Raw genomic sequence first — 67,096 nt, 5'->3', positions numbered from 1 at the left:
CAGAAAACCTGCTCGGCCCCGGGGCCGCTTCCCAAATAAGAGGGAGCTGGCCTAGTCCGGGGATGGCCATGGGCACTGATCTCTCCCGCCAAGGACCCTGGCTCCAGGCTTGTCCCTGCTCCCCTCGGGGTGGATAGCCAAAGAACTCCCATCCCCCCTGGGGCAGCCTGGGAAGCGCGGGCTGCTTCGAACTCCTCCTCCGTCCCCCCAAAGCTCCCGGCCTGTCGCCTGGGCTTCCTAGCCCGGCTCAATAAAGAGAAGGCTCCGGCCGCCTGCTCTGGTCTTCCGTCTCTTAGCTCTAGGGACCCAGGAGGGGCCGGGGGCGCTGTGCGCTGGTGCTGGAGGGGGGCTCTGGGGAGTTATGGGAGGCCAAAGCTCGCAGGGGGCTTCCGTTAGACCGACCACTCAGAGGACCTGGGTTCAAGTCTCAACCCTTCCTTGAACTGTGGGACCTCCGGCAATAAAAGAGCCACTTGTTGGAGAGGGCCGCGTCCTTTGGTTTAAGGGACGGGTCTTCTGGGTCTGGTTTTGGATCCCTCCGCCCTCCCCAGCTTTGTTGTCGCTATGACGGGGCAGCTGAGTTTGGAAAAATCAAGCCTCAGGAGCTTAGTAGCCAGTGTGATCCTGTTCAAGTCACTTAACCCCGTTTTCTCAACAAAGGAGTCACAGAAGGGAATGGCAAATCGCGCAGAAAACACCCAACGGGGCCACAACCGAAGTGATGAGCGGGATGGGACTAGTTGCTAGCCTTCCGGGTGACCTTTATTATTAAGTGGTAGGGTCCGAACTCCCGACACGTGACTCCAGCCCAACGTATTTCGGGCTCCGTCCGTTGGGGAGCCAGGATGGAGAAAGGAGGCCCCCCCCAAGCTGCGCAGGTCCCAGCCCAGACGACAAGAGAGGCTCCTCTGGCGAGAGACAAGCAGGCCTTGGATGTAGGTCTTTGCCATGTTCACAAGCGGAATGTTGTGAGGTTTCCCTTGGGACCCCTAGCCCCCAAGCCTCGAGCTGCCCCACGCTCGGCCCCAGCCTCCGCCTCACTCTCCTTTCCCCTGCCCGCGTCTCCCGGCCCGTTCACCTCGACATCCTCCGCGGGATGGCCGCCCCCTCCAACCTCCTCACTGGCCTCAGGACCCGGCCAATGGGGCGGGCCGGGCCGGGGTTCGAGTCCCCGCGGCTCCCCCTCTCCTCCCCTGGACAGGAGTCGGGAGGTTTGCAGCAGGAAAGCCCCGTGGCCCAAAGGAAACCGGATGAGCGCCGGCCAGTGAGCAAAATGTCCCACCTGACCGAGGACAAACTGAGTCAGTTGGACAGCAGCATGGACTCGGCCTCGAGCAAGGTGGTGCCCTTCAACTCGGACTTGGACTCAGTCCTTTCCGAGGCCTCGGAGACCGTCCGGAAGCGGGAGGCCCCGAAACTCAGCCCGCCGCGCCCAAAGGGCCTGGGCAGGACTTTCCCCAGAAGCTTCGGTCCGTGGCGGCCCGGGAGGGCGCCCCTCGCGGGGCGGGGCGCGGGGCCCAGGAGGGCCTGGGCGTGCTCATAACGACCCTCTTGTCTTTCCCCATCTTAGCGGAGACAGTGGAATCCTTAATGAAATCGCGGGATGCCAAGCACCACGCCTACTGGGCTGACCTGCAGAACCGGGTGCGTGGGGCCGGGGGCTGCCGGGGGTCTCCCCTCTGGGGCCCCGAAGCCCGCGTCTTAGCCGCTGTCTCGCTTCCATCCCCAGCTGCCCCTGCCTCTGACCACCCTCATGGAGGAGGAGGCCTTGGAGATCCTCACCAGGAGCCTGACTAGTGAGCCGTCGGGGGAGGGGGCACCCGATGGGGGCGGGGTGTCCCGGGGGGGGGCGGTCACTGCCATTCTCGTGCTGAGTGAGGGGCAGGAAGGGTGGCTGGGGTCGAGTCCCGCTTCCCGCGGGCTGGGGAAACTGAGGCCCGGCCCCCGGGGCCGCCTCCCGCCGCCCGCCCAGGTTACCGCCGGGGGATCGGCAAGGACCACAAGCTGACCCAGCAGCTGCAGCAGCACGTGGAGCAGCTGCGCCAGAACCTGGAGAACCGCTAAGTGACCCGGCACCCGGCCCGCGGGAGCCCCGCCCCGCCCCGCCCCGCCCCGCCCCGAGAAATAAAGGCGCTCCGCCCCTGCTCCGCCCGCCTGACTGTCTGCGCCTGCGTGCGACGCGCCGAGGAGGGAAAGGGGAGGGGCCGTGCCCGGGGCCACGTGACGGCGGCGCCCCGCCCCGCGACCTTCAACGGTCACCGCAGTGACCTTGGGCGGCGGTGCGCCCCCGGCGGGCTCCGCCCCCATCGCGGCGCGGCCCCGCCGCCCGGCGACCTTGAGTGACTTTCGCCCGCGCCCGCCCCCGCGCCTTATATGGCGCGGCTCCCGCCCCCGGGAGGCTCGCCCGCGCGCGCCAGGCCGCCAGCCGCGTTTGCCGCAAGTCCCGGCCTCCCGCGCCGCCCGCCGCCCCGCCCCCGGGCCCCGCCCCCGGCCCGGCCCGGCCCGGCCCGCGGCGCCTCGGAGCTCCCCGCCCGGGGGCGCGGCTGGCGGGGAGCGAGGGGCCTCGGGCGCGCGCCCCCGGGCCAGGCCCCCGAGCCCAGGTTTCCAGGAGGTGGCCGCCCCGCCCCCGCCCCGCCCCCTGGCCCCGGAAGCCCCGCCCCCGGGCTCCCCGCCTCGTGCCGCGAGGCGGGCTGGGCGTAGCGCAGGCCCCGCCCCCGGGGCCCTGCTTTGCATACGCGCCGGGCCGGCCCCGCCCCCGCTGTCAGCTGGAGGAAGCCGAGTAGGAAGCGGCCGCGATGTCCTTTTGTGTCCTACAAGCCGCCGGCGGCGCCGAGTGAGCCACGGGCCGGGCCGGGCTGGGCCGGGACGCGGCGGCGGCGGCGGCGGCGGAGGCGGGGCCCGGGCCGGGCGGCTTCCGTCCATCGGCGCGCAGCCCCGGCGCCGCGGGGCCCCCATGCCGGGCCGGTCGCTGCCGCCGCCGCCTCCGCCGCCGCCGCCGCCGCCGCCGCCTCCGCCGCCGCCGCTGCGGAGCCCCAGGTCCGGGGCCGGGCGGGGGCCGGGCGGGCGGGGCCGGGCCTGGCGGCCGCCGCCATGTGCGGGCCCGGGCTCCCGCGGGGCGCCGGAGACACGTGGGGGCGGGGGCCCTCCCTCCCCGGGGCCGCGCGGGCTTTCTGGGTTAGGGGTCACGGCCGCGGGGCGGGGGGATGGCGGGCGCGGGACCGCCCCTCCCTGGGTCGGGCTGCCTGGGGGGAGGGGTGGGGTGCTGGAGGAGCCAGGCCCCGCCCCTCCCCCTCCCCCTCCCCTCCCCTCCCCGCCCCTCCCCCTGCGGGCCTATACAGCCAGGTGAGCGGGAGGGCAGGTGAGTGCGCAGGCCCCTGGGGGGAAGGGAAGTTGGCACCCCTTGGGTGGGGGCGGGGCGGCGACCCCCACCCGCCAGAGAAAGAGGAGGGAGGGTGTGCGTGGCCTGCGCCCCGACTGCTCTGCATTGTCGGAGACCCGGGAGTGGGTCATATCTAGGGAGTTTGGGGGCCCCCCCAGGCCGGCAGCCCATGGGGTGCTGAAGGTCGCAGGCTTATCGCTTTGACCCGGGGCTCAGGATTACTCACACTTGAGGGCCAGGGAGGCCCCCTCCCTTCCTGGGGAATGGGGGGGGGCAAGTGCTTGAGTTTCTCTGGGGTCTTTTCTCTGCCACCCCTCCCCCCAGCCTGGTTCCATGGTCCTAGCGAAGGACCTTTCTCTTTCTGGGAATAAAATTCCTTTGGACTCTGCTCCCTGCCCCCTTTCTTCCTTCTCTCCCCCCCTCCTCCCAACCCCCCCAGGTTCTGGCTGGGTGCCCAACTATTGGGCAATCAGGATGGATGACTCCCCATCCTCCTCCGGGAGCCTCTGGCCACCCTGGCCCAGCTAGAGGCATCCTGGAGGCTTGGTGGCTCGAACCCTGAACTGCAGGGTAATCCAGGCTTTCCTACCCCATCTGTGAAATAGAGGTTTCAGATCAAAAAGTCAAGGTCCTTCCAGTTCCCACCCTTTGTAATTCTATGGTCCGGTGAGATGGCGAGACGGGTCCGTGGTTTGCTCCTCGGTTGGCCGTGCCCGTGAAGGGCCTCTATTGGAGTGACAAAGGGCACCCGTGATACTTCCCGTTGGCATTTCCCCCAGGCGCCTCTCGAGCTCCGATCCAGGCCTCCCTGGAGTTTTCCAGGACCTTCACCCATTTCTGTCTTTTTTCTCCCTCTCCCACCAGGTGATTGGCAGCACCATGTCTGGCCGCGAACGGGGGTCGGAGCCACTCTATATCAAGGCAGAACCTGCCAGCCCAGACAGTCCTCGGGGCTCCTCCGAGGCTGAGCCCGAACCCCCACCCGCCCGACCTCCCGGCCCTGCCCCAGCTCGGCGCCGACTCCCCGCGGGCCGGGAGGAGGATGAGGATGGGGAGGGCCCAGGGCTGGGTGAGAGGGGCAGCGGTGGTGGGGGCAAGCTGGTGCTGAGCTCACTGCCCAAGCGCCTCTGCCTGGTGTGTGGGGACATAGCTTCTGGGTATCACTATGGTGTGGCCTCCTGTGAGGCCTGCAAAGCCTTCTTCAAGCGGACCATCCAAGGTGAGCTCTTCTCCAGCCCCCTTCTCCTGGGTCCCCCAGAGTGGGTGGGTTTGGAGTCAGCCTTGCTGCTTGCTGTGCAACCTTAGCCTTGACCTTCTGGTCCCTGCTTTCTTTAAAATGAGGATCTGACATTGCTCTCATTGTCTGATTCCACCCAAGACGACATGGGTCCCATCTGACACCCTTGTCGTCTTTGACGAAGCCGAGAAGGATCCTGCCGGGAGGGCTGCTCCGCTCCCAGATGCAAGGGGTCTTGGGCTCATGAAGCATGCTGGGAACGACAAGGGACTTCCCTTAGCTCTCGGAGCTATTACAAGTCATAACTCGGGGTCCTGGGGTCATCATCCCCATATAGATCTGGGGAAACTGGCAGATGTGTCTCCTGAGTTTGTGGTGGGGCAGCTGCCTGATATGAACACCCCACCTCTTGCCTTGCCAGGGAGCATTGAATATAGCTGCCCAGCCTCCAACGAGTGTGAGATCACCAAGCGGCGGAGGAAGGCCTGCCAGGCCTGCCGCTTCACCAAGTGCCTGCGGGTGGGCATGCTCAAGGAGGGTGAGTGAGGAGGAGGAGGAGGAGGAGGAAGAAGAAGAGCCAGGCCTGAGGGGAGGGCCTTTGAGGCCATCTCATTGGACTTACCACACTCTGCCCCATCTCTCCCTTTCCAGGGGTCCGTTTAGACCGGGTCCGGGGCGGACGGCAGAAATACAAGCGCCGACCTGAGGTAGAGCCCCTGCCCTTTCCGGGACCCTTTCCCTCTGCTCCTCTGGCACAGCCAGGGGGAACTCGGAAGACAGGTGAGGAGCTGCTTGCTGGGCCTGGGGCCAACCTGGTCCCAGTGTGGAGGGCTCAGCAGGGACCAGGTATGACATTGCCCACCTCAATCTGTCCCTGCAGCTCCCGTGAACGCCCTCGTGTCCCACCTGCTGGTTGCAGAGCCGGAGAAGTTGTACGCCATGCCCGACCCAGCAGGCCCCGATGGGCACCTGCCAGCTGTGGCCACGCTGTGTGACCTTTTTGACCGGGAGATTGTGGTCACCATCAGTTGGGCTAAGAGTATACCAGGTGAGGGGGTGCAGCAGGGCCATCCCTCACAGCCCTGGTTCCCCCTTGGGTTCCCACCAGGCCCTGGCCTTGAGCTCCTCACTCATTTCCTTGCCTTGGTTGCAGGCTTCTCTGCCCTGTCCCTGTCGGACCAGATGTCGGTACTACAGAGCGTGTGGATGGAGGTGCTGGTCCTGGGGGTGGCCCAGCGCTCACTGCCCCTGCGGGATGAGCTGGCTTTTGCCGAGGACCTGGTTCTGGATGAAGAGGGAGCCCGGGCCGCCGGGTTGGGCGAGCTGGGGGCCGCACTCCTGCAGCTGGTTCGCCGCCTCCAGGCCCTACGGCTGGAACGGGAGGAGTATGTGCTTCTCAAAGCCTTGGCTCTGGCCAACTCCGGTGAGAGGCATGCAGAGAGGGGTGGGAAGTTGAGGAGGGCCCTCGTCCTTCCAACAGCTCTTGAGCATAGGCTGACCCGAAGGGAGCCTGCTGGGGGTCCCACAGAGGGGGAGGAGCCGTCCACAAGACCCTTTCCTCCTTTCCCCTGCTTAGCTGCTTGCTGGCATGGGCCAGAGCTAGGAGAGACCTCAGGAACCATTTGAGCTAGCCCTGAGGTAGCTGAGGCAGGTGGCTCCAGGCCTAGCTGGCTCTTGGGAGTTGGGAGCCATATTCTCTCTTTGGAGTCTCAGCTTCTCCTAGATATGTGGAGGGAGTTGGGGCAGCTGGGCCGCCCCCTGAGCCGAGCCCTTCCCTCCCCAGACTCCGTGCACATAGAAGACGCCGAGGCCGTGGAGCAGCTCCGGGAAGCCCTGCACGAAGCCTTGCTGGAGTATGAAGCCGGGCGGGCCGGCGGGGGGGCCGAGCGCCGCCGGGCAGGGCGGCTGCTGCTCACTCTGCCCCTCCTGCGCCAGACGGCGGGCAAAGTGTTGGCCCATTTCTATGGGGTGAAGCTGGAGGGGAAGGTTCCCATGCACAAGCTTTTCCTGGAGATGCTGGAGGCCATGATGGATTGATGGGGGGGGAAAGATGTTGATCTTGTGGACATGTGTTGGGGGGGTGCTGGCAGGACCGGCTAGGGTGGGGGGGAGGGGGTTGAGCCCCAGAAGAAGCCCAAGGGAGGGCATGGGCAGTGCCCACAGCCTGCTGGCAGTGCCAACAGCCCATGGGAACCAGGCCCATGCCCACCCCACTCCCTTCCATAGGCACTAGAGGAGCGAGGCTAGGCAGTGCTGCTCCAACTACTAGGGGAAGCACTGCCCCTTGCAAGCCATAATCTACCCCCAGGGTCGGGGGGGCCTTGTGGAAGCCATAAAGGGGGGGCTGCTGGGGAAACTGTGGTATCAGGGGAGAGGTAAGAGATCTCAGGGAGGGAAGGATTGAAGGGCCCCAGCTTACCCTTCGGTTAATGCTCTTTGCTGCTGCTTGGCCCGTCCCCAGGGGCCTGGCTCCCCCCTCTAGCAGAGCCGGGGCTGGAGAGCAAGGACCCCTGAACCCTTCCCTCCTTGCCATTTATACCGGGCATTATTACTGCCCCGAAACTCCAATCCTTCTCCACCTTTAAAGCAATAAATCGGAGCTGGTTCCTCTCTTCCTCTCCCCAAAGCACCCCTGGAGCTGGGCCAAGGGATGATCCCAGAAGCCTGGGGAGGGGAGGAAGGGGGGCCACAGCATCTACTCTATCCCCTGCATAGCAATAACACTATATTTATTTTTAGGGTTTGGACTGTGGGAGGAGCAGGGGCCACTGGGGTAGGGCCTGGGCCATCTCCTCCCAGGACTGAGTGGGGGAACAGAGCTGTACAGAGACTCTATTTTAATGTATATTTGCTGCAAAGAAAAAAAGAAAACACGCGTTCAGTTTTGAACCTTTAATGAGGAAAACGAATAATAACAGCAATCATACCATTCCCCAGGGCTCTGTGTGGTCTGGGGGCCCGTGGTGGGAGGGAAGCCTGGGTGAGGGACAGTAAAAATGGACGGGGGGGGGCAAAAGTGGAGGCCTAGGAGGTGGCCTCTTCGTCACTCAGCAGCATGTTGGGGATGCCTCGGCTGATGGGGAACAGGCGTCCGGATTCCGGGCACTGCAGAGTGCCTTCCACCACCTCCACCTGCAGGACGACAAGGCTGGCAATCACTAGCGGCCGTGCCAGGCGGGTGCCCTCTGCAGACCGGGGCCGTGCCGCCTGGAGGCCAGGCCTGGCCAGGACCCTCACCTCCAGCAGGACGTGGTGCACCTTCCTCAGAAATTCCTCGTCCTTCTCGTAGCCCTCGGCCAACTGCTTGGGCAGCTCCGACGGGTGACCCAGCTGCAGGGAGGGCACAGACAGCTGGGGGCCCGGGTTGGGGCCGCTCCTGCCCCCCTTAGGCCAGCGCGGGCCTGCCCTCGGGGGTCCTGCCCCCGCAGGGCGCCGAGGGGCTGGGGCGCTGTCCGGGGTCCCTGGGCCCCGGTGGGGGGGGCCCTTCTCTACCAACCCCGCCACGCCCCCACGAGGCACCCCGCGGCGGGGCCCCTCAGGCAGCGCTTCGCTGGGGGGGAGGGGAAGGGGGGCGCGCGTGGGCGCTCACGCTCTCGGCTGCCTCCACCAGCGCCGTCCACTCCATCTTGGGGATCATGCGCGTCACGAAGTCCGGGTTGAAGTCCACGGGGCTCACGCGGATCTCGGTGGCCTGGGGGGGGGGGTCGCACCGGGGTTGTCACGCGGGCCGCCGGCCCGGCCCGGCCCCTCTCCCCCGGCCCCCCGCTCCCGTCCACCTGGAATACCTGGATACGCAGCGGGAAGCCGCGGGGCCCCACCCCACGCACGTGGGAGCTCAGCAAGTTGTGGGTCAGCAGCTTCATCCCAGCTTGCGCGCGCAGCCGCGGCGGGACAGGAACCGGAACTGAGCCGCCGTCACTTCCGTCTCTTCTCGCTTCCCTTCCCCCTCGGACCGAAGACCCTTCCCCCCCCATCCCGGGCCCCTTCCGGAAGAGGTGGGACGCCCTTTCCCAAACCGGATGTTGCTGCCTCCTCACGGCTTTTAGTTCCGGAAACTTCTCGTTTTCCCGCCCCCAGGGCCAAACCACACAGGGAGAGCCAGATGCGCATGCGCAGATGCCTCCAAGCCGGAGCCCGGGGCGAAGCTTCCTGATACTGCAAGAGGGCGGGCCCAAGCGCGGGTTGGGCGGGTGCGCGCATGCGTCCTCATACACCGGGCCTCGCCTCCGCCATGCTGCAGGTGCACTTCGGGGGCCTCCACGTCGGGGCATGCGCGTTGGCTCCTAGGTGGCGGAGTGAAGACTGCGGGGAAGGGGGGAAGCGAAGACGCGGTCCCGAGTTCGAATTCTTCCTGCTGGCCATTTGGCCCTGAGCCGTACACTGTCCCCGTAACGGGATAGCTGCTGAGTGCAGCCCGGGGGGAGGGGGGCGCAGCGCAGCCTGAAGGACCCCCGCTCGCTGCAGTCTCCTTACTTGGAAGATGCTGCAGAAGGAAACGCGAAACCCCTCTTTGCCAAGAAAGCCCGACCTGGGGTCCCGGGTGGGACATGACTGAACTCGGCCGCCAGTGACTGCCTGGGTCTGACCACGAGGCTCCAATAAGGGCAACTGGGGGTGCGGTGGAAAGAGCCCCAGCCCTGGAGTCAGGACCTGAGGTTCTAGCCGAGTGACCTTGGGCAAGTCACTTCAGGCTGACTGCCCCGCGGCCGGTGCCAGCTCCAGTCCTGCTTCCTCTCTGGCCACCGGACCCAGATGACTGGAGGAGAAAGTGAGGCTGGGGGCTTAGCACAGCCCCCACTCCTGTGTTCCTTGTGGCATCTCCTCCCTGATGTCAGGAAGCACTAACATCACATCACGTTGCCTCCAGGGGCAGATACAAAATGGTGTCCAAAGCTGCTCCCAACCTGCTGGTCTTTGATGCAGGGGCAGTGACCTTGAAGAAGACCCTCCCTCTTCTGACTCAGCCTGTCTGAGCTGCTTCTCTTCTCTTCTCTTCTCTTCTCTTCTCTTCTCTTCTCTGCCTCTCCTGGCTTTCGTGCCCCACCCTTCCACTGCTTCTCTCCAATTTTTCTGGTGCCTAGTTTGTTTGCTGTCTTGCCCCATTGGATTGTAAACTTGGGGAGAGCAGAGATGGTCTTTCCTTTCTCGGTATCTCAGTGCTCCACACAGGGCCTGGCTCCTAGCAGGTTCCTCAGATTTTGTCTAAGAATTGGGCACAGGGGACAGCACGCAAAGAGAATGTTGGGGTTTGCACCACCATAATATTGGGGTTGGCACTGGTCTGAGAAAGAATTCATGAGACGAGGGCTCTCTCTCCCAGGCAAGTTGGCATTGAAGTGGACACTGCTGGCACAGTGGTCTGCATTGGGAGATACTCTAACAAAGAGGCATCTGACATACTCTCCTTTATGGAGGGGAAATAGAGGAAGGAAGAGAGAAGAAATGATCTCAGACATATGATTGTGGGTCTGGAGGTCAGAAACTGGCACTACCAGAAGGACAGACCGTTTTATTTTCAGATTTTGCAAGGCAGTGGGGTTCAGTGGCTCGCCCAAGGCCACACAGCCAGGTCATTATGAAGTGTCTGAGGCCGGATTTGAACTCAGTCCTCCTGACTCCAGGGCCGGGGCTCTAGCCACCCAAGGATAGCCCTTCCCATAGTTACAAGGCATGCTTCTAATACTCCAAGTGCTGCTTCTCGGACCTTTGCATAAGGTTAAAAGATGACCCTGTGGAGACCCCGGAAGGACACTTGGAGGAGGCTCCTTGGCTGGGGCTCGTCTCAGGACCGGAAAGGTGGGAGGGATCGGGCCGGGGCAGGAAGGACTCTGAGCACAAGGCGCAGGATTCGGGGCGGCTCTTGGGGCACCACTGCAGCTCTGTGGGGCGGGGAGGGTCCGGAGAGGCTGAATGGAGGCAGCGGGCCCGGCCCGGCAGAAGCAGGCAGTGGAGAAGCCGCGCAGCAGTGTAGAGGGGCGGAGGGGCCGGGGAGGCGGCGCCGCGGGAAGGGCCGCTGCCAGGGGGCTGCGGGGAGCAGCCCGGGGGGCTCCGGCCCTCCCTCCGCCGCGCCGCGCGTCCGTCACCCCTCAACCGCTGCGCCGCTCCGCGGCTCGGGCCAGCCTGGGAGAGAGAATGGCGCGGCCGGGCCAATGAGCGGCGAGCTCCATAGGGCCGGGCCCCGCCCCCTTCCGCGCTCCGCCAATGAGAAGGCGCGTCCCTTGCCTCGAGGCCGCCGGCCGTCCCGTGGAGGGCCCGCCCCTCGCTTCCCCATGCTCGGGAGCTGAGTGGCTCCGAGCCCCCTGGCCCCGCCCACACGTAGATGAGGAGCCCTGCGGGGCGGGGCCGCGTCCGGGGGCGGGGCCGACGCGGAGCCGGGCGGGGATGGGGCCGGCCGGGCTGCTCGCCCTCGGGCGCCGCGCGGGGCCCGCGCTTAAAGGGGCATCGGGAGCAGCCTGGGCCGCCCAGAACTCCCGAGTCGCGGCGGTCCGGACCCTGCGCAGCGCACCCGCAGCCATGGCCCCGATCAAGGTGAGCCTCGGGCCCGGGCCTCGACTTTGACCTTGGCGGCCCTTGCCCTCTGACCCCAGCTCCGTCCCCCGCGTCGACGACCCACTCGTGGACTGATGCCCTCAGGACCCTCCGTGGCAGCGACCCCCTCCCCCTCGGGGCCTGGTCCCGCCCACCCTCCGCCCTTGGCGGCCGCCTCCCGGTGGTCTGGGCTGGCACCCGGGGGCCCTCGGTCCGCAGTGTTCCAGCGGCTGCCGGGGGCAGGGGGTGTCCGTGCCCGCAGATGGCCCCGAGCGCCGCCTCGGACAGGCGAGGACGCTGAGGCCGGCAATCTTCCCGGCTTTGCAGGGGAGAGTCGAGGGAGCGTGCCGCAGAGCCGCCCTGGGGCATCCTGACCTGGTTTAGACTCCTGTCCCCGCCTTCATCCGGCCTAGCCTGGGCATCTCCTGTCCAGTCTGTCTCTGGGCCCCATCCAGTGTAGCCCCGACCCCCCAGACCAGTGATTCGGGTGGTAGAGGCGCTTCCAAGATCCTAAATGCCTAAATCTCCGCAGTTCTCCCCCACCACTAGTTACTTGGACAAATAATTAATGGTTTTCTTTCCCCCAGTCTGTCTCTGGATCAAATTACTGCCTGGCCTATCCGTCTCCCTCTGACCCTTGAGGTTGAGATCAGTTCTGTGTGTGTGTGTGTGTGTGTGTGTGTGTGAAAAAGAGATTTAAACTGTGTTTGGAGACATGGTCCCAATCGTTTCCCCTACCATTCTTCCCAAAGCCAGATACTCTGGTCCCCACCGGGCCACAGCATCCTCCAGGGGACTCTACGGGGCAGCCCCCAGATGCTGGCCAGACTAGGGCCTCTTCTTTCCAGACTTCAGCCTTGCTGCCCCTCCCAACTCCATCCCACTCTTTTCCCAGAACACAGACTTTGCTCTTGCCCCACAGAAGCTATTAATTCGGATTATGCAACACCTACTTGGTCACAGAATAAACTCCCAAGTCCCCAGCTGTCTTCTTTATGCCCAAGGCAGAGAACCTAACTTCCTGGAAATTTAAACTCTCCTTGGATGGGGACGGGCTGTGGACAGGGAAGGGACCAGGAAACTGTCCTGGGGAATTTCCCTTCACAGTCCCAGTTTCAGAGGCTGACTCCCCATCAAGGTCCGGCATCTTTCTAACTCTGAGCTTTCTCCCCCCCCCCCCCCAGGTGGGTGATGCCCTTCCCTCTGTGGAGGTATTTGAGGGAGAACCAAGCAAGAAGGTGAACCTGGCAGAACTGTTCAAAGGCAAGAAAGGGGTGCTCTTTGGGGTCCCCGGAGCTTTCACGCCCGGTTGTTCCAAGGTAAGGGAACGATGCCTAACAATAAAGAACTAGCTCCCTTGGGGTATTGAGGTTCCTATCACTGGAGAAGGGATGCGTCCTTGTTTTGGGGGTGAAGTACAGTCCCTTTCCACTCTCTGGGTAGAGAAAAATGACACCATTCTGAGGAAGGGGTTGGAGGAACTGGGAGGAGGGAGAAGGAAGGGTGAAATAGGAGAATAGGATATGGGCTGCTAACCCTTGTGTTCTCCTTCCCCAGACCCACCTGCCTGGATTTGTGGAGCAAGCTGATGCCCTGAAGTCCAAGGGGGCTGAGGTGGTGGCCTGCATCACTGTTAATGATGTCTTTGTCGCTAGTCAGTGGGGCCTCTCACAAAAAGCTTCAGGGAAGGTGAGACCCTAGAAGAGGGAGTTTGGACTGGGGTGGGGACTGATTAAAAGGAGGGGCTGAGGACAAAGCTGACACCCCGCTCCTCCATCTGCTATCTCTAGGTTCGGCTTCTGGCTGACCCCACGGGGGCCTTTGGGAAGGTAAATGTTTGCTATCACTTTTGGGGACTAATGTGCGAAAGAGGAGGCAACATCACAGTTGGGAATTGGGGACCCTTGGGGCCTGGCTCAGTGCTGGGAGAGGCAGGACGCAGTCAGGTGATTTGAGGTCATATCCCAATTTGATCACAGTCACTTTCTAGCTGTGTGATGGCAGGCCCATCCCTTCTCGTTTTGGGGTCTGTGAAATGAGAGAGCTAAACGAAAAAGTTCCTAAGAAAGCAAGGCTTTGGCCACCAAGTGGTGGTGTATAAGGGACCAGTCTTGGAGGAGGGTAAAGCCTTGGTGACCTTGGCCCTCTTCCCCATTTGGTCATTTCCTTTTCCACTTTTACAGGCAACAGATCTGTTACTGGATGACTCTCTTGTGTCCCTGTTTGGGAATCGTCGTCTGAAGAGGTGAGGTCTATAGAACCTTCTGCTAGGAGCCCCTCCCAGACTCTGATAATCCCCAGCCTTGCCCCTCTGGGTCCTGCATGTTCCATGATGCCACTTCCCTCATTGACCTTTGTAGCCACTCCCAGGCTCTGACACTTCCCAAACTGTGTCCCCCAGCATCGCGTGTGTTCCCTGACTCCCTGTGACCATCTGTCTACAGGTTCTCCATGGTGGTGCAGGATGGTGTTGTGAAAGCTCTGAATGTGGAACCCGATGGGACGGGGCTTACCTGCAGTCTTGCCTCAAACCTTCTGTCCCAGCTTTGAAGCCAGTGTGAGACCAGCTCTGGGCTCTGGGCTTTCTCCACAGGGAGGCTTAGAAAAGAACTGCAGAATCAGCATGGAGGCTGCTACCTTTCTGGGCAACACTCTTTGAGATTCTGCAATAAAATATTTCAATATTCTGTCTCTCAATTCTCTTTTCTGCTTTCTTTGTCTACCAGGTGCCATCTTGGGGTCTGCCCTCGGGGAGGCTACACTCTATGGGACATATTGGCAGACCAGCCATGTATGGAGTCATACCCATAGGTCATAAATAGAACAGCAGATGATGTGGGTAGCAGTGCAAGTGTGGGAGTTTCTTTTTGGTGTGGGGATCTTGACTGGCAAATGGAGGGTATTTTTAACTCCTGGGGGATCCACTCACTGCCAGCTCCTGGGTACAATCTTTTTTTTTAAAATTATATAATTATTTTATTTGTTTTCCAATTCCATACAATGGTAATTTCTACCAATCATGTTTTTTTGTGAGGTTTAGAGTTTTATAATTTTTCTTCCCCCTCCCCCCAGCAGAAGGCAATTTAATAAAAGGCTTTCTATTTGCATCCGTGATAGTATAGATTGAAATTCAGTGTGTTCTGAGAGAAGAATCAGATCCTAAAGGAAGAAAGAAAACATTAGAGATAGCATAACTATGTAATACATTAAGACAACTTCTAAAAATTGAAGTTTTGGTCTTCATTCAAACTCCACGGTTTCTTCTCTGGATACAGATGGGATTCTCCATCCTAGGTCCCCTAAAATTGTCTCCTGGCTCCAATTTTTTTTTTAAAAGGCTGCTCAGAGGGTGGCTAGGTGGTGCAGTAGAGCACTGGCCCTTGAGTCAGGAGTCCCAGAGTTCAAATCTGGCCTCAACACTTAATTACCTAGCTGTTGTGGCCTTGGGCAAATCACTTAACCCCATTGCCTTGCAAAAACTAAAAAAAATAAAAAAAGGCTGCGCAAAGTTTATTTGTTTCTGTTGAGAGTAAAGTAAACAAAAGTTATTGAGACTGCTGGAAGCACATGGGTGATTCATGTAGTAAAAAACCCAAACTGGTTTCTTTTGCTTGATTTTTGGTGTTTTGCTTTTGTTTTCCTTTAAAAAAACCACACACACACAACACAATTACTTCTCCACTTGAGCAGCCTGTCTGTTCTAAGGGAATAGGTGGGAGAGGAAAGGGGAGGGGGAAATGGGCTCTGATGCCTAGTACACTTCAGAAATGGGCGGATTAGCAAGGAGGGTTCTGCTGCTCATGCAGAAGGCCCCGTGTTGGTTTTCCTGGGCTCACTGACATGCTGCTTCCTCATGGCCTTCTGAGCCAGGTCACAGGTGATCGTGCCATGAAACCTGGAAAGTCCCTGAGTTCTCTGGAGATTCCAGTACAGTTGTCACGAATGGATGATTCGACTTTCCAAAGAAGAAGCTTGTGGCCTGGGTCTGATTTAGAAGACCTGGATGGTGGGGGAATCACTTCCCCAGAGTATTCAGCACTTCCACAGGAGCTGCTGCTGGAAGTAGAACCCAGATACCTTTGGTAGTAATCATGGGTTGCTCCAAGTGAACCGCTGGACGGGATTGCTGCCATGCTGTTTGTTCTTGTGGTGATGTAAACCTTAGTTATACCAGCTCCAGAGCAGCCCCTGTCAGGCAGAGGGCGGAGGATCCCAGGTGACCTGGCTCGGGGACTACAAAGCCCATTTGTAAAGGAAATCACAGGAGGAAACTCCATGGCATCAGAAAATGTAAGAGTTCTTTGGGTTTCTCCTGGGTACAATCTTTTTTTTTGTTAGGTTTTTGCAAGGCAGTGGGGTTAAGTGACTTGCCCAAGGCCCCACAGCTAGGTCATTATTAAGTGTCTGAGGTCACATTTGAACTCAGGTCCTCCTGACTCCAGGGCCAGTGCTGTGCCACCTAGCCGCCCCTCCTGGGTACAGTTTTAACCAGTGGGTACCTGACTTTGAGGAAACAAGGCTCAGCTTGACTTGTTGGGGAGAGGAGTGTCCTCCAGTGGCCACACACTGTTGGTTGCACTTCTGGAGCCTCTGGACCCGTGTGCATATTTCATCACTCACCTGATCCCATTCATCTTTCCCCTGGGTCTAAAAGACAGACTTGGAACTCCCAAATCTAAAAAATGTTCCCTCCATCCCAGCTGACCCTTGAAGAAGTGGCATCTCCCCAACAGGGGTGCCTTTCTCCCAGCCCTTACCCATCAAGCCCTGTTCTCCATCTTACTTCAGGTCACACTACTTGGTCCAAACAACTTATTCCACTTTCACAAATAAGAGCCTCATCTCCACAGCCACTGGACCCTTTTCTGTCCTTATTCTTGATCTCTCTGGGAATCTGTCATTGGTCCACTCCCTTTTCTCTTGGTTCCTTTGACCAATCATGTTTTTTTGTGAGGTTTGGAGTTTTATAATTTTTCTTCCTCCCCCTCCCCCTAGCAGAAGGCAATTTAATAAAGGCTTTCTATTTGCATCCATGATAGTATAGATTGAAATTCAGTGTGTTCTGAAAGAAGAATCAGATCCTAAAGGAAGAAAGAAAACATTAGAGATAGCATAACTATGTAATACATTAAGACAACTTCTAAAAATTGATTCTTGTGGTTTCTCTTTAGCTCTTGTGTGTTTTTTTTTTTGCAAGGCAATGGGGTTAAGTGGCTTGCCCAAGGCCACACAGCCAGGTAATTATTAAGTGTCTGAGGTTTGATTTGAACTCCTGACTCCAGGGCTGGTGCTCTATTCGATGCACCACCTAGCTGCCCCACCAGCATCTTGTTTTTAATCTTACAGCTAATTCTGAAAGTCTTTCCTTCTCTTTGCCATGCCCCTCAATGAAATTGAGCCCTGCTTTTTAAGAAAGACCATGAAGTCAAAATATCTGATATAGTGACTATAGCTGTTGAAGTAAACAGCATTTGGACTATGTGGCCGCCTTCCTTTATACTTAGAGAAGAGAGATTTGTTTCATTAGCTATTGATTCTCTGTTTCTTTATTAGATTTTCAGTTACTCAAGAGCTGGGTTTCCTTTTAGGGATCTTATTAGATATTTCAGATTCAGAGATATTTGTTAAGATCCTACTTTGCCAGGCCTCCGGTGCTAAGAACTGGAGATATAGAGAGAAGGAAAAATATTCCCTGCTCTCAGGTAACTTACATTCTTTCTTTTATTAGAGATTTTATTTATTTTGAGTTTTACAATTTTCCCCCAATCTTACTTCCCTCCCCCCATCCTCCACAGAAGGCAATTTGTCAGTCTTTGCATTGTTTCCGTGGTATACATCAATCCAAATTGAATGTGATGAGAGAGAAATCAGATCCTTAAGGAGGAAACAAAGTATAAGAGAGAGCAAGATCAGACGATAAGATATCAGGTTTTTTTTCTTCTAAATTTAAGGTAATAGTCCTTGGTCTTTGTTCAAACTCCCCAGTTCTTTGTCTGGATACAGATGGTATCCTCCATTGCAGATACTCCGGAATTGTCCCTGATTGCTGCACTGATGGAGTAAGCGAGTCCATCAAGGTTGATCATTGCCCCCATGTTGCTGTTAGGGTGGACAGTGTTTTTCTGGTTCTGCTCATCCGGCTCAGCATCAGTTCATACAAATCCCTCCAGGCTTCCCTGAATTCCCGTCCCTCCTGGTTTCTAATAGAACAATAGTGTTCCATGGCATACATAGACCACAGTTTGCTAAGCCATTCCCCAACTGAAGGACATTTACTTGCTTTCCAATTCTTTGCCACCACAAACAGGGCTGCTAGGAATATTTCTGTACAAGTGATGTTTTTACCCTTTTTCATCATCTCTTCAGGCTTTAGACCCAGTAGTGGTATTGCTGGGTCAAAGGGGATGCACATTTTTGTTGCCCTTTGGGCATAGGGGAACTTACATTCTAATGAAAACAGCACACAAACAATAAGTTAGTTATATACAGAATGATTTGGAATTAGAATGAAGGGGAACCAGGCAAAGCTTCCTGTTGAAGGTGGGATTTTATCTGGGACCTGAAGGAAGCCAGGAGGTGGGGATGAGGTTAGTGAGCCTTCTGGGTGTGGAACTCAAATATCATTTCTTTCATGAAGCCTTCTCTTACCCTTGTACATAAATGCTTTGTTGGCTGTGATGAATGAACACTTCTAGGAGATTTATAATCAATTTTAGTCATTCATGTTGGCAGATAATTACAAGAGTGATTATAAATGACTAGAAACTGAGGTTATTTTTTCTTTGTTTGGTTTTCTCACAGCCTTTGTCTGAACTTTATCTCAGTTTCCCTTGTAAGAAAGCCAGCTAGGTGTAATAGATGGAGCACAAACCTGCCTCTGATACTAGCTGTCAAGTTAAGGACAAGACATTTAATCTTGGGACAATAGTGGAGCACTTAATTCACAGAACTGTGGGGAAGAGCAAATGGTAGTCTGCATTTGAGAGAACCCAAGTAAAAACTGTTTTAAATTAAATCTTATTTTTTAATGAACAGAAATCTAATTTTTCTCCCCACTGGCACTGGAGGAACAGCAACAACAAAAACCCTTCAATAAATAAAGATAGGCAAGTACCACAAGTCCCCCATTGGCTGTGTCCCCAGAGGTCTGGCCCATTATGTTCCAAGGCTATTACCTCTCTCCTCTTGTCTGCTCTCTCAATGGGGCCTCTCTAATCAGAGATGGTCATTGTGTTCACATTTATTTGTTTTTATGATGTTGATAATAAAGGAGAATAATCTGTCCTCTTGGCTCTGCTCACTTCCCTCTGCAACAGGTCACACAAGTCTCTTCAAAATGTATCTTTGAAAACATCGATTTCCTTCCTTCTTACAACACCACAGGACTTCAAGCCGCAGTTTGTTCTACCCTTCCCTAATTGGTGGGCTTTCTTCTAGTTTTCAGTTTTTCTGCCACTACAAAAAGAGTTGTTGTAAATACTTTTAAATAAATAGGATGTTTTTCTTTCTTTTATCTCTTTGGGGTAGAGGCCTAACAGGGCTATTTCTGGCTTAAGGGAAATGTACTGTTAAATAATTTTTTGTGTAGCATTTCAAATTATTTTCTCTTCTAAAAGCATATAAAGGTAGTATTAAGTTAATTCTTCATCTTTTTTTTTTTGCAAGCCATGGGATGAAGTGACTTGTCCAAGGTCACACAGCTAGCAAGTATCCAGTGTCTGAGGCTGAATTTGAATGTAGGTCCTCCTGACTCCAGGGTCGGTGCTATATCCTTTCCACCACCTAGCTTCCCTGAATAATTTTTTTAGTTTAAAAAAGTTGCTTTTATAGCATTCGTTTAAAAAAAATTTGAGGTCTAACTCTCTCTCTCTCCTACCTATTTCTCTCCTGCTTATTGAGAAGGCAAGAAATGTGATATCAATTATGTGTGAAATCACGCAAAGAATAGTTCCATTTTAGCCACCCCCCCGTAAAAAAGCAAGAAAAATAAAAAAAATAAAAAAAAATTATGCTTCAATTTTCACTCGGACTCCATTAGTTCTTTCTCTGGAGGTAAATAGCATTTTTCATCATGAGTCCTTTAGAACTGACTTGGATCATTGTATTGATCAATATAATTAAGTCATTCATAATTGATCATGATACTCTTGCTGTTTCTGTATACAATGTTCTTCTGGTTCTGCTTACTTCACTTTGTATTAGTTCATATATGCATTCCCAGATTTTTCTGAAACCATCCCCCTGCTCATGTCTAATATTCTATCACAATCATATACTACAACCTGTTCAGTCATTCCCCTATTTATGGGCATCCCCTCAATTTCTAATTTTTTGCTATCCCAAAAGGAACTTCTATGAATATTTTTGTATATATAAATCACTTTCCTTTTCATTTGATCTCTAACTAGTAGGGGTATTACTGCATCAAAGAGTAGGCACAGTTTTAATAGCCCTTTGGGCATAGTTCCAAATGGCTTTCCAGAGTAGGCCAAATTATTTTCCAGAATGGTGTAGACTATTTCATGGTTCTACCAACAAGGTATCAATGGCCTGTTTCCCCACAGCCCCTCTAACATTAATTCTTTTTCTTTCTTTTTTTTTTTTTAAGAAAGATTTTATTTATTTTGAGTTTTACAATTTTTTCCCCTAATCTTGCTTCCCTCTCCCCACCACCCACAGAAGGCATTCTGCTCGTCTTTACATTATTTCCATGGTATGCATTGATCTCAGTTGAATGTGATGAGAGAAAAATCATATCCTTATGGAAGAAAAATAAATTATAAGAGATAGCAAAATTGCATAATAAGATGACGGCTTTTTTTTTTTTCTAAATTGAAGGTAATAGTCTTTGGTCTTGGTTCAAACTCCACAGTTCTTTCTCTAGATACAGATGGTATATCCTCCATTGCAGACAGCCCCAAATTGTCCCTGTTTGTTGCACTGATGGAATGACCGAGTCCATCAAGGTTGATCATCACCCCCATGCTGCTGTTAGGGTGTACAATGCTTTGGTTCTGCTCAGCTTGCTCAGCATCGGGTCATGCAAATCCCTCCAGGCTTCTCTGAATTCCCATCCCTCCTGGTTTCTAATAGAACCATAGTGTTCCATGACATACATATACCACAGTGTGCTAAGCCATTCCCCAATTGAAGGATATTTACTTGATTTCCAATTCTTTGCCACCACAAACAGGGCTGCTAGGAATATTTTTGTACAAGTGATGTTTTTCCCTTTTTCATCATCTCTTCAGGGTATAGACCCAGTAGTGGTATTGCTAGATCAAAGGGGATGCACATTTCTGTTGCCCTTTGGGCGCAGTTCCAAATTGCTCTCCAGAAAGGTTAGATGAGTTCACAGCCCCACCAACAGTACAATAGTGTCCCAGATTTCCCACAACCCTTCCAACAATGATCATTGTCCTTTCTGGTCATATTGCCAAGTTTGAAAGGTGTGAGGTGATACTTCAGAGGTGCTTTAATTTGCATTTCTCTAATAATTAATGATTTAGAGCAATTTCTCATATGACTATGGATCACTTTGATTTCTTCATCTGTAAATTGCCTTGGTATATCCTTTGGCCATTCATCAGTTGGGGAATGGCTTGGATTTTGAAAATTTTAGAAATGAGTCCTTTGTCAGAAATACTAATAATCTGGGGTGGCTAGGTGGCGCAGTGGATAAAGCACCGGCCCTGGAGTCAGGAGTACCTGGGTTCAAATCCAGTCTCGGACACTTAATAATTACCTAGCTGTGTGGCCTTGGGCAAGCCACTTAACCCCATTTGCCTTACAAAAAAAAAAAAACTTAAAAGAAAAGAAATACTAATAATCCTTTTTCTTTTTGTTTTGGTCATCTTTGTTTATGTATAAGGCATTTTGCAAACTGTAAATCTCTCTATATATTCCTGCAATAATTCTTTTAATTTCTTTAGAAAAGAAACTGATATTGGGAAAGATTGAAGACAAAAGGAAAAGGAAGGAGCAGAGGATGCTATGGATAGGTAGCTCTGGAAGGAACAGATATGAACTGGGACAGACTTGGAGAGAATAGAAAGGCTTAATGTAATATGGTCCATGGCGTGAGGACGAGTTGCATGGTTAACAACGGAAAAACTACCACAGCATTCTTTTAGTTGAGAGGCAGCATCATATTGAGAAGCAGTGTACCCAGGCTTAGAGGATGACCTTTGAGTCAGGACAACCTGAGTTCAAATAATGATTCTGGAACATCGTGGTTGGGTGACCTTGGACAAGTCACTTAACCTTTTAGTGCTCTCCATGACTTTCTAGGTGTTTTGACTAATGGAGGGGACTTTCTTATTTAGATTTTGATACTGATGAATTGGCAGGTTCGTTTCCATTATGCCAATTATTTAAGCAATTGTCCTTCCCTCCCGTTAGTTTGTAAGTTGAAGAGAGTCCTAGGCTGGAGTGCAGGACCCTCTATGGGCCATCCCCAGTTGTCTTGGCTCTTGTCTTGCCATTGGATACTGGCAATTCTGGATCAGAGAGTGAGGCTGATGACTTTGTGCAACTTGATTTCTCTCTTAAATCCAATTCACAAACCAGTCAAGACATCCCCTTGTGATATCATTTCATTGACCCTCTTCCAGAATTCAGGACAGACAACAGGACTCTCTGTACTACACAGGAGCTTAATTAGTATTTGCTGAATAAATAAACCCTCTTCAAAAGGACTGTCCTATTCACAGGGTGCGTCATCCCCCCAGCAGTGGCAGGATGACTTCAAAGTTCCGTGGTTTCTGCCCCCGTGATCCTTACTCTCTATAGGGTCCCATTTAGAATTGCTACTGAGCCAGAGCAGATCCACTCTGATCCTTGGCTCTGTTTCTCAATGGACTAAAGTGTTCCCAAGAGATCCCGCCACCAAATATCGACTTGTGTTTGCCTTGCTCAGACAGCCTCTTGGATCAGCTCTCAGTTCACCTCTCCTTGCACTGAGTGCCCCCCCCTCCCCAGTCTAAATTATCTTTGTGACTGGAGAAAACTTAGATAGTCAGGAAGACTGATCACAAAGTCAGGCATCATGGTTTGGTGGCTAAGAATACTGAGGTCAAGAGGATCATGGTTCAAATGTTGTCATTGCTACTTTTAAACAGTGAAGGAATGAGGAAGTCATGGAACCACAGGAGCTTTTTTTTTTTCTCATTTGTGTGTAACCCATGCCCAGTGTCCTAAGCTCTGGGTTACAAAGGGACCAGGGCCAGCCATCAGTACTCGGAATTTGATTTTATTTTTAGTTTTTTTTTTTTTTTTTTTGCAAGGCAATGGGGTTAAGTGGCTCATCCAAGGCCACACAGCTAGGTCATTATTAAGTGTCTGAGGCCGGATTTGAACTCAGGTCCTCCTGACTCCAGTGCTGGTGCTCTATCCACTGCACTACCTAAACACCCACTAGGGATCTGCTTTTTAAAAAAAAAACAGATGAGAAGGCTAAAAGCAGACTAAATGAAAAAATTAAAGCCATGAAAATGCTTCAAATTATTTTGATTAGAGAAATGAAAATTAAAGTAACTATGAGATACCACCTCATACCTATCAAGTTGGTTAAGATGATAAAAAAAGGAAAATGATCCATGTTGGAGAGGATGTAGGAAAGCTGAGACATTAATGTACTGTTGGTGGAGTTGTGAACTGCTCCAGCCATGCTGAGTATTTTTTTTTTTTAGTTTTTTCAAGGCAATGGGGTTAAGTGGCTTGCCCAATAGATAGATAATTGTTAGATAATTGCTAGATAATTGTTAAGTGTCTGAGGCCAGATTTGAACTCAGGTACTCCTGACTCCAGGGCCAGTGTATCCACTGTGCCACCTAGCTACCCCTTAAGATAACATTTTTTTTTAGGTTTTTTGCAAAGCAAATGGGATTAAGTGGCTTGCCCAAGGCCACACAGCTAGGTAATTATTAAGTGTCTGAGACTGGATTTGAACCCAGGTACTCCTGACTCCAAGGCCAGTGCTTTATCCACTATGCCACCTAGCTGTCCTGCTCCAGCCATTCTGGAGAGCAATCTAGAACTATGCTTAAAGGACAATACCCTTTGATCCAGCAATACAAATACTAGCTTTAGATCCCAAAGAAATCATAAAAAATGAGAAAAGTCTCACATGTTCAAAAATATTCAAAGCAGCTCTTTTTTGTAATGACAAAGAAATAGAAATTGAGGGGATGCCCATCAGTTGGGGAATGGCTGAACAAGTCATAGTATATGAATGTTATGGAGTACTCTTGTTCTGTAAGAAACCATGAAAAGACTTGCATAAACTAATGCTGAGTGAAATGAGCAGAACCAAGAGAACATTGTACATATTAACAACAACATTGTGAGATGATCAACTATGATGGCTGCAGCTCCTCACAGCAGTTGAGAGATCGAGGACAATATTGAGAGACCTACTATGGACAATGTCAACCACATCTGGAGGAAAAAAAAAACTATGGAGTCTGAATGCAGAGCAAAGCATAATTTTTTAAAAAATCATTTTAAGGCAATGGGATTAAGAGACTTGCCCAAGATCACACAACTAGGCAATTATTAAGTGTTTGGGGTCAGATTTGAACTCAGGTCCTCCTGATTCCAGGACTGGTGCTCTATCCATTGTACCACTTAGCTGTCCCCTTTACTCACTTAAAAAAAAAACCCAAAGTTCTTTTATGTTTTTCCTTTCTTTCTCATGGTTTTTCTCCTTTCCCCTTAGTTCTAATTCCTCTTTTACAACATAATTAATATGGGCAGCTAGATGGTGCAGTGAACAGAGCATTGGCTTTGGAGTCCAGAGGACAAGAGTTCGAATGCAGCCTCAGACATTTACTAACTGTGTGTGACCTGCATGGCCTCACCTCCCTGATGTCATGGCCTTCTTCAAGAATGAAGGACAAACATTATTATTATTATTAATAATAATAAGGAACTATGCTAAACACTATTGTTCATGTCCAACGTTGACCATATTGTTTGTAGTCATGGGGAGAAGGGAGGGAAAGGAGGATGGTAGAAAAATGTAGAACTCATAGATTTACAAATGGAAGAATAGTGAAAACTACCTTTGCATGTAATTAGAAAGCTAGAATAAAATTTCAATTGAAAAATAAAAAAAAATTAAAAAAAGCAGACCTATTCCTCATGGGGTCCCGATTAATGAGCTCCTTCCCTAACATTCGGATCTGCCCTGAGTGTCCTTCTTGGGTCCTTGCTAAAACCAGGAATTCTAACTAGCTCTGGTCCTCTAGTCCCTATCTCCTACCTCTTGCCCAAGGCCTTTGATCTCCTGAGTGTTTGTTATCAGTATATCTGGAATTAGGTTATCTTTTGACCTTTTGCAAAGGTCAGTCAAATGCTTCCAGCACTTGAAGTATTCTTTAAAAAATAAAAACCTATTTCCCAAGTTTGTCTCATAACTCTTTTAGAAGGTCTATCTTTCTGGTGGACCCATTGCTGACCTCCTGACCCACAACTATTTGCTGAGATCATTTTTTCTCTCTTCCTTCCTCCTCCTTTCTTATATAAAGGAGGGTTATGTCAAATGTCTTTTTGCTAGAGTGTCTCCAACTCTCAGCCCACTGTGCCAACACAGTGCCCAATAAAATGCCAGCTTACCTGAGAGAGAAACTAGGTCTTGTGAATTCTTTCTCAGGTCAGTGCCAAACCCAATATTATGGTGGTGCAAGCCCCAATACCCCAAGATACGACCTAGGATCTAGTATCTTGAGCTCAGGGTCTAGGTAGACTATGGAGTCCAGCTTGGGACATTTTTCCCTCCCATCACATCTTTTTGGCTAGTTTTACCCTAATCCAGAGTTTTCTCTGGAAAATCTCAGATTATAAAGTGTTCCATAGATACAAATCAAAAATGACCCTAGATTTTACAAGGCAAGTTAGAATTAGAATGACCTTCACTATAATTATATTATAGGAGAAATTATAACAAGAATGCAGAAAGGACTTTCAGGCTCACATAAAAAATAAGCCCACTTTTCCTCTTTCCTCACCCCAAGAGCTCATATAGGTCTCCAATCCCAAGAACGAAAATGAATTTATTATGTGCTTAGGCTGGGCCAAGCCAGTGATACAAATACAAAAGAGAGGCCATTCTTGACTGAGGGGAGTTTATATTCTAGGAGGGGAATATCACAAATGTGGGGCAGTGATGGTCTAAGAGTTTAGTTCTGGAAAATCCAAGGGATAGTGAGTGAAGTCATGGGACAGACCTTCAGCAAGCCCTTACTAGAAGTCAGAGGTCATTGATTTGTTTGCCCTTCAAGAGAAAATGGTAGAAGGAATAGAATGTATGTAGTGCAGCCTGTAAGCAGGTGGTTTGGAGCCTGCCTAGAACCTCACTGGTCAGGGCTTTGAGGACCTCAGGGCACTTATGGCATTACTATTCCCTAATCCTGGAAAATTCTAGAAAGATCTCTGACCTACCTGGCCAGCACTATCTGAATAGCTTATGGTTGTTTTCTTTTACTTTGATAAATTACAAGTTGATATCTTGGTGTACTTTCAACTGGATCATTCTCATGTAGGGTCAGAAGATACAATACAAGGATCCTTTCACAGTCTCTCTGAAGAACTTTGGAATTGATTGTAAGGCATTGGAGACGTTGGCATAGGACTGCCAGTATGGAACGTATGTATCAAAGAAGATGGTGTGCCCTATGAACAAAGCAGAATTGCACTAGCTCAGGAGAAATGTGAAAGCACAATCCACAAGTTCACAGGGGCAATTTGCGTCTGACCTGCGGCAGAGTTTTCCAAGCTCATGTTTGTCTGATCAGTCACAGTCGGACACACTGTACCTTCACTCTGACATAGTTATGTAATTTTGGTCCTCTTTGAGAATGAAGGAAAGCAACCATGTCTCATCCACTGTTAGGATAATATCTGTAAAATGCTTTGCAAACCTTAAATTTTTATGTGAATAATAACATTTATAATAACTAATATTTATGAAACATTTTTAAGGTTTGCAAAATACTTTACAAATGTTACCTCATTGGATTCTTACGAGAACTTTGTGAGATAGGCGCTATGATTACCCCCATTTTACAGATAAGGGCACTTAGGACAAGTTGATGGGGCCACCAGCTGACAAGGGTTTGAGGCAGTATTCAAATTCAGTCATTCCTGATTCCAAGGTCAGCCTTCTATTCACTCAGCAGCCTAGCTGTCTCCCTATCGCCTAATGTAATTAGGAAGTCCCCACCTCTGTGTTCTCTGACCTTCATCTTCCTACTCCCTTCAGGATCTACTTTTTTTTTTTAGGGTTTTTTTTTTTAACAAGGCAAAAGGGGTTAAGTGGCTTGCCCAAGGCCACACAGCTAGGTAATTATTAAGTGTCAGAGACTGGATTTAAACCCAGGTACTCCTGACTCCAGGGGCAGTGCTTTATCCACTGCGCCACCTAGCCTCCCCCTAGGATCTACTTTCAATGTCTACTTAATAAAGGAAGCATACACAGAGACAGAGACAGAAAGAGAAGAGGAGAGAGAGACACACACGCACACAGAGAGAGACAGAGAGAGACAGAGAAACAGAGAGTCAGAGATAGATAGATAGATAGAGAGAGAGAGAGAGAGAGAGAGAGAGAGAGAGAGAGAGAGAGAGAGAAAGTGAGAGAGAGGTCTTATCTAGCCTTGGGATAATTCTGGTGAGCTGGACAAAGTCTCAAGCTATAGATCTGAGACTCATGTTCATAGAAATAATAATTGAACCCATGGGAGTTAATAAAATGGGGGAGAACTGAGAAAAGCCCATTGGATTTAGCAACTTGGAGATGGTTGAATTAAATGTTGAGATCGATCAAGCATTTGATCCTTCCTAAAAAACCTGACTCAAATCTCTCCTCCTTCAGCAAGTCTTTCCCATTCCTTTTGGTCCTTCCATCTTGAGTCACCCAGCATCATCTCTCTGATAGCCCTATCACAGAATACTGTATATATTAGGGTTGTCTGGGTTTAGGATCTTGTTCCCCTATTTGATGCTAAAGAACAAACCATGCCTTATTGTAATTTCACATCTTTTCTCAGCCTCATGTAGGATGTTTAATAAATGCTTGTCGTATTTTGTTGGGATATGCATTGACTGTGAGAAGTACTATCTCTAATTGTATTTATAGACAAGGGCTGTAAGATCCATTCTGAAGAATATTGGTAGGCCCATGAGCCATAGAAGTAGGAAGGTGATGGCCAGAACCTGACCCTAGAGTTCCTTAATCCTTTTCTATCCCCCAGGGTCTTTCCTATACTGACTACACTCTTCTCCCTTCCCTATTTTGACTCCTTGGTGAAACAGTTCAACTTCATTCTCTCCTCTCCTCTGTTTTGGGACCCCATGCCTCCTTGTCCTATCATGGATGATGTCTTGCTAATTTGTTTTTTATTTTTTGCAAGGCAATGGAGTTAAGTGACTTGCCCAAGGCCACCCAGCTAGGTAATTATTAAGTGACTGAGGTTGGATTTGAACTCAGGTCCTCCTGACTCCAGAGCCAGTGCTCTATCCATTGCACCACCTAGCCACCCTGCTAAATTTTAACCCTGGATGACTCTTATTTTCTGCCACCTTTGCTCCATTTTTGTATCTCTGAATGGAGCTGGAGAAAAATCATAAAATGGTATTGGCTGGATACACTACAAATTTATGTTATATTATCTCAACTGGGCTCTCACTGAAGCAAGGCAACACTTTTATACTTCCCTGACTCACTCTCCTATTCAGCACAGTGACTCTTCCAAACCTTGTCACTCTTCAAAACTTCCACCAAGACACCTTTGCCTTGTCCACCTTCTCACCCAGGAATCTTGCCTTCTACTTCACTGAAAAATGGAGATCAGGTACCCCAAATTTTCTCTTCTCCTTTCCTCTTCAACTCTCTGCCACTCTATCTCTTCTTTCCCTCATTTCTCATGGGGAATATATTTTTCTAGGCCAAGGCAAACCCTTCTTCACACATGAGAACTCCCATTCCATTTCATCTTCCTCATCAGGTTTCTCCTCTTTCATACCTACTTTCTTTCCAATCTGTAATCACTCCCAGTCTACTGGCTGCTTCCCTGTTGCCTGCAAACCCCTTTGAAAAATTCCCATTGGATCTGAACTGTGTCTCTCTTACCTTTGGAGGGTAAACTCCATCTGCAATCTCTGCCTTAAGGTCTCCTCTGCAGTCTGACTGCCAAACTCATCATTCATCTGAAATGATTTCCTCTAATATTACCAATAAAATCTCTGAATAGACAAATCCAATGACCTTTTCTCAGCCCTCATCCTTCTTGATTGCTCTGCAGTCTTTGACACTGTCCAGTACCTTCTTTTTATTATGATTTGGGGTACAAAGAAACCCAGGAATCTATATCCTTGTAGAATTCACAGCAAGGGGGAAGTGCAAATACCTCACCACATGTTCTTCTGAATGGGTGAGGGCCTTAAATGGGACTAGTCTTTTTTTTTTTTTTAGTTTTTTTTTCCCCAAGGCAATGGGGTTAAGTGACTTGCCTAAGGCCACACAACTAGGTAATTATTAAGTGTCTGAGGCTGGATTTGGATTTAGGTACTCCTGACTCCAGGGCTGGTGCTCTATCCACTGAGCCACCTAGCCACCCCCCCTTTTTTTTAAAGATTTTATTTATTTTGAGTTTTACAATTTTTCCCCTAATCTTGCTTCCCTCCCCCACCCCCCACAGAAGACAATCTGTTAGTCTTTACATTGTTTCCGTGATAGACATTAATCTAAGTTGAATGTGATGAGAGAGAAATCATATCCTTAAGGAAGAAACATAAAGTATAAGAGATAGCGAGATCAGACAATAAGATATCAGTTTTTTTTTCTAAATTAAAGGAAATAGTCCTTGGTCTTTGTTCAAACCCCACAGTTCTTTCTCTGGATACAGATGGGATTCTCCATCTCAGGCAGCCCCAAATTGTCTCTGATTGTTGCACCAATGGAATGGGTGAGTCCATCTAGGTTGACCATCACCCCCATGTTGCTGTTAGGGTGTACAATGTTCTTCTGGTTCTGCTCATCTCACTCAGCATCAGTTCATGCAAATCCCCCCCAGGCTTCCCTGAATTCCCATCCCTCCTGGTTTCTAATAGAACAATAGTGTTCCATCACATACATAGACCACAGTTTGCTAAGCCATTCCCCAATGGAAGGACATTGACTTGATTTCCAATTCTTTGCCACCACAAACAGGGCTGCTATGAACATTTTGGACTAGTCTTTCTTGAATTTGAATGGGGGAAATATACATTAACAACATGTTTTTATTTATACCTTTAGTATTTACATCACTTTTGTTTACTAGTGTATCCCTATCTAGGTAACACAGTGGCCAGAGAGCTCGGTCTGGAGTTAGGAAGAACTGAGTTGAAATCCAGTCTTATACTCTTACTAGCTGAATGACCCTGGGCAAGTCACTTAATGGTGGTCTGCCTCAGTTTCCTCATCTGTAAAATAGGAATGATAATAGCACTTATTTTCCAGGGTTGTTGTGAAGATTAAATGAAATTATATTAGTAAAGTGCTGCACACAGTAAGCATAGTAAGCACCTAATAAATCCTTCCTACTCCCCACAGCTAAGAATTAAAAAATGAGAAAATGAAGCAATATGACCCAAGGAGTTCCCCCTTGCCTGAGTTGACCATTGCATTCCATATCCATAGTTCTGTGGGTTTCTAGGTAGGTCATTGTGAAAATTAGGGAGATGCCATGGCAGGAAGGTAGGTAGGACAGTGCCAGGTAGTGAAGGACCTTAAATTCAAGGTGAAGGAATTTTGGTGGGAGAAAAAAAGGGGGAGCAGTAGCGTATCTTGACTCACTCTGTCTTGGTCTGGCATTAGCAAGAAAGATGGTTCATGGCAGGGATAAGTATAGGAGTATAGAAGATGAGTCCTGGTGGGCACCCTCTTCCCTTTTAAGAAAGCCCCTTAAATTGACTTTCCTGCCTCCCCATCCTGGCAGCCTCCTACAGCTTGGAGCTGTCTACTCCCTTCCCCATGGGAACACCCCCTTCTACCTCCTGGTCCCTCCAGGGAGCTCATTACAATACTCAACTTCCACGATCTCATCACCTTTTTACCTGTGAAAGAGTGTGAGCAATGGGAATAGAGAGAAGAGAGACTTGTGAATTCACAGACCCTGACAGTTGAGTAGATGTGGGAGATGAGAGACAGAGGAATCTGAAATGATGGGACCCAATGGTGTGTGGTGACTGAGGTAGAAAACGATATCAAAAGGGGAACAGACTTATCAGAAAAGACAGAAAACCTGATTTTGGACAGAGATGCTTCCAGGGGAAATATGTTAGTCTGGAACTCTAAGAGAGGTCAGGACTGGAGCTTTGGAACATCTATGCAGACAAGTGTTTATTTAATCTGGGAGAGAGAGAGAGAGTGAGAGAGAGAGAGAGAGAGAGAGAGAGAGAGAGAGAGAGAGATTGGAATTCAACATTTTAAAAAATGAATTAAAAATTTATATTAATTTGGAAAATATTTAATGACAAAATAAATATTTGAGAGATTGGAACTCAACATTTAAAAAATGAAAGTAAAATTTTTTTCCATGTAATATGGAAATATATAATAAAATAAATAAAAATATATTTAGAAGAGAGAGGCACAAAGACACACAGAGAGAAGAGGGCCCAAGACAGAATTGTCAATGAACTTTAAAGTCTTGGGAAGTTTTGGGGTGGGAGGCAGATAAAGGAGAAAGAGAATTAGGACAGTGTAGTATCTCAGAACTTAAGAGAGAGGTTCAAGATAGATGGGATGGTCACCAGTGAAAAAGGCAGCAGAGGTCAGGAAAATGGCACCCATTCTTCTCATTCTGTCTTATCTCTGACACCAGCTCCCTTGACATCCTGGCCCCTTCTGCAGCATGTGATACCACTGATTCTCCCTCCATCTTGAAACCCTTTCCTTCCTTGGCTCTTTGTGCTGGTGTTATTTGCCTCTCTTCTTACATCTCCCTCTCAGGGAGGCTCTTCTTCCACCATCGATCCTTTAACTTGGCTTTGCTCTTTCTCTGTGTCTCTCACTTTGTCTTCTCTCCCTTTCCATCTGAGAGCTCAACTCCATTCAGGGTCCGGCCCTCCCATATATAGTCCTGTTCTCTCCCCCAGGTTCCAGGTCTCTCTCTCCAACTCCCTATTGGGCAATTCCATGTGGTTGCCTCTGACCCAACATATCTCTCCAGCTCCATTTCCATGGCCACTCCCTTCAGTCAGTGTTGAGGCCACAACGGATTTCCTGACCTTGTCAGTCTTGCTTTCCTTGGGCTTCAGTTTCCTGACGGTTAGTCTTCTGACTCCAGTCTGACTTTAGTCAGAAAACCGGGCTCTCTTGAATTCTAGGCTTTGGCTTTCCAGCACTGAGGATCTGTGGTTGAGCCTCCTAGTTCATAGGCCTTATCAGAAACCATGAAATCAAGTCCTTGAACTGGGAGAGACCTCAGATATCACCTAAGCCTGCCCCTCAGGCCTGATAATTTTTGTTTTTTCTTTTCACTAATTTCCTAATATCATGCTCTCCCTCCCTTAATGAGCCATGTCTTATTAAAAAAAAATAAAGAGAAGGGAGAAAAATAAAACCAAACCTATTCAATAAGACTAACCAACATGTCAACTGGGCCTGATAGTGTATACAGTATTCCACACCACCAGTCCTCCACCTCTTCTGGTGAAGCTAACCCCTTCATTTTATGGAAGAATCTGAGGCCCACAGAGGGAAGCCTAGATAACACAATGAGCATTGACACATGTTATACATGATGCCACCCTGTTCCCCATATTTGACCTCCGTACTCTTTCCTCAGCTATTGTCCCCTATCTCTCTCTTCTCCTTTTCAGCCAAACTCCTTGACAAAATCATCGACACCTGCTGCTACTGCTTCCTCTCCTTTCTGTCTTTTCTTAGTCCTTTGCAATCAGGCTTCCGACCTTATGGCTCAACTGAAACCCTTCTCTCCAAAGTAACTGACAATCTCTGAATTGCCACATCTGAGAAACTTTTCTCAATTCCCATCCCTCTGGGCTCCTCTGTAGCATTTGACAGTGCTCTTTCCTGCCTTTCCTCCTTTTCCTGGTTCTCCACCTACTTCTCTGCCCACTCCTTCTCCATCTGTTTTGCCCCCCCCTCCCCCAGTCATGTCCCCAGCTCTCTCCAAATTCCCCAAGGCTCTATCATGGGACTTTCTCTTCACTCTCTTGGTGATGTTATGAGCTCCTTTGGGGCTCATTATCATCTCTTTACTGTTGACTCCAGATCTATATATCTAGCTCCACTCTCTCCCCTGAGCTCCAGTCCCTCATCACCAACTGCCTATTGGGCATTTCAAACTGGATGTCCCAAAGACATCACAAAATCAACAAGTCCAAAACAGAACTTGTTAGCTTTCCTTCCAAACCCGCCCCTTCCAAATTCCCCATTTCTATTTTGTCTTATTCTTATCCCAGGGGTCATCCTTAACTCCTCACTCACCCACCCCACGTATCTCATTAGTTGCCAGATCTCACCATTTCTATTTTCATAACATCTCTGACATTGTACTCCTCTCCATTTCCATAGAACCTGCATTCTAGGCCTTTATCACATTCTTTCCTAGATGATTTTGCCAGTCTCCCAACTACTTTCCCTGCCTTCAATGTTTCTTCCCTTCAGGTCATCATACATGCTGTTGCCTAAGTCATTAATTGTAGATTTCACCGTGTTACTCTTGGACTTAAACTCCAGTGGCTCCCGAGTCTATTTAAGAAAAACTTTAAGAATCCTTGTTTGGCTTTTAAAGCTCCTTGCAAGGTGATTCCAACCTATCTTTTCAGCCTTAGTGAGTATTTCCACACTCTGAGGCCCGCTCTGTTCTTCAGTATTTGCCACCTCCCATGCTTAGAATGCATTCTACCTCACCTCTCTTTTCAGGACTGAACTCAAGAATTATCTTCTAGAGAGTTTTTCTTTATACCCTCAAGTGCTAGAACTCTCCTTCCTAAACTACCTTGTATTTATTTTATTTATATTGATTCTGTTTATTAGTATCCCTTACTTATTTCAGACTTTACTTATCTACAGGTTAGGCCCCCAGAGAGAGACTGACTACTATCTCTTTTGCAATTCTAGAGTTAACCCTGAGAAGGATAGTAGTTTTCCAATATTGTTGATCATGAGCCCCTACCAGTGTGCTTAGCCTTTTGATTATCAGTCAGATTTAGTTTTTACAAAAGGCATTTTCTTAAGAAGGTAAAGCCAAGATAGTTTTTTCCAAAAACAACAAGAACCTTCCCAAACCAGTGCACCTTCTACTCTTGCACACAATTTCCTTAGGGACAGTAAACTTATAGTAAAATAGTATGGAAATGTTAAATGTGTAAGAAAATCATGTGGCAAGATTTAACTCAGTTACTGGATACTGCGAGTCTTAAGTTCCCCTTGAATATCTCTTTGACAGAGGTCACAAAGGTTGGTGATCTTATAGAGTCTTGAAGTTGTGTGTTCGTGTGTGTGTGTGTGTGTGTGTGTGTGTGTGTGTATGTGTGTGTTTGATTTGTCCTTGATGCATCTCTTAGCTCTTCATTCTCTGTTGTTTGTGTTAACACAGTTAACACCTAGAAAACACAGGTTCTCCATCTGTCACCACCACAGTCATAAGTGAAATGATTGCATTCAAACTCTACTGCCCGGAATGTATCTCCTGTGGGCTGGCCATGTTGTTCAAAGGTCAAATGTACATTTGCCTAAAAGACTTTTTTTTTTATGGAGAACTCACATAAAGCAAGATGAGAAGGAAACGATACAAGGACATTCTCAAGGTCTCTCTGAAGAATTTTGGAATTGATTGTGTGACATGGGAGATACTGGCATGGGATGATGCAACATGGCCTGCCCTCATCAGACAGGGTGTTGTTCTCTAAGAGAGGAGCATTGTGGTAGCTTAAAAGAAAATGAGATGTACAAATTAGAGGCTTCTTCACTCTGAATATTCACATGGACTATTTGTACCTGATCTGTGGCAGAGCCTTCTGAGCTCATGCTGTTCTGATCAGCCACAGTTGGACACCTTGCACTCTGACAAAGTGATATCATTTTAGTCCTCTTCGAGCACAAATCAAGCAGGTCCTGGTGCAGATTCCAACAACAACCACAGTTTCTCTGGGGGAGGGGGAGTTGCTCCCTTCTTTGGTGGACACTGTTATCCAAACTGATAAGAACTCCTTGTCTGTTGATTTTTTTTTGTAAGGCAATGGGGTTAAGGGATTTGCCCAAGTCACAAGCTAGGTAATTATTATTATTATTAATTAATTAATTTTTGAATTTTGCAATTTTTCCCCCACCCCTCACAGAAGGCAGTCTGTTGGTCTTTACCTTGTTTCCATGGTATACATTGATCTAAGTTGAATGTGTTGAGAGAGAGAAATCATATCCTTAAGGGAAAAAATATAAGAGATAGCAAAACTACATAATAAGATAACTTTTTTTAAAAAAAATTAAAGGTAATAGTCTTTGGTCTTTGTTCAAACTCCACGATTCTTTCTCTGGATACAGATGGCATTCTCCTTTGCAGATACTCTATTGCACTGATGGAATGAGCAAGTCCATTAAGATTGATCGCCACTCCCATGTTGCTGTGATGGTGTACAATTTTCTTCTGATTCTGCTCATTTCACTCAGCAACAGTTCATGCAAATCCCTTCAGGTTTCCCTGAATTCAGGTCCCTTCTGGTTTCTAATAGAACAATAGTGTTTCATAATATACATATATCACAATTTGTTCAGCCATTCCCCAATTGAAGGACATCCACTCAATTTCCAATTCTTTGCCACCACAAACAGAGCTGCTATGAATATTTCTGTACAAGTGATGTTTTTACCCTTTTTCATCATCTCTTCAGGGTATAGACCCAGTAGCGGTATTGCTGGATCAAAGGGTATGCACATTTTTGTTGTCCTTTGGGCGTAATTCCAAATTGCTCTCCAGAAAGTTTGAATGAGTTCATAGCTTCACCAACAATGTATTAGTGTCCCCGATTTTCCACATCCCTTCCAACATTGATCATTGTCTTTTCTGGTCATATTGGCCAGTCTGAGAGGTGTGAGGTGGTACCTCAGAGATGCTTTAATTTGCATTTTTCTAATAAGTAATGATTTAGAGCAATTTTTCATATGACTATGGATAGCTTTGATTTCCTCATCTGTAAATTGCTTCCATATTTCCTTTGACCATTTGTCAATTGGGGAATGGCTTTTTTTTAAAATAAATTTCACTCAGATCTCTCTCTATATATTTTATAATTGAGTCCTTTGTCAGAAGTACTAATTGTAAAAATTATTTCCCAGTTTACTACATTTCTTTTGATCTTGGTTACAGTGGTTTTGTCTGTGCAAAAGTTTTTAAATTTAATGTAATCAAAATTATTGTTTGTTTTTAATGATGTTGTCTGTCTCTTCCTCGGTCATAAACTGCTTCCCTTTCCATAGATCTGATACGTAAGATATTCCTCGATCTCCTAGTTTGCTTATAATATTGTCTTTTATGTCTAGATCCTGTATCCATTTTGATCTTATCTTGGTATAGGATGTGAGGTGTTGTTCTATAATCTAAGTTTCTTCCATACCAACTTCCAATTTTCTCAGCAGTTTTTATCAAAGAGAGAGTTTTTATCCCAATAGCTGGACTATTTGGGTTTATCAAACAGCAGATTACTATAATCAATTCCTGCCATTGCACCTAGTCTATTCCACTGATCCACCACGCTATTTCTTAGCTAATACCAGACAGTTTTGATGACTGATGCTTTATAATGTAATTTTAGATCTGGTAGGGCTAAGCCACCTTCTTTTGCACTTTTTTTCATTAAATCCCTTGAAATTCTTTTTTTTTTTTTTTGGCAAGGCAAACAGGGTTAAGTGACTTGCCCAAGGCCACACAGCTGGGTAATTATTAAGTGTCTGAGACCAGATTTGAACCCAGGTACTCCTGACTGCAGGGCTGGTGCTTTATCCATTGCGCCACCTAGCTGCCCCTGGAAATTCTTAACATTTTATTTCTCCATATGAATTTACTTACAGTTTTTTCTAACTCATTAAAGTAATTTTTTGGAATTTTGATTAGTAGGGCACTAAATAAGTAGATTAATTTGAGTAGAACTGTCATTTTTATTATATTGGCTCGACCCATCCACGAGCAGTTGATGTTTGCCCAGGTATTTAAATCTAATTTTATTTGTGTGAGAAGTGTTTTGTAATTGTTTTAATAGTTTCTGAGTCTGCCTTGGCAAATAGACTTCCCAGGTATTTTATATTGTCTGAGGTTACTTTGAATGAGATTTTTCTTTCTAGCTCTTTCTGCTGTATCTTGCTAGTCACATATAGAAATGTTTAGGATTTATGAGGGTTTATTTTATACGCTGTGACTTTGCTAAAGTTGCTAATTGTTTCTATTAGTTTTTTAGATTTTTGGGGATTCTCTAGATATACCATCATGTCATATGCAAAGAATGAGAGTTTTGTCTCTTCGTTCCCTATTCTAATTCCTTCAATTTCTTTTTCTTCTCATTGCTGAAGCTAACGTGTCTGACATGATATTGAATAGTAGTGACAACTAGGCAATTATTAAGGGTCAGAGGCCAAATTTGAACTCAGGTCCTCCTGACTCGATGCTCTATCTACTGGGCCACTTAGCTGCCCCGCTGCTGATTTTTTTTTTTAGTTTTTTTGCAAGGCAAATGGGGTTAAGTGACTTGCCCAAGGCCACACAACTAGGTAATTATTAAGTGTCTGAGGTCGGATTTGAACCCAGGTACTCCTGACTCCAAGGCCTGTGCTTTATCCACTACGCCACCTAGCCGCCCCTTGCTGATGATTTTTTGAAGTTCATCTGATCAATCCTGTCATTGGATATTTCACTGTCTTTTCTTGGGATAACACCTCTTTGTTCTCTGCTTATCTTTGTTCCCAGGGGATGCATGGTCCAATATTTTTGTTTACATGACAGATGTAAGTCAGAGATGCACTTTTCCCTTCTCTCCTCTCTCCACAACATTGCTTTTCGGGAGCTTCACATCTGGAACCTTCTCCTCTTGGATCAACTGGTTCTGAACTAGTTTGATTCGACATAGTCTCACAGAGTGTTACTGATTCTCTTCAACAAAGCCCAAGATATTTTCTGTGTTGAGTAATCTATTTTCATGCAATAATCCAAAGTTACTTGGATTCTTTCAAATTCATTCAGGATCAATTCATACTCTCTTTACTTCCGATTCCTTTTTTGGTAAGGCATTAAGGTTTAGGTGACTTGCCCAAGGTCACATAGCTAGTAAGTAGCAAGTGTTTGAGATCAGACTTGAACTCAGATTCCAGGGCTGATGATGTTCTATCCATTGCATCATTAACTGCCTCCTGAATGGTTCTTTTGAGATGCTTGAATCTTTCAGGATTAATTAGGGATGGGGTTGGATTCCTTCAATTTATATTTCTATGTATATATTTTTTGACTCTCCCTTTAGAATGAAAACTTCTTGACCACAAGAATTTTTCATTTTGTGTTTGTGTCTCCAGTGTCTGGCAGAGGGGGGAAAGCTCAGGGAATGCTTGCCAATTGATTGTGTTCTTCCAGCCTTTACCCATGCTGTTCCCCCTCCCTGGAATACCCTCTCTTCCCATCCATGCACCTCTCATTCCCTTCAAAAAGCTTTACCAGCAGGGTGGCTAGGTGGTGCAGTGGAGAGAGCACTGGCCCTGGAGTCAGGAGGACCTGAGTTCAAATCCAGCACTTAATAATTGCCTAGCTGTGTGGCCTTGGGCAAGCCACTTAACCCCATTGCCTTGCAAAAAAAAAAAACAACCCCAAAAGCCTTACCAGATTCTTTCCATTGTCGATGTTCCCTGTCCCACATCCCATGACTTTTGTGTGTGTGTGTGGGGGAGGGAAGCCTGGATTTGTGATTTCCTTGAAGTAGAGAACTTCTGATAAGGAAAGTCCCTAACAAGTAGCCAGGTGATCCTGGACAAGTCACTTAACTTTCCTCAGCCTCAGTTTCATTTGTAAAGTGAGGTTGCTAGATTTTGTTCTTGCTCTGTCTGTGAAACAGACTGGGAAAAACCATTAGTTGTTAAGTCGGTAAATGGACTTACCAGTCCCCTGAAATGGGGGGCACGTGGCCGATGAGTGTTGGTGTATTAGAGTCTGTGAGTCTAGCCTACTCAAGAGGCTAAGCTTGAGAGTTATCCCTAAGCCATAGGCCATCCCTCTAGGGACCCAACCGGTCAGTGAAAAGCAGCCTGCATTGGCTCTATGAGCCCCAAGGGGGTGCTACATGAAAAATAACAGGAATGAGAATAGTTAACATTTATGGATTTGCAAAGTACTGTCATATATTATCTCATTTGCTTCATTTAATATCATGTTTGCATTATTGTAATCACTGTGTGTATTGTTTTCTAGGTCCTGCTCACTTTATTCAAATGATCCTTTTGTAATCTGATATTCTTTAATTTGGAATTCATACTTCTGATCTATATATTTCTGATCAGAAATTAGTCTCTTAACCTTTAGCTAACAGTTATAAAATGTCAGTCTGTGATGTAAGGCCTGTCTCCTTCAACGATGACTTGACCTGTGTCAGTTCCATCTGGTCATCTCAGTGATTATACCAATAAATTCCTTAACTGATCCACAAATCTCATGATAAGAGACATCTTGGATGAGGAAAGAGAAAATCTTATTTTTATTTGTAAACATTTACTCCTCAGCATAAGTGGGATTATTGTCAATAGGAATTTTAAGCAAATATTATAAGACTTGGGAGAATCACATTGTAAAACCATGTCATCTATGTGAAATCTCATCGATTACCTAATGCATTTTTATATTATTTGTCCTTTCTGTATAAAATTCGCCGCCAAATTTTATATCAGCATTGATATTTGTAAGGATGCCATCTACCTATAGGGTTTGGTAAGACCTTAGAGAATAAAACTTCATTTATAAAACTAACCTTGTTATTTTGTTTTTAGCTTAAGAAAATTATAGTTAACATCCTAAAACCATGGGGGGAGGGCTTATCCTTCCTACATCAATTGCATCTGTGAAAATAAGGATCAGATTCACAATATGGTTCATTCAAGTACATATCTTACCAAGTTCTTGTTCGAAGGTGATGTTGCTGCTGGATGAGTACTGCGGTTGGCCTGGGACCTCAGAGGTCACTCCCCAAAGTCAACCCTTGTTCCCTATTCCCTGAATCATCTAAGTTGTGCTAGCTGTAAATCCAGCCTGGAGTCCCCATGGCTCCCTCACCAGTCTTTGAAACTCCCAAGGCTGGGAAGTCCACGCTCTGCCTCTAGAATGAAAAAGAGTAACTTGGTCTTTTGGCCAAGAAGGCCTTGTTCCTTGGAGGCCATAAGGGGCCATGTGGCCTCAAGGATAGGAGAACCCAAGACCCTTCTCTTATATCACTGTCTCACCAGATGGTGGGGATGGAGGGATTCTCTTGCTCCCCCTGTGTGAGTGCTGCTAAGAGAAAGTTGCAGCTAACTTGGGTCCTTTTGAAGACCTTCACAGATCTGGATCATGGCCAAAGGGGGAAAAAAGAGTCCATCCACTCTCTTTTTGTACAAAGTTGTTTGCATGTTAGACTGTCACCTCCCTGAGGGCAGGAATTGTCTTTTGCCTTTCCTTCTAACCCCAGTAATAGCACCAAGCTTGGAACATGCTAAGCATTTATTAATGCATTTTGACTTGATTTGACTTTGGTGGCCATTCTGACTCAGTTCCAGAATATCCATGAATACTTTAATCCTGACAGTTCTCCCAGAATTCTCACTTACAGAATGTGCCTTAACATGGTGTTGGAGTCAGTACATACACCAGTCCCATATTTAAATGATAATGGAAAGCAGAAGGAAATAATTGAAATTGAATGGTGTGATATTATCAAGATTGGGTCCAGAAAGAGGTAAAAGAAGAAGGTATCTTCCTCCTTTCTAGGCAGAGGTGGAGGATTATGGGTGTAGAATGTTGCAAGAGTTAGATTATCTGGCATGTAGATAAATTTTTGTAAACTCCTTTTCTTCTTTTAAAAAAAATTCTTTCTCATAAGGAATGTCTGGAGGTGGGTGTCAGGGAGATAAGAGAAGGGGGGAATGTAGGAGATATAAAAACAAAAAAATAAAAATTTCTTTTAAAAAACTGAATCATCAACAAAACATAAAAAAACCTTTAACAATTTTTACTGAGCATTTACTGCCCTAGGTACAGGGGATGTGAAAGCAATGGGAGAGACAGTGCCTTCCCCTGAGGAGCTGAAGGAGGGGTGTGACGGCAGTCAGGTTGGGTAAGAATGACTTCAGAGTAAGGGGTGAGGTAAGCATGACTCAGCATCCCTGTGGTGGGTGCTCTGACCATTGCACCTCTTGCACCTGCTTGCTTGGAGTTCAGATCCCATCTTCCTCCTGCTCTATTGGCTTTAGCCCTAAGAAGCCACATGGAGCCCCCCCTTGAATTATTTCCCATTTTCCCATTTTGTCTCCAGACCCACAGCCTGTAGTTGTCTCCCTCCCGCCCCAGGGAGGTCCCCTTCTACCTCCCCATTTCTCTAGGGAGCTCATTACAAGAACCAGCCTCTTTCTGCATCAAAGATTCCCCTTCCTGAACCAGCTCCCACAGGAAGCCAAAGGTCTCACCTGCCGGGTATGCAGACACAGAGTCATGGGCTTGGAGGTACCTCCTAATTATCTAGGCCCATCCCCCCTATTTTGCTGAGAAGAAAACTGAGGCCCTGCAGAAGGGAAGAGCCTTGACCAAAGACACAGATCAGGGGAACTGGGACTTGAATCAGGGTCTCCCAATTCCTGTTTGGTTCCTTTCTAAACTGGGTAGATGCCCCCTCCCCCTTGTCAGAGGTGAGAGAAGGCAGGAGAAAAGGAAAAGAGCTGTATGATATGGTGGACTGAATTATAATCTCTTCAAAGTTAGGGACTGTTTTATATCTGAGCAAGAACATCCTCCCTAGAACACAGTAGGCATTTAATGTTTATTTGTTTTTTCCAGTTATGGAACAATTTTTAACCTATTTTTACAATTTTGAATTCTTCCAAATTCTCTCCCCTCCTCCCTCATTGAGAAGGCAGAAATTTGATATAGATTATACATGTGCAGTCATGCAAAACATATTTCCATACTTATGTTGCAAAAGAAACCACAGCCAAAAACAAAAAAAAAAAACCCAAACCCAAGAAAAATAAAGCTTAAAAAAAGTCTGCTTCAGTCTGCTTTCAGACCCCATCAGTTCGTCTTTCATCCTCAGTCCTTCAGAATTGTTTCGGCTCATTGTATTACTGAGAATAGCAGAGTCCTTCACAGTCCATCATCATTACTGTTACTGTGTACAGTGTTCTCCTGGTTCTTCTCATTTCAGTTTGCGTCAGTTTGTATAAACATTCCCACGTTTTTCAGAGAGCACCCTCCCCATGCATCATTTTCTAAAGCCCAGTATTCTTTCATCACAATCAAATACCACTTGCTCAGTCATTCCCCAGCTGATGGGCTTCCCCTCCATTTTCAATTCTTTGCCATTACCAAAAAGAACTGCTGTAAATGTTTTTGTTCAGATAGGTCCTTTTCCTTTCCTTTCCTTAAAAAAAAAATCTCTGTGGATATGTCACTTAAAGTTTGTTGACTGAATTTTGAAAGTCCTAGATTGGACAGAGGCCCTGGGTTCAAATACTTTCTCTGTCACATGTTATTTGTGACCTTGGGCATGTGACTCTCCCTTCCAAGCCTCAGTTTCCTCATCTGTAAAATGAGGGTTTGGACTCAGAGCCGGCTAAGGCTCCCTTCAGGTCTGTAACTGGTGAACAGTCGGCATTTGCGGTGGGGTGGAGGAAGAGGCTGGGGTGTACTGTCCCTGTCTGGGGCATAATGCCCAAGGTCTCTCAGCCAGTTTGCTGACTGGTTCTCTGGGATGTCTTCACTTTTTTGAGGTGAGGACGGGGAGGGTATACACCATTGATATGTGAGCAATTAGGGGAGATTGTTGTAGTATGAGGGAAGAGTCTAGGAGAGGAGTATACATGGAAAGCTCAGGGGGTGCCTCATAGATCAAGTAACCCCTGAAACCTAGGCTGTGGCCGTGGATGAGTGGCCTGCCCTGGTCCCACCACCGGAAGAAGGAAGCCGCCTTGCCATAATCTGGGTGTCCCCCCCCCCCCGGGGACTTCCTCTTCCTCCTCAGGGGCAGGTGTAGCTGTGGCAGGACCCGGAACGTCTGGGACCCCAGGAATGGCTGGGGGTGTGGGGCCCAGGCTCAGAGACTTCCTGAATGGGAGCCTGGCCACCTGGGTGAGGCAGAGGGGAAGGGAGAGGACTAAGTGGGGGGAGACGGGAGGTAGAAGGGAGGTGCAGAGGTGGGGGAGGAAGGTCCTAGGGAGGTGAGGACTGGAGCCAGGGTCGGGGCAGCAGGAGGGAGGGGGATTCAGGCAGCTCACTGTAGGGACGGTGAAGGAGGGTCCAGCTCACAGAGGCCTTGCCCAATCTTCCCCCCCTCAGGTGCAGGGTCTGTCAGGACTTATTGGGGAGGGACAAGAGGAGGAAGATGGGGAAGAGGAAGAAGAGGAGCCCCTGAGTCCTGAGGATCGGTTCCTGAGACTCAGTGATGGGGCTCTGTTGCACCGGGTCATGGGCCTAATGTAAGAAGGGATGCAGGGGAAGGCAGCCCCGACTTGGGAGCTGATGTTGGATGTCTTTGAGGAGATCTGGAGGAGATGGGATGGAAAAAGTCAGTGGTGATGGCAGGAGGTGTGTGGGTGGGTGGGGCAGGAAATAATCGGTGCCAGCCTGTCTCTGTCTCTGGGTGACATCTACTCCCCTCCCAACAGAGCTCCCAACTCCCGAGGGGGTCTCCGTCCTGGAGCAGTTCAAGGAGGCCCTGGGGTTCGTCGGGTGAGAGGTTTGAGTCACCTGCAAACTCGACTGAGGGACTTCTACCAGGTGAGAGCTGGGGCTGGGCACCGGGGTGGGGGGCAGGCAGGAAAAGTGGTCCCTACTAGGGGTGTGTGGCAGCCTCCTGGAGTCCAGCAATCCAAGCCTAGCTGTGTGACCTCAGTCTAATCCTAGCCCTCTCTGGGCTCTGCCTCCCCAGTGGTTTCCCCAGGAGTATCTTTGATCCCCTCCCACTCCAAATTCACCTCTTAGCCCTCTCTCCCATCAGGAAGAGCTGCAGCTGTTGATTCTGATGCCACCCCCAGACCTCCAGATGCTGGGCTTTGAGCCCCTCTCAGGTACCCAGGGCCCCACTCCTGCCCCCTTCCCCCAGTGGCATCTTCCCCATCCTCCCTGTGGGCTTACTATTGTTTACATGCAGAGGAGGCCATAGAGGAGCTGGAGGGAACCCTAAAGTTGATGCTTGGAGCCTCTGTGCAGGTGAGAGACAGCGGGCTGGGGGACGATTGGTGTTCAGGGGAAGGGCAAAGTGGATAATCAGGGGGGAAGGACTAGATGGGGGAGCCCCTGGGGCCCAAGTGAAGGACTGGGGATGGGCGTGATTGATGGGGAAGCTTGGGGGCCCCAGTAGAAGAGGTAGAAGATAGGGGATCCCCTTCCCCCACATAACTCCCCCTTTTCCTCCTCCACAGTGTGAGCATAGGGAACTCTTTATCCGGCACATCCAGGGACTCAGTCTTGGGGTACAGAGTGAGCTGGCAGCAGTCATCCAGGAGGTAGGACCCCATCTAGCCTTGTTCTTCCCCTCTTCTTCCCTCCCCCCACCATCCAGGATCAGAAGGTCCCAGATGAGTGGGAACTCAAGTCATCTTTTCTGCCCCTTATTTTCTAGATGGGGATACTGAGTCTCTGATCAAGAAGGGTGGTGAGCTGGTAGAACCCAGCCTGAAACTCAGCACCCCACTATCTCCCAAATGAACCCTTCCTAAGAGCCTTCTTGGAACCAAACCTCACAAAATGAGGGGTTGCCTCTGAGGAGCTTCCATTCTCTTGGGTGGGTGGTGGGGCGGCCTACAGAAAGTTCACAGCTGAGTCAGGACAAGGCAGTAAAGGTAGAATGGGGCTGTGAGAAGAGAGCAGGGCTCAGGGGCTAGGTTGCTAATGATTCGTGTGGCCTTGGGTCTGTCCTGGCTTCTATAGGCCTCAGTCTTGGCATCTGTAAAATGGGAGGCTGGATTTAATAACCCCTTCTCCCTCCCAAATGGATGGTTCTAAATCATTTCTGCAGCTATAAATGAGAGGTTGGCCTCTGAGCCCCTGACCAGCCTTAGGACAGAAGAGACGGAGAAGAATCTCAGCTGGAGAAGCAGGGAGGAAGAGGGGGGCATCCAGCTGGGCCCTGAAGGAAAAGCCAGATTTCCAGGGGGCCTGTGGCAGAGCAGTGGGATGCCCAGTCTGGGGACTGCATCCCCAGATGCCAAGGTTGAAGTCCTTGGGCCCCCTCTGCAGGTCATCCCCAAACTGGCTCTCCTTCCATCCCCAGGTGAGTCAGCCAGGTACAGGCATGGTGCTGGGCCTGGCAGGGCCTGAGCCAGGAGAGCTGGCCAGCTCAGAGTTGGAGTTGCTTCTGCGCAGCTACACAGAGGCCTTAGTGAAACTGGCCAGGGAGCGCGACCGGGCAACTCAGGTACAATCCATGGTCCAGGCTGGCCTGGCCGGTGGGCAGGGGTAGGCCAAATGGAGGGGTGCTGGCTGTTGGGGTGGGGGGAAGGAGGGGGCCGGGACTGAAAGCAAATGGTCCTAATGATGGCTGTCGTCTTTTTTGGGGGGTATCTTGTCTCAGGGGATGCCCCAAGGACCCAATTTGAGGTCAGAGTGTAGAGGGAGCTGGAGGTAGAGGCTAGGATCCTAGGACCTAGGAGCATGGGGGTCTCTGGGGCAGTGTGTAGGTAGTGGGTATGGTAGGGACAAATAAGGCCTCGTGCCTCCTCCTGACCCTCTGAGGCACCCACTGCCCCCCCCCCCCCCAGCGTCTGGCAGAAATGCTGCAGGATCAAGACGAGCTCTCCCTCCAGCCAGAACCCCCCCAGAGGCCCTCTCAAGAGGGACCACACCACCACCTCACTCTGCAGCTGGCAGATGTCAAGGCCCAGCTCAGGAGGCTGAGGCAGGAGCTGTGAGTGAGGCCGCTCTGGGGAGCAGCTGGGGGGATGGGGCAGGAGGGAGGGGTGGGGCCAGAGCTGGGGATGGGGTCAGCGGGAGGCACTGGTGGAGGGGGTGGGTTTGGATGGAGGAGAAGGGTCAGAGCTGGGGGGGATGGGGCAGGAGGGAGGGGAAGGGCCAGAGCTGGGGATATGGGCAGAGTTAGAGATGGGGCCTGGGTGTGATTTCTTAGAGGTCTCCCATGACCACAATGACCCCTCCCCCCCTCCTCTGATCCTCTTTTTCCAGGGAAGAAAAGGCTGAGGAGCTGTTGGACACCCAGGGTGAGGTGCAGGGGCTGGAGGCTGAGATCAGGAGGCTGCGGCAGGAGGTGGGGTCCCCCTGCTGCTTCTTCTCGGAGGCATCCTCTTCCCTGGGTGTCCCTGAATGCTTTCTCCTCCCGTCCTCCTCCTCCGACCACTCTATCTTAGACCCCAGGCTTGGCAGACCCCAGTGTTGGACTTCTGGCCTCCCCCTGGGCTCTGGCCTCCTCTTTACCCACACCCTATGCCCTCCGTGCTGTCCTCAGTCCTGAAGGAACCTGCCTCTCTGCTCTCTATTCCATTCCCAGTCTCCTCTTTGCTGTGCAGGCCCAGGTGCTGTCGGGCCAGGCCAAGAGAGCCACCCTGTACCGGGAGGAGGCAGAGATGCTTCGTGAACGAGCAGGTCGCCTGCCCCGGCTGCAGGAGGAGCTGCGCAGGTGCAGGGAGAGGCTTCATGTGGCAGAGGCTTACAAGGGCCAGCTGGAGGTGAGGGAGGCGAGGGTGGGAAGCCTTGGGGAAGGGGTCAGGGCATTAAGTGAGGTCCAGGGGGGCAGATCATACATAGAGAGGTAGAAGGATCCTTACAGTTCATGAAGTCCTTCACTTGACAGATGGGGAAACTGAGGCCCAGAGAAGTTATCTGCCCAGGGTCACAAGGCTAATAAGTACTAAACTGGCAAATGAGGTCTTCTGACTGCAAAGATCAGACTTCATCTTTCTCAGGTATAGGATTCTGGCAGAAAGGCCTGATGGGTAGTATCAAATTCATGGGTTCAAGTTGTGACTTGTATACTAAGTATGTGAGAGACTGCAGAAGTCCCCTCTGGGCACAGATGGGGGTGATAAATAGAACTTGTCTGGCAGTTTGTTGTGAGAACCAAACCATATCATGTATGCAAAGGCCTCTGCATGTGTCACATACTAATAGACTGTGATTACTATTAATATCTGTGTGCATGACCTGGGATAGGCTATGTCTGGGAGCAGAAAGAACACATGAGATGAGGTTAGGGGACTGGGTTCTGGTCCTACTGCTAAGGACCTGGGACAAGTCCCACCCTTTCTGGACCTCAGTTTCCTTTTCTGTATAGTCAGGGGTTTTCTAGTAAATAGTCTTCAAGACTAGGCCTGATCCTGATGTGTCCCTGTCTCTCTAGGAGGAACGGGCTCTGTCAGGAGCCCTGGAGGCTGCCCGGGCATTGCTGGAGGGGCAGCTAGAAGCTGCTCGTGAGCGCTGTTCTCGTTTCCATGAGACCCAGAGGGAGAACCTTTTGCTGCGAGCACGGCTTGGGGAGGCCCAAGTGGTGAGGTGACCCCTGATCCCTGGGGACTTTCAAACTGAGAGACTCCTAACTCTGTAACCCACTGGCCCAGATAGACACCCTGGGCTCCTGGGTGCCTTATTTATATGTGGTAAGGATTTCTCTCTCTCTTGGGGATTTCTAGGAGTTGGAATCCACCCGACAACAGCTAGAACAGCTGGTAGAAGAGAATGTGGAACTGGAAGCTGAAGTGAGACGGACCCTGCAGCCAAACCCCAGCTCTCCGGGGGAAGGTGAGAGGGGTCTCTAGAAGGTGGAGGAGCAGGAGGGAACGACTGTTCAGTCCAGTCGGATCTGGAATCCAAGAACCTGGGTTCCGTCTCTGTCTCTACATCTTCCAACCGCAAGCCTTTGACGATTCACTTGCCCTCTCTGGCTTTAGTTTCCAAGGTTGGTAGAGGAGCATCTCCCAGCCAGAGCTGCAACAAGAGTCCTAGCGCCTGGGGCGAGCAGCAAGTCCTGAAATCAGCCATGCAACTTTCCACGTGAAAAAAAATCACACGATGCAATTAGACGATGACAGTGGAGTGGGGGGGGGTCACTTCCTCTGGTGATTCAGGGTTCCCACAGGCCAGATTATGAACAAGACTGGCTTTCATTATAACTAATTATCCTTGCTGGGTAGTGGACTCAGCATGGCCAAGCTCAGTTGTTTCTACACAGTTGTTCATTAACAAGAATCTATTAAGATTACTATATGTATGGTGCACCGGCCCTGGAGTCAGGAGAACCTGAGTTCAAATCCAGCCTTGGACATTTAATGATTACCTAGCTGTGTGGCCTTGGGCAAGTCACTTAACCCCATTGCCTTGCAAAAATAAAAAAAATTCTAATAAACCAAAAAAAAAAAGATTACTATATGTATCAAGAACTGCATTAAAAAGGCAGAAGGATGTGTGTTCAGATTTTGTGTTTACTAAATTTGGGTGCCTTAGAACAGAGCTTGGGCTGCCCTTTCCTAGTTCCAGCTCCACCTATATCTGTCTAAATTAGTGCCCCTGCTTCTCTTGCCTCAGCCAAGTTGGTGAAGAAAGGGAAGCCACTGTGGTCAGAGCCCCAGCTAATCTCAGCTGGGTTTTCAGTTATTGTGACCAATCTTTCTTTCCAGGCCCCAAGTGCTCATGTTTGGATGTGAGAGCGGGCAGTGGTGGGCAGAGGGAGGGAGATGCCTCTGATAAGTGGGGTTCTGGATCTCTGACATCAACCCCTTTTCCCTCCTTTAGTGCCTCAGCCTTGCTGGGCCCCCTCATTGCAAGATGAAGTGAGAGAAGTAGAGGTGGGGCTTCTCCGGAGCTTGGAGCAGGAGAATCGACTGCTGCGAGGCCAGATTCAGGAGCTCAAGGCAGGGAGTTGGAGCCAGGTACGCCTGTGGCTTTCAACCTTCCCACACCTCATCTGTACTTGGTCTGCTTCTGAAAGCCCTTTGGTCACTGAACCCTCTCCCTCCCTCCCCTTTCTCTCTGATGTCTTGTCTACCTCTAAGGGTTTTTTTTTCCCCTCCAGCCTCCCTTGACTGAGGAGGAAGATGAAGACTCAGTGATTCCCAAGCTGGAGAAACCCAATCAGGTTTTGGAGACTTCAGGGTTCCAAAATAGTCCAAAATTGAAGGTTGAGCCAGACTCAGATTCCCCTGGTGATGGGCAAGGAAAATCTCTCCCCATCTCAGAAGGGTCTGAGAGGACCTCAGACTCTCCAGAGGACCATCCAAATGCCTCTGGGCAAACAAAGAAACCAATTCAATCTCAGCACCTGAACGCTTTGACCTTGACTATGCAACAGTCAGGAGGGATGGTTGTCCAAGAAGAGCTCCAAGAGAAGAGACTAGAAGGGCAAATTTCCCTGCAAGGGGAAATGAAGCCTGAGGTTGGGGACTTCAAAAGGAAAGCTTTTAATATTGAGCATAAACCTTTGGACCTGAAGCATGAAGGGCAACCAGGGAGCCAACCTTTCAGTCCAAGGCTAGAGATGGTGGAAGGAGATGAGGAATGTGGAGAAATTGAGACCCAGGTCCCAGAGCAGAGACTAGAATGTGGGGTCCAGGATGAGAAAAAGTCAGTTCAAGAGGGGAAGGTAGGAGAAGCTGGGGACTGGGAAAGGGAAGAGAAAACTCTGAAAGGGGAGATGGAGATTCTGAGGAGGGCTATGGAGGCTTTGGAGAAGGAACGGGAATCTCTGAAGGGAGAAGTGGAGGCTAGGGAGCAGAGACTGAAGATCTTCAAGGGGGAATGTGAGACTCTGAGAGAAGAGCATGAGGCCCAGGGGCAGAGACTGGAGGCTCTGGAAAGGGAGCTAGAAGGTCTTCGGCATGAACGGGAAGCGCTTTGTGGGGAGCTGGAGGCCCAAGGGCGGAGGCTGGAGGCCCGGGCAGAGGAGGCTGCTCGACTTGGGGAGGAGCTGGCTCGAGCTCAGAGGGCAGAGGCTGAGGCACATTCTGAGGCTGAGACTGAAGCTCGCGAACGAGATGGGCTTCGGGAGGCCTTGGAAGCTGCTGGGCGAGAGTTGGAGGCTGCAGGACGAGAGCGAGAGGCTCTGACAGAGGCTCTAGGAGCTGCAGGGAGGGAGAGGAGGCAGTGGGAACGGGAGGGATCCAGGCTGCGGGCCCGGGCAGAAGCTGCTGAGCAGAAGCTGCTGGACCTGGAGAGTGAAGGACGAGCCCTGAGGGATGAGGCTACAAAGGAGCGGCAGGCAATGGAGGTGATGAGAGAGGTAATGGAATCCCCTCAAACCTGTCTCTGGCCTATGACCAGACCAGTTTCCTATCATTTTTGTTCATCTCTTGAGGACTATCAGCTCCACCAGATAGACTAGACTAGCCATCTCTCCTCTCTCCCTCCACTGACCAATGCCATGTGGTATGGACACAAGAACACTGGACCAGATGGAGGAGACCTGGACTATATGGCCAACTCTACCACTGGTGATTTGGGAGGCCTTGGACTGGTCATTTTTCATCAGATCTCTTTTCCCCCAACTTTATAATAGGGGGCTATATGAGTTCATTTTTTTTTTCTTTTTTCCATTTTGGTTTTTGCAAGTCAGTGGGGTTAAGTGACTTGCCAAGATCACAAAACTGAGTATTAAGTGTCTGAGCTTGGATTTGAACTCAGGTCCTCCTGACTCCAGGGCTGGTGCTCTATCCACTGTGCCACCTAGCTGCCCTATGAGTTCATTTTTTTAAAAGATTTTATTGATTTTGAGTTTTACAATTTCCCCCCATTCTTGTTTCCCTCCCCCACCCCCAGAAAGCAATCTGTCAGTCTTTACATTGTTTCCATGTTGTACATTGATCCAAATTGAGTGTGATGAGAGAGAAATCCTATATGAGTTCATTTGTAAGAAAAAAATATTTTCATTCTGAACTTAACATTCTAAACAAAAATATAGTAGGACTATTAGCATAGTAAACAAAAATAGGCATTTCCATATACATGTGCAGGAAACGCCATAGCTCTTCTTATCTACTCTTTCGAAGTATATAATAAATTCAGCCAGTAGCTTTCAAAGCTATCCTTCTAGTCTGTGCTTCCTTCATTTCCCTTTCTTCTCTGCATTTTAAAAAGAGATGCTTCAATGACCTTTATTTCCTCTTTCCTTCCTTACCCTCTCTCCTGTCATCTCCTCTCCTGTCCCCTCCCTGCCCCTCCCCTGCCTTCCTCTTTCCCTCCTCTTCCTCTCCACTGCCCTCCTCTCCTTTCCTCCAACCGACTTTTATATAGCTCTCATTGTTCAGAATTTTCCCTCCAGAGGGAAAATTTGCCTCTCTGCCCTCTCCCTTTTCCTTCTGCCTCTTGGTTCTGATCAGAATAAGTGATAGTGATGGGGAAATAACTTGCCCAGGTTACTCAGTAGCAGAGCCAGGATTTGAATTCAGTTCTCCAGTCCAAGGGGACTCTGGAGTTGCTGCCTTCCTTGGGGTTGCAAGCAGAGTCTAGCTGGCCACTTGATGGGACTGCTAGGAGGGATTTATGTTCAGGTAGCTCCCTGAAATTCTTCTGGGGCATGCCTGAGATTTGCTTACTTGATCTTGTCTGAGCTGGGACTTGAACCTCTGGTTCAGTGCTTTCACCGTGACATGACAGTCACCCTATTCCTCCCTCCTTTAATTGAGTCAACCAGTCAGTAAGCATAGATTAAGTGCTGATATTTTATTTGGGCCACATGGTAGTGGGGTGGATGAGGCAGAGACTGCTGTCTTCATTTACAGGCAGGGAAACTCAGACTCTGAGGGTCATAGCATGTCAGGGCTAGAAGAAACCTTAAATTATCCACTCATAGTTTCTTATTTGAAAAAATGGAGAAACTGAGGCTCTTGGAGGCTCATGATAAAGGTCCTGCAGGGACTATGAGCTAGATGTCCACAGAGATGTCCTGGTTTCCAACCCTTTCTTCCCCTTCACCATCCTTTTGGTCCAAACTTCTCTCCATAGGTCACTGGCCTCTCTTTGGCAGGGTCTCCTTGACCCCTTTCTCTAAACTAAATTGCATGCAATGGTGGTTGGCTGGGCTTCCCTTCCTGCTCCTGACCTCTAACCTTTGGTCACCTAGGAGCTTCAGGAGGCCGTGACCAAGAGTCAGAAGTTGAAGACTCAGCTGGATGAGCTACAGTTGAATCTGGAGCAGGTGACCCAGGATCGGGATGAGCAGCTGAGGGAGCAGGAGAAGCACCAGAAGAGGTGGGCCTGGGCCCAGGAGGAATAAGGAGAATGGTGACAGGTCGGAGAGAGGGGAGGTAGAAAGAAGGAAGATCAGCCTTGGGCTGGTGAGAGGGTGGCCGAGTGAAGGCACATTTCAACATGGCCACAGAACAAACTTCTAACCGTTTGAGTTGTCCCAGCATGGAACAGGCTATCTCAGGAGCTAGAGAATACCTCATTCCTAGAGTTGTTCCTGCAGAGGCTTTATGGCTACTCATTGTGAATTTTTAGAGAGGATTCCTATACAGTTATGGCTTGGTTTCAGTGGCCTTGGAGGTTCCTTGTTGCTGTGAAGCATTGATTTTGGGCCTGGGGCTTCGAACTGGGAGAAGGAAAGCAGAGAGTTTAACCTAAAAAAGCTGGACATGAGGTTTGGAGTTGAGGGTGAGGGGGGATATGTGATATCCTTTCTTCTTCCTATCCTTGGACAGATCATGCCAAGCTTTAGAAAAACGTCTGGAAGAAGAGAGTTGTGTTGCCCTGGCCACCAAGGAGGAGGAAATAGTGGCACTAAAGGCCAGGGTCCAGGACCTGGAGGATCAGGTGAGGAGCCATGACCCTAGTAAAGTCAAGGGAATGGGAGAATCACCTTCCACCCTAAGATCTCCCCATCTCTCCCTTTGATTTTTTTCCTTACCACTTTCTATCCTTTAATTTTCCTAATTTAATTTTAAAAATAAGTTTTATTGATGACTTTTATTTTTACCTCATTGTAATATCCCCCTTTTTTGAATATGGCCTTTTTAGGAAACAATTCAGCAAAAGATAACAGAGAGTGAACTTCTCTGACAATGTATTCAGAATTCAGCCCCTCTAGTTCTTTCTCTCTCTGGAGAGAAAAGTTAGGCTTTGGCATGTTTTCTTAATGATTTTTAAATTACTTCTTTTGAGTGATCTTTTCATTTACATTGTTGCGTCATTGTGTCTAGCATTGTTTGGCTTTGCTTACTTCCCTCTGTATCAGTTCATACAGATCTTCTCCTGTTTCTCAGTATTCCTCATTCATCACTTCATTTTTGTAGACTTAAAGTTTAGGCAGCTAGGTAGCACAGTGGTTAGAGTGCCAGACCTGGAGTCAAGAAGACCTCAGTTCAAATTCAGCCTCAGTCACTAGCTTTGTGACCCTGGGAAAATCACTTCACCCTGTTGGCTTCACTTTTCTCCTCTGTCAAATGAGCTGGAGAGGAAATGTAAACCTCTCTAGGATCTTTGCCAAGAAAACTCCAAATGGGGTCACAGAGAGTTGGACATGACTGAGAACAATTGAAATTGTTTCTTAGAATTCCTTATCTACTCCTTTGTTTTCCTAGACTTAAAGTTCATAGAACCATAGGTTCTAATCCAACCTCTTCATTTGGTAGATAAGGAAACTGGTGGCTCAATTAATTTGTTCTAGGCCAAAGAGGAGGGAAATGTTGAAGTATGATTTGAACTCAGACCCTTTGGTCCCAGAGTCAGTAGATGACCTAATAGGTCACCTAGCCCAAAGTTAAGCTTCAGGCTCAGAGATGAGGGACTCACTTGAGGCCAGTTGGCTTCTAGAAAGTCATGTGCTTGGAGACTTGATTTCTGTTGAACACAAATATGGTCTTCCTCTAACTTCTACCCACTGGATCTACTTGTGTCCTCTGGGGGCCAAGCAGATCAAGGCTCCTCTGGAATTCAGTGGGGTTGCTATAAGGCCCTAGTGGATAATGTGGGCAAAGTGCTTTGCAAACCTTCATGTCCCATGAGAACTATTGTGGTTTGGGGAATCTCATCCTTGATGCTTCTTCCAGATGCCATCAGTCTCTACCTGGCCTGTATGGCCTCATGGAGTGGTTGCCATAGTTTCCAGTGTTGAGTGACATGATTCTTACATGTGTAATCTCCTTTGTAAGACTGATTCTATTCAATAGTTAATTACAATTCTTAAACCAGTCGATTAATTAATCGATTGATAACCATTTAATAATTGTTTTAATAAGTCAGACATTGTGTTAGATGCTGGAACTGGGTCCTGTCTTCAAGGAGTTTACATTTTATTGGGAGAGACAACATGTGCATATCTATTTTTAAATGTTTATATGTAGATTATTCATCTGTGTATGCAGAGACATAGTCTGGTTGAAAGGAGGCCCTTGGACCTGGGGAGGGTGGATGAGGAAAGGTGAGTCTGAGGGGAGCTTTGAAGGGGACTGGCATTCTGGAATGTGAGAGGAGAGAGAGCCCTCCAGGTCTGGGAGACAGGCAGGGCCAAGGTGAGGAGGCTGAGGGGACAGAAGGTCTGTTTGACTTGATTCCAGGACAAGTAAGAGTAATAGATGGTCATTTGGGGCCAGGTTGTGAAGAGTTTTAAATGCCAAACCATATACACCATCAGAAGGGACTTGGCCTGTTCAGATCTGAGCTTTAGGCAGATTCCTTTGGTAACAGAATGGAGGATGGATTGGAGATAAGAGGTCCAGGAGGTAAGGAGGCTCAGTGAGAGGTCATTGAAATAGTCCAGGTAAAAGATAATGGGGTCTGAGCCAAGGTGCAATCTAAAGGGGTGGGGGAAGGGTGGACCTTGAAGCTGGGATCTTGGTCTTTAGAAAGCCTTGGTCTCCCTTCCTAGCTTCTAGTGTTGACCCCATCCTATGGGGCTATTCTCTTTGCAGCTCCAGTGCCAATCTTCTGTGAGACTGAAGGCAGAGGAGCCCCCTGGGTCAGGGGGAGCCAAGGAGGCCCCCCCTGCAGCAGAGGTGATCCAGGAGACCCTGAATGGGCGACTCATCACAGTGGAGCGCAGTGTAAGTTGGGGTCTGGCCATGGTTGTGCTGGGCCAGGGGAGCTTGCTATGACCTGCCCACCCTTCTCTTTCCTGGACAGAATGCAGCCCTGGCAGCTGAGAAGGCAGCTCTTCAGGGGCAGGTGAGGCAGCTGGAGGGCCAGATGGGGACTCTGCAGGAGCGACTTCAGCAGTTACAGCTACAGAATCATCAGGCTCAGGAGCAAAATAGCCAACTCCAGGTGAGTCCCCTCTTCCAGGTCCTCTCTACTCCCCCTAACCCCCAACCCCCTACCAGGAAGGACCCTTCTGCTCTGTGGGCTCAGCTCCCTGGATGACCTTTGGGTGTGCCTCTGGATAAACCTCCATTTCTCCATCTGTAAAATGAGATGACCTCTGGAATCAGCTCTAAGCCTAGGACCCTATGATCTTCTTCAGTCTGCATCCTCTTCCCTTCCCTTTCACCTCCTCCATCTCTCTGTCCTCCTCTTCTCCTCTTCCTACCCTTACTCCTTTCTCTATCAAGGGAGGCACAGAATCTAGGAATGAAGGGGGACAGTTGGTCCCACTGATGTCTGTTCACCAAGACAGCCTCTGGAGACATTTTCCTTCCTTCTTTTAAAAGTTGTTTTTTAATTTTCAAGAACCAAGTCTTTTAAAAATTAATCTGTTCCTCCCCCTTCCATCTATGAAGTAAATTTTCAAAAACTAAAAACCACACACACACACACACACACACACACACAGACACAAATTGCTTGTTAACTACCAAAGAAAATGTGTATCTCCTTCAACATTTGAAGGTTATCACCTTTTTCAGGAGGTGAGAAATGTCATTTTCCTCCACTGGACCTCCTGCTATCCATTGCCTTGCCTAGTTCAGAATATCTTCTATAATGTTGTTGTCATTTATAAAGTGTTCTCTTGGCTGTACTTTCTTCCCTCTGCATCTGCTTATACTACCCAGGAGTTCCTGTAAGTATCTCATCAATATTTTTTTTTCCTGCAGCACAACAGGATTCCATTATATAGTTATACCATAAATTGCTTAGCCATCCCCCAAGAGGAAACCCCCTTGGTTTCCATTTTTTGTTAATCACAAAAGAGCTGCTATAAATATTTTTTTTTTGCACATGTATATTCTTTTCCTCTGACTTTGATTTCTTTGAAGTACAGGTCTAGGAGTGGGTTAGTTGTGTTAAAGGATGCCCTGAGTTTGGTAATTTGTTTTGGACATAGTTCCAAATTGCTTTCCAGAATAACTGGACTAATTAATTCACAGCTTTACCACCAGTCATTGATGTACCTATTTTTCCAAAATCCCTCTCACATTGGTCATTTTCCTCTTTAATTATCTTTGCTCATCTGGTAGTCATGAGATGAACTTCAAATTTAATTTGTATTTCTTTAATTGTTAGTGTTTTAGAGTATGCTTATAACTTGAATTTCTTGCTTTGGAAATTACCTGCCTATATTCTTTGATCATTCATCTATTGGGGAATGGCTTTTAGTGTTATAAATTTGAGTCAGTTCCTTTTATATCTTAGAAATGATTCTTGCAAAGATTTTTTTCCCTGAATACTCCCCCCGCCCCTTCTAATTGTTACTATATTAGAGTTGTTTATGCAAAAATATTTTAAATTTACAAGCATCAACATTGTCCAATTTTTCTAGGGTGATCATCACTATTACTTGTGCAGTCAGGAAGACTTTTCCTTTCCATAGATCCAAGATTTCTTCCTTTTCTTCTTTTTAAGGTTTTTTTGCAAGGCCATGGGGTTAAGTGGCTTGCCCAAGGCCACACAGCTAGGTCATTATTAAGTGTCTGAGACCGGATTTGAACCCAGGTACTCCTGACTCCAGGGCTGGTGCTTTATCCACTGCGCCACCTAGCCCCCTAGCCACCCCTTTCCTTTTCTTCTAAAATGTGACTTTTTGTGTCCAAATTGTATAATCATTTGGAGCTTATCTTGGTGTATGGTGTGAGGTGCTGGTCTAAAACTAATTTCTGCTGTCTAGTTTTCCTAGCAATTTTTGTCCAATACTTTCTTCAGTAACTGAGGTCTTTGAATTTATGAAAGATGATCCTTCTTTATTTACTTGCTTTTGTATCTGGTATACTTGGTCTCTTCTGTGTTTTTTTTAAACTAGTATTCAATCATGTGAATGATTACCCATACTGATATGTTTGAGATACCCTGCTGATAGAATCTTTTCCTTCCCACTTTTTTCATTATTACCCTTGAGATTCTTGACTTTTTGTTCCTCCATATGAATTTGGTTATTTTTTCCTAGCCCTATAACATTTTTTTTTGAGTTTAGCATGGTACTGAATAAATAAATGAATTAGGTGGCATTGTCATTTTTATTATATGGCTCCACCTACTTATGAGCAATTAATACTTCTCCATTTAGGCTTCTTTCTCTTCCTTCCTTTTTCTTCTTGAGATTGATTTTCTCTATCTTGCCCAGACTGGAGATGTAGTGTCCTGATTCCACTGCTGATTGGCACAGAGACTTTGACCTACTCTGATTTCAAATGAGCTGTTTCATCCTTCCTTAGGCAGCCTGGCATCCCCTCCCCCAACAGTGACTCAACCATATTGATGCCAAACTTGAGAAGCTCCTCATTTGTTTTCATCCACTGCAGCTTAGAATCTTGGAGCTCAAATGATCCACTAGCCTCAGTTTCCCCAGGAACAGGGATCATAAATATGTGTCACCATATCTGGTAGTCTGTTTTTATTTCTACAGTTTTTTTTTAATAGTGAGATCCCTCTAGGATCCAAGGGAATCTTGTAATATAGTATTCCAAGCTTTTTATAATTTGTGTATTTATTGTGCATGGAATTTCTCTTCCTAGCTCTTCTTGCTGTGTTTTGTTGGTTGTCTGAGAATGCCGATATTTATATGTGGATTTATGCTATATCCTTCAACTTTGCTGAAGTTATTATCTAAATGAATTTTTGAATGGCTCTCAAAGATTCTTCTAGTACACCAAAATATCACCTGCCACCAAAGTAATCATTTTGTTTCCTCTTTCCCTCGGCTTATTTCCTCAATTTCTTTTCTTGTCTTTTTTTTTTTTTTTTTTTTTTTTTGCTATAGCTAGCATCTAGCACTAGTGGTGAAGATGGGTATCCTTGCTTTCCCCTGATCTGTTTGGAAAGGACTCTCACTTTTCTTCATTACATGTAACATTAGCTCTTGGATTTAGATAATTATTACTTGCTATATTAAGGAAAGGGCCATTTATTTCTATGATTTATACAGGTTTTAATAGAAATGAAAATTGAATTTTGTCAAAATTTAAGCATCTATTGATATAAAATATATTAGGAAGATCATTTCCTTACATCGAACCAACTGCTCCTCAGATAATCACAGCCGGATCCTAGTATATGGGTCTTTCTAGTATATTGTAAATAGACTTCTTGCTGGATTCTTTCTCATTTTTATACTTAAAACACATGGGACACTTGATTGAATCTTTGTTTTTTTTCTCTGTAAAATAAAGAGTTTGGGCCAGATGGTGTGTGAGGCTCCTTTCAGTTTGAGCCCACTCACTTGCTTGTAAATCAATTCACCTCCTGTAGCCTCGGTTTCCCTATCTGTAATCCTAATGATTATAGTACTCTCTTGGATGATCACTCCTAATATTCTTTCTCTTTCTTCCCATTCTTTTCCTCCTTTCTTCTTCCCATTGCTTCCTAACTCATCCTCAGGCAGAGAAAACTGTATTGAAGCTAAAGGGCCAAGAGCTGCAGGAGAGAGTGGGGGCTTTGGACAAGGAGATGCTAGGGGCTCGGCGGGAGCAGGAGGAGGTGAGGGTCCAGCATCAGGCTCTACTAAGGGACCATGAGGCTTTGGGACGACTGCAGCAACGTCAGGAGGTAGAGCTGGAGGGGCTTCTGGGCCGCCACCGGGAGCTGAAGGCCACCCTGAGGGAACTGGAGCTGGCCCACAAAGAGCTTCAGGGCAGGTGAGTTGAGCCCACTGGTCCCTGCCCACCCCTCTGCTCCCCATCTGTCCTGGCACCTGGCTTAGCTTTTGAGTTGAGGGAGGAACCTTAGAGACCATCTAAGAGTCCCCAAGGGAGAAATAAAATCAATCAATTAATCAACAAACATAAATAAAATGCTTCTGATGGGTCAGGCTCTGGGGATTCAGAGAAGGTCAGAGCCAGCCCCTGGCCTTCAGGAGCTTATGTCTTCCTTTTTTTTTTTTTTTGCAAGGCAATAGGATTAAGTGACTTGTCCAAGGTCACACAGCTAGGTAATTATTAAGTGTCTGAAGCCAGATTTGAACTCAGGTCCTCCTGACTCCAGGGCCAGTGCTATATCCATTGTGCTACCTAGCCTCCCCTGGGAGCTTACTTCTAAGAGGGAAGGCTATATAGAGAAGTTGGTCTACAAAAGATAATTCTGCGTAATGGAAAGTAGCTGTAGGCAACTGGCAGAAGGCGGCTTAAGGAAGCCAGGGGATTCTGGGAGGTGGACAGCCCATGCTGGGGCATCATGTGTGAGGAATGGTGGGGAGGCCCATCTCTCTGTCCTGGCGAGTATGTGGAGAATAATGTTTAAGGAATGGGGAAACATAGCAAAGGGCCAGGGTATGAAGAACTCTCAGTAATAAGGAGAGGATGTTGGGTTTGATCCTGTCTCCTGTGTCCTCACCCCACAGGCATGAGCAGCTGCAGGCCCAAAGGGCCCAGGTAGAGGCCCAGGAGGTAGCCCTGCGGGAGGAACGGGAGAGGTTGGCCCAGGACAGGCTGCATCAGAAGGGCCTAGAAGAGGAGCTCCGTCGGCTGCAGAGTGAGCATGAGAGGTATCAAGCCCAGACCAGGCTCCTTCTGCCCCGACTCCACTGTCCTTAGTCTCCCTTCTCCCTCCCTTGCAGAGAGTGGGTCCTGGGCATCCTCATTCCTTGGTGGAGGTTGTTTGAGGGAGGCTGGGACAGAGGCTGCTATTAGGGGAATGAAGGGAAGTGCTCCTTCCCATCTACACCTCTTCCTCACAGGGCCCAGATATCCTTGGCTGATGCCTCCAGGGAGCGAGGGGAGCTCCAGGGTGAACGGGGTGAGTTGAGGGGCCGACTGGCCCGACTGGAACTGGAACGGGCACAGCTGGAGGCCCAGAGCCAGGGCCTCCGGGAGGCCAACCAGAAGCTGGACCTCAGTGTCTGCCGGCTGACCACCCAGTGCCAGGTGGGGCTTGGAGCCTTGGGGAAGTTGGGCCTTGGGTGTGCCCAAGAGGCCACACCCTCACTCATTCTTTCTTTTCTGGGCTGGGGGCAGCTACTGACTGAGCTGAGAGCGGCCCAAGAAGAGGAGAATCGGCAGCTGCTGGCCGAGGTGCAGGCACTGAGCCGGGAGAACAGAGGTCTCATGGAGCGAAGTCTGGAGAGCCGGGACCACCTGCACAGAGAACAGCGGGAATACCTGTGAGGACCCCTCCCCCCCAGGCCTGGGCCATGGCCTCTCCCAAAGCCCTACCTAGATCCCCCTAGGAAGTGGTGGTATATTGGAGAGAACTGTCAGATTGGAGTCAGAAAAGAGCCGGGTTCAAATGCTACCATAGATACTTACTAGCTGCATTTGAGAGGGTCTATCATATCTAACTTTCCTAAAATTCTATTGAAAGTGTTATTGTAGGGCAGCTAGGTGGCACAGTGGATAAAGCACCGGCCCTGGAGTCAGGAGGACCTGGGTTCAAATCCAGTCTCAGACACTTAATAATTACCTAGCTGTGTGGCCTTGGGCAAGCCACTTAACCCCATTTACCTTGCAAAAACCTAAAAAATAAAAAAATAAAAATAAAAAAAGAAAGTGTTATCACCTTCCTGGGCCTCAGTTTCCCCCTTTGCAAATGCAGGACCTGAACTCCTTGCAGCTCTTGGTCTGTGATTCTGCCACCTTTCCTTCCTCTCTGAGTCCCGCCACCATTCTTGTCTCCTCCTAGGGACCAGCTCAATGCTCTAAGACGAGAAAAGCAGAAGTTGGTGGAGAAGATCATGGACCAGTACCGAGTTCTAGAGCCTGGACCCCTGCCCCGGACCAAGTGAGTGCCCTTTGATCCCGATCCCTGACTCTCTTCTGCTTCAAGGGTCTAGTCTGGATTTTCTGGCCCATGATGCCCACAACCTTGGGTACCTTCTCTGCCCCATGTTCTTCTGGTCCCCTCAGACCCCTGGCCAACCTATTCTCTAGATCCCATCTTTGTGTCTCCCCACCCCACCCCAAGGAAAGGCAGCTGGTTGGCAGACAAAGTAAAAAAGCTGATGAGACACAGGAGAGAAGGAGGATTCCAGGGAGGACCCCGGCCTGGGGCTGAAGGAGCTGGCAGCACTGAGAGCTTGGGAGGCCCCCTGGACATGGAGCTGCCTGAAGGCAGGGAAGCCAGTGAAACAGGTGTGTCTGGGATTGTGTTGGGACTGGGAAGGGACATCATTCCATCCTGTCTGTTCCCTTTGCCATCCATCAGTTCACCATTGCCTCCAACTTAGGTATCTTTCACCATAAATCCAGTATCTTGGAATGCTGGGATTCTCATGTTAGGGTCAAAGATTCACAGGACTGCCCACCTATGTCCTGTGACTTCTCCTACCTCCAGTGTAGACTATGGCCCATATGCACCTCATAGGCTTAGAGAGTTGTCTGAAGCTGACTCCAGGTGTCAGAAGCAGGAGGGTAAACAATGCTGATAGTCATTTGCCAATAATTTGGTGCATTACCAACAATCTCCCATTATTGCCACTAATAGTGGTAACATTAGCTGGGAGCTGCTTTGTGCTTTCATTGTGGCAGGGTCTCCCTGGAGCAGTGCAGGACTGTATTTTCTCTGCAGCTTAATGACTTCAGAGATCTGCAGAGGGTACTGGAGGCTTAGGGACTCGTCCAAGGTAACACAGTCACTGTGTTTGAGGAGGGACATGAACCCAGATCTTCTGTTTCCAAGACCAGCCGGTAATCTACTTAACAATAATGACATGAACACAATCCAGAGAAATCCACAGAAGCAAGAGAAAACAGGGGCCAGGGGATCAAAGAAGCCGGTCTTGTTATTCCCTTATAAAAGATAATATACATTTTATTTTTCATCTTCAGTTAATTGATATCCTTTGTTTTTACATCTCCATCATTTCTGAATCTATCCTTCTTCCTCTCCCTCCCCTCCCCAGTGGACCATCCTTGTAACAAAGGTTAAAAAAAGAAGAGAAAAAACCAGTTACTTCATCACAACCAACCAACCCAATACATTAACTGTGTTTGATAGTGTAATTCAGTATTCCATCTACCAAAATGTTCCCCAGCTCTTCTCTGAGACTTACCTGGTATAATGGGACTTTCTATCTTCATGTGGCAAATGAAGTCAGGGGTCTGAATTTTGAATCAAGAAAACCCAGGTTTGAGTCCCATTTTTGAGAGTGACTAGCTGGGTGATTATGACCCCTTTTCCTCATATGTAAGAACTCCCTTGGAGATCTGTTTGGGGATAAGATGAGAGAATGTCTGGAAAGCTCTTTGCAAGCCTTAAAATATTATATAGAGGCTAACTTTTTTTTTTTGGCAAGGCAGTGGGGTCAAATGACTTGCCCAAGGCCACACAGCTAGGCAATTATTAAGTGTCTGAGGCTGGATTTGAACTCAGGTCCTCCTGACTCCAGAGCCAGTGCTCTATCCACTGCGCCACCTAGCCGCCCCAAGGCTAACTTTTAAAAAATGCTTGTGCCCATGAACATATTCAACTTTCCACTCTTCCATATGCACCATTTTATTTTATTTTATTTTTTTAGGGTTTTTTTTTTTTTGGCAAGGCAAATGGGGTTAAGTGGCTTGCCCAAGACCACACAGCAAGGTCATTATTAAATATCTGAGGCCAGATGTGAGCTCAGGTCCTCCTGAGGGGTTGCTCTATCCATTGTGTCACCTAGTCACCCCACATATGCGCCATTTAAAAAAATTTGTTTATTTGAGTTTTTTTTTTTGGCAAGGCAATGGGGTCAAGTGACTTGACCAAGGCCCCACAGCTAGGTAATTAATGAGTGTCGGAGGTTGAATTTGAACTCCTGACTCTAGGGCCAATGCTCTATCCACTGCGCCACCTCCCCTCCACCTTTTTTTTTTTTTAACAGAAAAGGAAGGAAACATGTTCTGATCCAGCTATCTGAAACCAATCTTGGCCATTGTACTTGGTCAGAATCCCCTTGCTTTTCAGTATTGTTTTCATTTGTTATTAGAGTCATTAAGTATATTGCTCTTTTGGTCAGCTTACTTCCCTCTGTATTTCCTCTCTTTTATTGATGTATTTAGAGTTCGAAATTTTCCCTTAAGTAGTGCTTTGGCTGTATCCCACAAATTTTGGTATGTTTAGTCTCATTTTTGTCATTATCTTTAATGAAATTATTGATTCTTTCTATGATTTGTTCTTTGACTCACCTATTCTTTAGGATTAAGTTATTTAATTTCTAATTAATTTTTCATCTTTGCTTCAAAGGGCCTTTATTGAATGTAATTTTATTATATTATGGTCAGAAGAGATGCATTTAATATTTCTGCCTTTATATATATTTTTTGGTGAGTTGTAAGCCTAGATCTTTTGCCTTCTGGAATATTATATTTCAAGCCCTCTGTCTCTCTTTAGTTGTGGCTGCTGAATCTTGGATGATTTTTGCAAGGCAAATGGGGTTAAGTGGCTTGCCCAAGGCCACACAGCTAGGTCATTATTAAGTGTCAGAGGTCGGATTTGAACTCAGGTACTCCTGACTCCAGGGCTGGCGCTCTATCCACTGTGCCACCTAACCACTCCCTCTTTTGGTTTCTTGCAGTAGTTTTCCCTTGCCTTGGGAGTTCTAGATTTTGGCCATACTGAGAGTTTTCATTTTGGGACCTCTATAATAAACTTAGCAGTGAATTCTTTGTTTCTACTTTGGCCTTGGTTCTAAGATATATATACAGTTTTCTCTTATGAATTTCTTTTTGAATTAGGATGTCAAAGCTTTCTTATGGTTATTTTTCATAGCTTTCAGGTAATCCAAGTATTAAATTGTCTTTCCTTGATCTGTTTTTCAGGTCAATTTTTTCCAATGAGACATTTCATATTTTCTTCTGTTTTTATTCCAATTTTTCATCTTCATGTTATTTATTCCTTAATGCCTCATTGGATCATTAGTTTCTATTTGGTGATTCTAATTTTTAAGGAGTTCTTTTTCTTTTCTTTTTTTCAAGGCATTATTTTCTTCAGTGAGATTTTTAAACCTCCTTTTCCAAGCTACTAATTATCTTTTCCTATCTTTTTTTCTTCTCACTCTCATTCGTTTTGTTTTTTTGCAAGGCAATGGGGTTAAGTGATTTGCCCTAGGTGACACAACCAAGTAAGTATCAAATGTCTGAGGCTGGATTTGAACTCAGGTCCTCCTGATTTCAAGACTGATTCTCTATTTACTGCACCATCTAGCTGACCTGCTCATTTGGTTTTTTTAAATTCATTTTTAAGTTTAAAAACAAACCCCCAAACTTCATGCTTTAAATGATCTTGTTGGATTCTTGTTCAAGTTGCATATTTCTTTGAGGCTTTGCTTGTATATGTTTCTAAATCATTCTGTCTTCTGATTTTGTATCTTGTTTCCTTGTCACCAAAATCTGACTGAATTCCTTTTCTGTATGCTCATCCTTCCAATCTGCTTCTTGATTTTGGACCCAGTGTTAGTGCTTTGTCCCTTCGGGGGTAGGGGGGAAGTTGACCTGAACTTCTGTCCTTTTATGTCCTTCTACTGTTTTCACAGCTTGGGCTGGGGGCCTGCAAGCTTTCAAAGTAGTATGATCTAGGGAGAGACCTGTTTTCTGCCCTCCTGGTCTGAGCTCTGCAAGTTTCTGGCCCAGGTTTGGACCTGTTGGCTTGTGTGTGGTTGAGTTTCTGCAGACTGCTGCTGACCTCCTTTGGTCTTGGTTTTCTGCCTTGGTTTATTCCATTACAAGCTTCTGTGCTGGCAAAAGTTTCAACTGCCCTTTCTCTGTTCTTGGGCTCAGAGCTATGGTTCTGGAACTTATTCCTTGCTCAAATCACGATGAGGACTCTTGCTCCCTTGTCACTGGGACCATGACTCTCTGCCCTGGATCTATGATCCAGAATTGGCTGACAGCCTTCAGAGCTTCCAGATGGCACTTGTTTTTTTCAATTAGTGCTAGAAAATCTTTTTAAAAATTATCTTTATTAATTTAACTAATTATTTCCCAATTATGTGTAAAAATGTTATCTAAAAAATATTTGGGTGGAAATCTTTTTCTTCATTAGTGATCTGTTCTTATGGCCTACTTGATCTTCTTTCTTTCCCCCGTGACCTGGAATCATCCTGACTGTTGTTGCCATAGTGGGCTAGTCCCTGTACCCAGTGTCTGCAGACTTCTCTGTCTCCTTAAGCCTCCCTGGTCTGGGAAAAGGACTCCTTGTGACTTAATGACTTTCCTGATTAGAATTTAATCAGTATAGAGGAAAAGAACTGGCCAAGTCAAACAAAAAAAAGCTTTCTTTTCCTCACCATCTTGTTTCTTCCCTCAGTCAGTTCGTATCAATCTTCCCATGCTTCTCTAAATCCAATCTATTTCTTTTTATGTCCCTATAGGCTAATGATACTTTATGATATCCACACAACATAACACATTTTTTTAGCCATTTCTGGCCATTTCAATGGACACTTCCTTTGTTTCTCCTTTTTTATTTGTTTGGTCTTTTGGTTTCTCCCAAAGTGGAGCTGGTGGTGATATTTGTTCTCTCCTTTTGCCTGGCCCTTTCCCTACTCTGTGATTCCGCTCCTTATCAGTCTGCTTTTCTCCTGGTCTAGCTTCTCCAAGGCCCATGCGCAGGGCCCAGAGCTCTCTCTGCCTTCAGGATGAGACCCCATCTGGTGGGCAGCGGAGGAGGCTGAGCTCCAGGCTCCCTGTGGTCCGGGGCTCTGAATCCTTCAGCCCTGGGGATTCCCCCCGTCAGCGCTTTCGTCAGCGTCGCCCTGGACCTTTAGGGACACCTGGAAACAGAGGTGAGATGGTCCCAATACTTCCTCACAGGTATTAGACATTCACTTTCTGGAGAGCATCCAGGTCCTATTTGGGTCTCTTTCCTGACCCCTATCAACCCAACAAGTCCCTCATTCCTCGTCCTTGCCTTTTTGTTTTTTTTTCCCACTCCCATCTCTCTTTCCTATGACTTTTCCTTCTCCCAACCAAATGTTCCTGACCCCTTTAGAATGGGCTGGCTCAGATGACATCTTGGAGGGACCAGAAGCTGCTGCAGACCAAGAGGGTGAAATAGGTCTGTGAACTGAGTAGGGGGGAGTGCCAGAGAGGTAGGGAGGAGAAGGGAGGTTGGACTGGGTAAGAGTATGGATTGGGAGGGGAATCTAGAATAATATGGGGCCTCCCAGCCCTGCCTAGCTCCGTGTCCTTTCCCTCTGCAGGTCCTTTGGAGCATGAACCCCAGAAGGCCCCTCTCACAGCATCCCTCAGCCAGTGATTCCATGATGAGCTCAGGAGCCCATTGACTGGGAGGGAGGGCACTTGGCCACAGGGCTCGTGGTATGCTTGGGGATGGGAAGGGGCCTAGGGCTAGCTTGACCTGAGGCCTGGGCCTTGTCCTGGCACTGCTGGGTCTACCTGCTGGTGTGAGTGCTTCAGGAGGGCAGCCCCTTTTTTTCTGAGCCTAGAAGCATGTGGCCAGGGGATTGGGCCCGGTGATCCCTAAGGCTGTAGTACCTGGCTTGAAGAAGAACAAATGGGCAGAAGAGGCACCTTTGAGGAGAGGGACCCGAGATGAAGATAACTTGGCTTCAGTTTTTTTCCATTCCATGGAATTCAACCCCTATGTATTAAATACTTACCCTAGACAAGGCCCCATTTCTGTTATTTAAACTTTTGCTTTGTCTTTCCCAAGAATAAACCTGTGATTGAATAGGGTGTCTGCTCTCTCTTCAGACAATCTAATAGGATAGAACAGTCCTGTTGGCCCCACAAGAATGTTTCATCTCTTTGGGGATGATTTTAAGAAGGTCCTGGGGAGATAGGAACCAGGACAACTTCATGCCCTTGTCCCTGGCTGTGTGTGTGTGTGTGTGTGTGTGTGTGTGTGTGTGTGTGTGTGTGTGTATGTGTGTGTAGAGAATCTCATTCTAGGGTAGGAGACAGGTATAGGCAGGGGTTTGACCTGACTACTCAGTGCCCTTTCCCTTGGAGATGAACTCGGAGCCTCCCCCTAGTAGGGGAGTAAACTTGACCTGGCAATCTTTAACCTCAAAGCTTTTTCTGGCCTCTGTTCTGAACTGGCAAAGAGTTCCCCAGCAATTCTGAACGGTTCATGGGTGACCCTGGGTTCTCTGAGGCTTTACCAGATGGGCACCAATTTGGCCAGGTTCTAGCTTCCTGGGAAAGGTTCTTGTGGAATTCAAGAAATCAGTGAGGACCTGGAGGCTGGTCACTTGGTGGGGAATGCTTTGACTATGACAATGGGGAGAAGGGGGAAAAATAGAAATGGCCTTTGGTTCTGTGAACCCTTCTGCGGGGATCACAACTCAGTGTCAGAAAAGCAGACAGGACGTGAAAAATCCCAGTCTCTAGACTGGGTGTGACATTACCTCAGTGTCAGCATACTAGGGGTCACTGGGGTGATGTGTGGATCAGAATGTCACAGTGTCATAAGCTTAGAGCTGGGAAGAAGCTCTGATATCATGTATTATAATCTTTTCATTTTACATATGAGGAACAGAGGCACAGAGAAGGTACATAA

The 67,096-nt window shown here is 48.2% G+C and overlaps 6 protein-coding genes across 7 annotated transcripts in view; 5 read left to right on the top strand and 1 right to left on the bottom strand.

The window, feature by feature from the left end:
• KCNK4 (potassium two pore domain channel subfamily K member 4) overlaps positions 1-671 on the top strand; it is a 5,420-nt gene extending 4,749 nt beyond the window's left edge. Inside the window, exon 6 of the mRNA XM_074231166.1 lies at positions 1-671. This exon is cut by the window's left edge and continues 323 nt beyond it. Coding sequence (XP_074087267.1) covers positions 1-55 — 55 coding nt within the window. The 3' untranslated portion in view covers positions 56-671.
• A 101-nt stretch (positions 672-772) lies between these two features.
• On the top strand, positions 773-2,151 carry CATSPERZ (catsper channel auxiliary subunit zeta). Its single transcript, XM_074231165.1, has 5 exons — positions 773-935; positions 1,202-1,469; positions 1,571-1,644; positions 1,730-1,796; positions 1,973-2,151. Exons 1-5 carry the CDS (start codon positions 846-848, stop codon positions 2,062-2,064), a joined length of 591 nt encoding a protein of 196 aa, XP_074087266.1. The 5' UTR covers positions 773-845; the 3' UTR covers positions 2,065-2,151.
• Positions 2,152-2,509: 358 nt separating this feature from the next.
• Positions 2,510-7,547, top strand: ESRRA (estrogen related receptor alpha). Its single transcript, XM_074231162.1, has 7 exons — positions 2,510-2,833; positions 4,244-4,598; positions 5,038-5,154; positions 5,268-5,396; positions 5,497-5,664; positions 5,770-6,039; positions 6,400-7,547. Exons 2-7 carry the CDS (start codon positions 4,259-4,261, stop codon positions 6,651-6,653), a joined length of 1,278 nt encoding a protein of 425 aa, XP_074087263.1. The 5' UTR covers positions 2,510-2,833; positions 4,244-4,258; the 3' UTR covers positions 6,654-7,547.
• Positions 7,494-8,526, bottom strand: TRMT112 (tRNA methyltransferase activator subunit 11-2). The gene is made up of 4 exons (XM_074231164.1): positions 8,402-8,526; positions 8,206-8,307; positions 7,854-7,946; positions 7,494-7,748 (listed from the first exon to the last, which is right to left on the bottom strand). Exons 1-4 carry the CDS (start codon positions 8,477-8,479, stop codon positions 7,641-7,643), a joined length of 381 nt encoding a protein of 126 aa, XP_074087265.1. The 5' UTR covers positions 8,480-8,526; the 3' UTR covers positions 7,494-7,640.
• Positions 8,527-10,980: 2,454 nt separating this feature from the next.
• On the top strand, positions 10,981-13,835 carry PRDX5 (peroxiredoxin 5). The gene is made up of 6 exons (XM_074231163.1): positions 10,981-11,144; positions 12,329-12,463; positions 12,702-12,833; positions 12,935-12,973; positions 13,328-13,389; positions 13,589-13,835. The coding sequence occupies exons 1-6, from the start codon at positions 10,998-11,000 to the stop codon at positions 13,692-13,694; spliced, it is 621 nt and encodes a 206-aa protein (XP_074087264.1). The 5' UTR covers positions 10,981-10,997; the 3' UTR covers positions 13,695-13,835.
• Positions 13,836-42,393: 28,558 nt separating this feature from the next.
• On the top strand, positions 42,394-66,253 carry CCDC88B (coiled-coil domain containing 88B). 2 transcript variants are annotated; one of them, XM_074231160.1, is made up of 27 exons: positions 42,394-42,493; positions 42,701-42,840; positions 43,030-43,141; positions 43,362-43,431; positions 43,515-43,573; positions 43,786-43,869; positions 44,637-44,780; positions 45,124-45,269; positions 45,545-45,626; positions 45,886-46,044; positions 46,716-46,862; positions 47,005-47,113; positions 48,104-48,240; positions 48,384-49,586; positions 51,426-51,553; positions 52,006-52,117; positions 54,214-54,345; positions 54,425-54,565; positions 58,049-58,305; positions 59,007-59,150; positions 59,343-59,529; positions 59,620-59,765; positions 60,284-60,382; positions 60,566-60,732; positions 65,163-65,357; positions 65,564-65,629; positions 65,775-66,253. In XM_074231160.1, the coding sequence occupies exons 1-27, from the start codon at positions 42,434-42,436 to the stop codon at positions 65,828-65,830; spliced, it is 4,482 nt and encodes a 1,493-aa protein (XP_074087261.1). In that variant the 5' UTR covers positions 42,394-42,433; the 3' UTR covers positions 65,831-66,253. The 2 variants fall into 2 exon arrangements, with proteins under 2 accessions (XP_074087261.1, XP_074087262.1); XM_074231161.1 differs by lacking the exon at positions 42,701-42,840.
• The last annotated feature ends 843 nt before the right edge of the window (positions 66,254-67,096 follow it).

This window comes from Macrotis lagotis, chromosome 3, assembly GCF_037893015.1.
Source record: "Macrotis lagotis isolate mMagLag1 chromosome 3, bilby.v1.9.chrom.fasta, whole genome shotgun sequence".
Taxonomy (NCBI): Eukaryota; Metazoa; Chordata; class Mammalia; order Peramelemorphia; family Peramelidae; genus Macrotis; species Macrotis lagotis.
This window is presented reverse-complemented; position numbering and strand designations above follow the sequence as displayed.

What these genes read in the sequence shown, in the direction of transcription:
- CATSPERZ (XM_074231165.1), top strand. Translation starts at nt 846, where the DNA reads ATGGAGAAAGGAGGCCCCCCCCAAGCTGCGCAGGTCCCAGCCCAGACG. An exon ending in GACTTTCCCCAGAAGCTTCG is followed by an intron (nt 1,470 to 1,570) that starts GTCCGTGGCGGC and finishes TCCCCATCTTAG; the next exon opens with CGGAGACAGTGGAATCCTTA. An exon ending in CCTCACCAGGAGCCTGACTA is followed by an intron (nt 1,797 to 1,972) that starts GTGAGCCGTCGG and finishes CCGCCCGCCCAG; the next exon opens with GTTACCGCCGGGGGATCGGC.
- ESRRA (XM_074231162.1), top strand. Translation starts at nt 4,259, where the DNA reads ATGTCTGGCCGCGAACGGGGGTCGGAGCCACTCTATATCAAGGCAGAA. An exon ending in CTTCAAGCGGACCATCCAAG is followed by an intron (nt 4,599 to 5,037) that starts GTGAGCTCTTCT and finishes TTGCCTTGCCAG; the next exon opens with GGAGCATTGAATATAGCTGC. An exon ending in CTTGGCTCTGGCCAACTCCG is followed by an intron (nt 6,040 to 6,399) that starts GTGAGAGGCATG and finishes TTCCCTCCCCAG; the next exon opens with ACTCCGTGCACATAGAAGAC.
- TRMT112 (XM_074231164.1), bottom strand. Translation starts at nt 8,479, where the DNA reads ATGAAGCTGCTGACCCACAACTTGCTGAGCTCCCACGTGCGTGGGGTG. An exon ending in GCTTCCCGCTGCGTATCCAG is followed by an intron (nt 8,308 to 8,401) that starts GTATTCCAGGTG and finishes CCCCCCCCCCAG; the next exon opens with GCCACCGAGATCCGCGTGAG. An exon ending in TGGTGGAGGCAGCCGAGAGC is followed by an intron (nt 7,947 to 8,205) that starts GTGAGCGCCCAC and finishes CCCTCCCTGCAG; the next exon opens with CTGGGTCACCCGTCGGAGCT.
- PRDX5 (XM_074231163.1), top strand. Translation starts at nt 10,998, where the DNA reads ATGGGGCCGGCCGGGCTGCTCGCCCTCGGGCGCCGCGCGGGGCCCGCG. An exon ending in CAGCCATGGCCCCGATCAAG is followed by an intron (nt 11,145 to 12,328) that starts GTGAGCCTCGGG and finishes CCCCCCCCCCAG; the next exon opens with GTGGGTGATGCCCTTCCCTC. An exon ending in CACAAAAAGCTTCAGGGAAG is followed by an intron (nt 12,834 to 12,934) that starts GTGAGACCCTAG and finishes TGCTATCTCTAG; the next exon opens with GTTCGGCTTCTGGCTGACCC.
- CCDC88B (XM_074231160.1), top strand. Translation starts at nt 42,434, where the DNA reads ATGGCTGGGGGTGTGGGGCCCAGGCTCAGAGACTTCCTGAATGGGAGC. An exon ending in GGGCTTTGAGCCCCTCTCAG is followed by an intron (nt 43,432 to 43,514) that starts GTACCCAGGGCC and finishes GTTTACATGCAG; the next exon opens with AGGAGGCCATAGAGGAGCTG. An exon ending in CCCCAGCTCTCCGGGGGAAG is followed by an intron (nt 47,114 to 48,103) that starts GTGAGAGGGGTC and finishes TCCCTCCTTTAG; the next exon opens with TGCCTCAGCCTTGCTGGGCC.